Consider the following 72,089-nt stretch of genomic DNA (forward strand, 5'->3'; position numbering starts at 1 on the left):
CCAAAAATACAAGTAGTTCTAATTGTTAAATAGCCATATAATCTTAGATAAACTCTGTGAAAGACAAAATGAGCAAACGAGAGAGTTGGAAAAAGGGACAAAGAGAGCGAGACAGACAGACAGTCAGGAGTAATTTTTGTCTCCCTGAAGTGTGCATGCTGAGCAGACAGAGAAGCCAGAGATGATGGTATTCCCTCTGTTCTGAAAAGTGGCAACAACAGGGCCTCTGGGAGGAAGTTCATGTGGAGCTGTTAATGTGATGAGAACGTCCTGTCTGCACCGTATACCCTTTATAGTGCCCTACTTTTGACCGAGGCGTATAGGGCTTTGGTCAAAAGTAATGCACTATAAAGGGTGCCATTTGGAACGTAGCCTCTGTTAATGTGAGAAGGTCTTAACTGCTAATCGTGGAACAGAAACCTGAGACGCCTCTCTGGACTTTAAAACGTCTAAAACACCTGTGATTGACAGGTCCAAAATCGATATTAAACTGGCGAACTAGGGAAAGACTAACATCAATACGTTAAGAGAGCATTGGCTTGGTGCCAATTGTCATAACCGTTTTTCTTTCCTTATCTCCTTTTCTACATGACCACCGATCCTGTCGGGGATAGGTTAGGATAAGGAGTAAGCCCCAATAATCCCTGAAGACGTTTTAGATCTCTAATCAGGAAACAAAAGAGTACAAGGTTAAAGAACTACAGTATATAATACTGCTGATACACTACCGTTCAAACGTTTGGGGTCACTTAGAAATTTTCTTGTTTTTGAAAGAAAAGCAATTTTTGTCCATTAAAATAATATCAAATTGATTAGAAATACAGTGTATACATTGTTAATGTTGTAAATGACTATTGTAGCTGGAAACAGCAGATTTCTTATGGAATATATACATAGGTGTACAGATGCCTATTATCAGCAACCATCACTCCTGTGTTCCAATGGCATGTTGTGTTAGCTAATCCAAGTTTATCATTTTAAAAGGCTAATTGATCATTAGAAAACCTGTTTGCAATTATGTTAGCACAGCTGAAAACTGTTGTGCTGTTTAAAGAAGCAATAAAACTGGCCTTCTTTAGACTAGTTGAGTATTTGGAGCATCAGCATTTGTGGGTTTGATTACAGGCTCAAAATGGCCAGAAACAAGAACTTTCTTCTGAAACTCGTCAGTCTATTCTTGTTCTGGGAAATGAAGGCTATTCCATGCGAGAAATTGCCAAGAAACTGAAGATATTGGTATTGGTATTATTATATAGTATCTCCAGGGGTACTTCCACATTCATCAGAATAGCCATGAAAATGCAATAACAGTGTTGACTAAGCTGAACGCTTACAGACCACATTAACCAACTGAAATATGAGCATTCTTGTGTTATGAAGAGGGAAAATGTGTTCTATTCAGTGAGGACCATAACATTTTAGCTGAAAAACATATTGTATAACTGTCCCTGTAAATGGTGTTACAGCTATTCCATCTCATACCAGTGCTCAATTGCTGGGGAGGTACAGTTGAGGTCGGAAGTTTACATACACTTAGGTTGGAGTCATTAAAAGTCGTTTTCAACCACTCCACAAATTTCTTGTTAACAAACTACAATTTTGGCAAGTCGGTTAGGACACCTACTTTGTGCATGACACAAGTCATTTATCCAAAAATTGTTTACAGACAGATTATTTCACTTATAATTCACTGTACCACAATTCCAGTGGGTCAGAACTTTACATACACTAAGTTGACTGTGCCTTTAACAATGGTGAAATATCATCATAATGTAACCATTCATGCGATTATTCTCTATAACGTTATTCTCTCTGCGCCTGTGAAATTATTTCAAATCAAAGCCGCGAACAACGGCCTCAATTCAGTTCCCATTTAAAGTATCATTCTCAAGACGCAGAGTGAGTAATTCGCATTTCCCTCCCTCTGTCACCTCAAGTCATTCTATAACACAGAAACATTCAACAGGACCCACAATGTCTATCCCTGGAGAGCACAAACTATGCATCCAACTTCCATCAAATCAAAATGCATTTGTCACATGCTTCGTTAACAACAGGTGTAGACTAACAGTGAAATGCTTACTTAAGGGTCCTTTTCCAACAATGCAAAGTTAAGCTAAAAATGTTAAATGTAATAGAAATGGTGACACAGGGAATAAATACACAGTGAAACTTAAAACAATAAACAAACAAAGTGTGTTTAATCTAATAACATACAAATTATTGTATTTTTCTTGTCTATATAGAATACATCATTTAAACATTCACAGTGCAGGTTGGAAAAAGTATGTGAACCCCTAGGGTAATGACCTCTCCAAAAGCTAATTGGAGTCAGGAGTCAGCAAACCTGGAGTCCAGTCAATGAGACAAGATTAGAGATTTTGGTTAAAGCTGCCTTGCTCTATAAAAAACACTCACAAAATTTGAGTTTGCTTTTCACAAGAAGATCTCAGAAGATTAAGAATTGCTGACTTGCATAAAGATGGAAAGGGTTACAAAAGTATCTCGTAAAGTCTTGATGTTCATCAGTGCACGGTAAGACAAATTGCCTGAATATGGAGAAAGTTCAGCACTGTTGCTACTCTCCCTAGGAGTGGCCGTCCTGCAATGATTACTGCAAGAGCTGTGCGCAGAATGCTCAATGAGGTTAAGAAGAATCATAGAGTGTCAGCTAAAGACTTACAGAAATCTCTGGAACATGCTAACATCTCTGTTGACGAGAATACGATACGTAAAACACCAAACAAGAATGGTGTTCATGGGAGGACACCACGGAAGAAGCCACTGCTGTCCAAAAGAAGGTTTGCAAAAGTGCATCTGGATGTTCCACAGTGAATCTGGCAAAATATTCTGGGGACAGATTAAACTACAGTTGAGTTGTTTGGAAGGAGCACACAACACTATGTGTGGAGAGAAAAAAATGCACAGCACACCAACATCAAAATCTCATCCCAACTCTAAAGTATGGTGGAGGGAGCATCATGGTTTAGGGCTGCCTCAGGGCCTGGACAGCTTGCTATCATTGACGGAAAAATGAATTCCCAAGTTTATCAAGACATTTTGCAGTAGAATATAGGCTATCTGTCCGCCAATTGAAGCTCAACAGAAGTTGGGTGATGCAACAGGACAACGACCCAAAACACAGAAGTAAATCAACAACAGAATGGCTTCAACAGAAGAAAGTACACCTTCTGGAGTGGCCCAGACAGAGTCCTGACCTCAACCTGATTGAGATGTTGTGGCATGACCTCAAGAGAGCAGTTCACACCCGACATCACAAGAATATTGCTGAACTGAAACAGTTTTGTGAAAAGGAATGGTTCAAAATTCCTCCTCACCTTTGTACAGGTCTGATCGGCAACTACAGAAAACATTTGGTTGAGGTTATTTGGTTGAGGTTATTGCTGCCAAAGGAGGGTCAACCAGTTATTAAATCCAAGGGTTCACATACTTTTTCCACCCTGCACTGTGAATGTTTACACTATGTTCAATAAAGACATGAAAACATATCATTGTTTGTGTTATTAGTTTAAGCAAACTGTGTTTGTCTAATGTTGTGACCTAGATGAAGATCAGATCAAATTTTATGACTAATTTATGCAGAAATCCAGGTATTTCCAAAGGGTTCACATACTTTTTCTTGCCACTGTATGTACATATAGGTAGGGGTAAAGTGACTAGGCAGCAAGGATAGATAATAAACAGTTGCAGCAGTGTACGTTGTCTGTGTGTGTGTGGGTCAGCATGCGTGTGTGTGCTATGTGTGGCGTATGTAGTGTGTGTGTGTGTTGGGATGTCAATGTATAAGTATGTGAGAGTGTGTGGGTACAGTGTGTGTGCACAAAGCCAGTGCAAGAGTTCGTGCAAAAAAGGGTCAATGCAGATAGTCCGGCTAGCTATTTTATTAGCTATTTAGCAGTCTTGTTTAGCAGTCTTATGGTTTGGGGGTAGAAGCTGTTCAGGGTCCTGTTGGTTCCAAACTTGGTGCACTGGTACGGCTTGCGGTAGCAGAGAAAACAGTCTATGGCAGGGGTCTCCAATAGGTCGATTGCGAGCTACCTGTAGCTCGCAGCCCACCTATGAGTCGCTTTCTGAACAATTTTGAAAATGCATTTATTTTTCAAATGTTCCACCGCAAACTTTCATAAACAAATCTCACAAATGTCAGATACCTCAAGTTCCCAGCTACTATCCAATCAAACCCACATTGACACTATCCCATCCCTGGTTAGCCACATTTGGCTTAAAAAGACAAACGTAACACAATATCTGCCAATTAATTTCAAGCAGCATTGCCCCTGTATGTCTATGTTTGTCTATCATTCAATTCATGTAGCCATTTAGTGTTAAATATAACTGTCTTCTGGGTTGACAGACAGAAAGACTTTCCCCAAAACCTTCTCAATTAAATGTTAACTGCAAAGTAGGCTGACCTGGAATAATTATATCATGATTATTTGTATCAATCGGTCTTTTGTTTCGCAAACTCTGTCATGACAAGCATCAGCAAAAACATCGCTAGACCAGCAAATGGGTATTACACAAAAAAATCCAAAATGTTCATTTTTTTCCCCCATGCTCAAATATGGTCTGCTGATGTGATTTAAGCATTGACATGGACTCACAACATCAGATGTAATGTTTATCTATGAATAATTGTAATTTTGAGTGAAAAACTCAAAAGCCTAGAAAAAAATCAAACCAAGAAAAAAAAAATCTGGAAAATACATTGAGTGCCTATTTGAAAGCTCAGTAGCTCGTGACAAGTTTCATCATTTAAAAGATGGTCTCAAGCTAGAACAAGTTGGAGACCCTTGGTCTATGGTTTGTATGGCTGGAATCTGACAATTTTTCTGGGCCTTCCTCTGACAACGCCTGGTGTAGAGGTCCTGGATGGCAGGGAGCTCGGCCCCAGTGATGTACTGGGTTGTATGCATTACCCTCTGTAGAGCCTTGCGTTCGGGTGCCTTGCAGCTCCCATACCAAGCGGTGATGCAGCCAGTCAAGATGCTCTCAATGGCGCAGTTATAGAACTTTTTGAGGCTCTGAGGGCATATGTGTCACGTGGCATGAAGGATTCGGGAGACAGATGAAGGAATGCGTAATAGGGTTTTTTATTCATCCAAAATTACGGCGTGCCGTGTAAAGGCACGGGGACAAACAAACACGTAACAAAAACACGGGGTTGAAACCCCCCCAAAAAGAGCGAGGAATACCTCAAATAAATAACACACGCGAAGAATGATTAACACACGGGACGAGACCCGTAATCATCTGCGCAATCTACAAGGGCACGAAAGCCCAAAACACACAGCACAGGTACTCACACGCACCAATGAACATTGTAACAATAATCGACAAGACCATGGACATCAAAGGGCACATATATACAAATACTAATCAGTGGGAATAGGAGACAGGTGTGCGTGATGAAAATTCCGGAGGGATCCGTGACACTATGCCAAATCTTTTCAGCCTCCTGATGGGGAAGAGGCGCTGACGTGCCCTATTCACAACTGTGTAGGTGTATGTGGACCATGTTAATTCCTTAGTGATGCGGACACAGAGGAACTTGAAGCTCTCGATCCGCTTCACAACAGCCCCATCGATGTGGATAGGGGCGTGCTCGCCCCTCTGCTTCCTGTAGTCCACAATCAGCTCCTTTGTCTTGCTGACGTTGAGGGAGAGGTTGTTGTCTTGGCACCACTCTGCCAGGTCTCTGACCTTCTCCCTATAGGCTGCCTCATTGTCATCAGTGGTCAGTCCTACCACCGTTGCATCATCAGCAAACTTGATGATGGTGTTGGAGTCTTGTGTGGTCACATAGTCGTGGGTGAACAGGGAGTACAGGAAGGGACTAAGCACACACCCCTGAGGGGCCCCCGTGCTGATGGTCAGCATGGCGGATGTGTTGTTGCCTAACCTCATCGCCTGGGGGCGGCCCGTCACGAAGTCCACGATCCAGTTGCAGAGGGAGGTGTTCAGTCCCAGGGTCCTGAGCTTGGTGATGAGCTTGGAGGGACTATGGTGTTGAATGCTGAGCTGTAGTCAATGAACAGCATTCTTACAATTATATTATTTGTGTCTATGTGGATGAGGGCAGGTAGCGGCTTGGTCATCTTTTGTAATTCTGACGTTCCACAAGTCTGGCTTCCTCATTGTGGATGGAATAGTTCAATTGTTTAGCTGTTATAGAGTGGTTGCCATAGCAATCTGAGGCTGGTGATAGAGGTTTATTAAACGTTTCGAGGTTAGCAAGTGGAGACTTTGGCTCAGATAAGCTAACGTGGTCTTGAGTTGCGGAATATAATGTACATTACAAACAAAGGTTGTACCCCCCCAACCTACCCCCTATGGCTGAGCTCATGTATGCTGTGTTCTGATGTACAAAACATGAGCGTGGTGAGTGGTGTAGGGTTCTGATTGTTGAGGAGGGTTTATGGAGAGAGCTACAGTATGTGTGGTGGCTAAAATGGCGCCGGAAAAGAAGGCAGAGGTTTTACGTGCCCCCAACCCAAACTAACATGGTCTAAGCACACCAAGACAGTCGTGAAGAGGGCACAACAAAACTTATTCCCCCTCAGGAGACTGAAAAAATTTGGCATGGGTCCTCAGATCCTCAAAAGGTTCTACAGCTGCACCATCGAGATCATCCTGACTGGTTGCATCACTGCCTGAAATGGCAGTTGCTCGGCCTCCGACCACAAGACACATTTTAGTCATTTAGCAGACACTCTTATCCAGAGTGACTTACAGTAGTGAATGCATACATTTCATACATTTTTTTTTCTGTGCTGGCCCCCCGTGGGAATCGAACCCACAACCTTGGTGTTGCAAACACCATGCTCTACCAACTGAGCTACAGGGAAGACACTACAGAGGGTAGTGCGAACGGCCCAGTACATCACTGGGGCCAAGCTTCCTGCCATCCAGGACCTCTATACCAGGTGGTGTTAGAGGAAGGCCCTAAAAATTGTCAAAGACTCCAGCCACCCTAGTCATAGACTTTGCTCTCTGCTTACCACACGGCAAGCTGTACCGGAGCGCCAAGTCTAGGTCCAAGAGGCTTCTAAACAGCTTCTATCCCCAAGCCATAAGACTCCTGAACACCTAATCAAATGGCTACCCAGACTATTTGCATTGCCCCCCACCCCCGCCTCTCTTTTACACTGCTGCTACTCTCTGTTGTTATCATCTATGCATAGTCACTTTAATAACTCTACCTTCATGTACATATTACCTCAACTAGCCGGTGCCCCTTCACCTTGACTCTATACTGGTACCCCCCTGTATATAGTCTCGCTATTGTAATTTTACTGATGCTCCTTAATTACTTGTTACTTTTATTTGTTATTCTTATCTGTATTTTTTTTAACTGCATTGTCGGTTAGGGGCTCGTAAGCATTTCACTGTAAGGTTGTTGTATTCGGCACATGTGACTAATAAAATGTATTTTGATTTTGATTTGATTTGCAAAGCTGGGTGATGAGTGACAACTTAGAGCTCTTTTTCTCTCTCTCTGTCTCTCTTCCCTGCATGCCATCTCACACATATGGCTCTCATCACTTGATGCTCAATCACAATCTCCAGGGACACAGTCAGTCCACTACAGAAGACTATCAGAATTAGAGGGGGGAAAATAATCATAACAGAAACGTGGCACTGTGAAGAGGCCTGTGGCCAAGCAAGATAATCAGAAAATTGTTTTGCTTGTTTTAAAGGATTTTGTCTTCCCTAAAAAAAGACAAACTCTTCCAGATATGGAAATGCACTGAAGCTCTTTGGGCAAGTCAATATCCCTTACATGTTTCTGAAGGGGTCCCAGAGATCATGGTGAAAATAGTTATAAATTGCTGAGGTGTAGAGACTTTTTAGGACATAAGCTCCAGCGCACAGTACAAATATGATAACAATATGAACTATTTTATATGATGTATTTCCTATTCAACAAAATTGTATGAATAAGTATTGAAATGAATTACACTGTATGTTTTCTTAATATTGTATTATCAAATTATACTGAATAAAAATATGAACGCGACATGCAAAGATTTTACTGCTACAGTTCATATGAGGAAATCAGTCAATTTAAATAAATGTATTAGGCCCTAATCTATGGATTTCACATGACTGGGAATATAGATACGCTTCTATTGATTACAGATTCCCATAAAAAAAATGGGCCTCACAATGGGCCTCAGGAACTTGTCACGGTATTTTTGTGCATTCAAATTTCCAATCGATAAAATGCAATTGTGTTTGTTGTCCGTAGCTTATGCCTGCCCATACCATAACCACACCGCCACCATGGGGCACTCTGTTCACAACGTTGACATCTCGCAAACTGCTTGCCCACATGACGCCATACACATGGTCTGAGGTTGTGAGGCCGATTGGACATACTGCCAAATTCTCTAAAATGATGTTTGCGGCAGCTTATGGTAGAGAAATTAACAATTAATTCTCTGCCAACAGCTCTGGTGGACATTCCTGCAGTCAACATGCCAATTACACGCCCCTAAAAACTTGAGACATCTGTGACATTGTGTTGTGTGATAAAACTGCGCATTTTAGAGTGATCTTTTATTGTCCCCAGCACAAGGTGCACCTGTGTAATGACCATGCTGTTTAATCAGCTTCTTGATATGCCACACCTGTTAGGTGGATGGATTATCTTGGCCAAGGAGAAATGCTCACTAACAGGGATGTAATCAAACTTGTGCACAACATTTGAGAAAAATAAGCTTTTTGTGCGTATGGAAAAATTTCAGGGATATTTTATTTCAGCTCACGAAACATAAATGTTGCGTTTATATTTTTGTTCAGTGTATAAAATGACTAACTATAAGATTTCACCTTCCTTATAACTGTAAAATATATATTTGTATGTTTAGTGTTACAGAAAATGTGCATATTTTCTAAAGGTTGTTTTACTGACTTTTACAGTGTACTTTTACATTGATTGACAAAATGTGTATCCATACGACAGGGGTGGATTTTTATTTTGTCAAACTTTCCTTATTGTTAAAAATGATGATGTGAGACCAGAGTCGTCATTATTTTTTTATTTAACCTTTTTTTTTACTTTCCTATAGGAGGCACAGGGGCAAGTGCCCCCTCAGATCTGTCCTATTATCTTGTACCTTTTTAAAAAAAAGTTATTGTGTTTGTTGTTTCTATGTATTATTTCTAGCCACCTAGCAATTTTAGGAAGTTGGCTTTAGCTAGCCCAGATAGGTTCCCAACCTCATAACTCTGTCATAACCTCACTTGGCTCTGTCATATCCTCACATGGTCTCTCCTATCATTGCTACGCAGACGACACACAATTAATCTTCTCCTTTCCTCCTTCTGATAACCAGGTGGCGAATCGCATCTCTGCATGTCTGGCAGACATATCAGTGTGTATGACGGATCACCACCTCAAGCTGAACCTCGGCAAGACGGAGCTGCTCTTCCTCCCGGGGAAGGACTGCCCGTTCCATGATCTCGCCAGCACGGTTGACAACTCCATTGTGTCCTCCTCCCAGAGTGCTAAGAGCCTTGGCGTGACCCTGGACAACACCCTGTCGTTCTCCGCTAACATCAAGGCGGTGACCCGATCCTGTAGGTTCATGCTCTACAACATTCGCAGAGTACGGCCCAGCCTCACACAGGAAGCGGTGCAGGTCCTAATCCAGGCACTTGTCATCTCCCGTCTGGATTACTGCAACTCGCTGTTGGCGGGGCTCCCTGCCTGTGCCATCAAACCCCTACAACTCATCCAGAACACCGCAGCCCGTCTGGTGTTCAACCTTCCCAAGTTCTCTCACGTCACCCCGCTCCTCCGCACACTCCACTGGCTTCCAGTTGAAGCTCGCATCTGCTACAAGACCATGGTGCTTGCCTACGGAGCTGTGAGGGGAACGGCACCTCCGTACCTTCAGGCTCTGATCAATCCCTACACCCAAACAAGGGCACTGCGTTCATCCACCTCTGGCCTGCTCACCTCCCTACCTCTGCGGAAGCACAGTTCCCGCTCAGCCCAGTCAAAATTGTTCGCTGCTCTGGCACCCCAATGGTGGAACAAGCTCCCTCACGACGCCAGGACAGCGGAGTCAATCACCACCTTCTGGAGACACCTGAAACCCCACCTCTTTAAGGAATACCTGGGACAGGATTAAGTAATCCTTCTAATAATAATCCATAGTTATATTCAAGTTGCTCCGTTTTGTTCGTACGTTCAGGTCAGTATCCGAAGGGTGATGCGCGAGCGCATTTCGTGACCAAAAATGTAAAAATATTCCATTACCATACTTCGAAACATGTCAAACGCTGTTTAAAATCAATTTTTATGCAATTTTTCTCGTAAAATAGCGATAATATTCCAACCGGGCGAAGAGAGAAAGAAAAACATGGAGAATTCACATGAACGCGCATCTCCAGTGTCACTGTACTCAGCCTGACCACTCACAAAATCTCCTGCTGTTTTTCGCCCAGAGACTGGAGAGACGTCGTTCCACTTTCTGGCGCCTTCTGAGAGCCAATGGAAGCCTTAGAAAATGTCACGTTACAGCAGAGATGCTGTATTTTCGATAGAGATGCCACAGAAGGAGAACAAATTGTCAGACAGGGCACTTCCTATATGGAATCTTCTCAGGTTTTGGCCTGCCATATGAGTTCTGTTATATTCACAGACACCATTCAAACAGTTTTAGAAACTTTAGAGTGTTTTCTATCCAAATGTACTAATTATATGCATATTCTCGTTTCTGGGCAAGAGTAGTAACCAGTTTAAATCGGGTACGTTTTTATCCGGCCATGCAAATACTGCCCCCTCTAGCCCCAACAGGTTAACAAACTATAGTTTTGGCAAGTCGTTTAGGACATCTACTTTGTGCATGACACAAGTCATTTTTCCAACAATTGTTTACAGACAGATTATTTCACTTATAATTCACTGTATCACAATTCCAGTGGGTCAGAAGTTGACATACACTAAGTTGACTGTGTCTTTAAACAGCTTGGAAAATTCCAGAAAATTATGTCATAGCTTTAGAAGCTTCTGATAGGCTAATTGACATCATTTGAGTCAATTTGAAGTGTACCTGTGGGTGTATTTCAAGCACAACCTCCAAACTCTGCCTCTTTGCTTGACATCATGGGAAAATCAAAAGAAATCAGCCAAGACCTCAGAAAAACATTGTAGACCTCCACAAGTCTGGTTCATCCTTGGGAGCAATTTCCAAACACCTGGCGGTACCACATTCATCTGTACAAACAATAGTACGCAAGTATAAACACCATGGGACCACGCAGCCATCATACCGCTCAGGAATGAGACACGTTCTGTCTCCTAGAGATGAACATACTTTGGTGCGAAAAGTGCAAATCAATCCCAGAACAACAGCAAAGGACCTTGTGAAGATGCTGGAGGAAACAGGTACAAAAGTATCTATATCCACAGTAAAACGAGTCCTATATCGATATAACCTGAAAGGCCGCTCAGCAAGGAAGAAGCCACTGCTCCAAAACCGCCATAGAAAAGCCAGACTACGGTTTGAAACTGCACATAGGGACAAGGATCATACTTTTTGGAGAAATTTCCTCTGGTCTGATGACACAAAATAGAAAGGTTTGGCCATAATGACCATCGTTATGTTTGGAGGAAAATAACATTTGTGGGCAGAACTGAAAAAGCGTGTGCAAGCAAGGAGGCCTACAAACCTGACTCAATTACACCAGCTCTGTCAGGAGGAATGGGCCAAAATTCCCCCAACTTACTGTGGAAAGCTTATGGAAGGCTACCAAAACGTTTGACCCAAGTTAAACAATTTAAAGGCAATGCTACCAAATACTAATTGAGTGTATGTAAACTTCTGACCCACTGGGAATGTGATGAAAGAAATAAAAGCTGAAATAAATCATTCTCTCTACTATTATTCTGACATTTCACATTCTTAAAATAAAGTGGTGATCCTAACTGACCTAAGACAGGGAATTTTTTATCTGATTAGATGTCAGGAATTGTGGAAAAACAGAGTTTAAATGTAGTTAGCTAAGGTGTATGTAAACTTCCAACTTCAACTGTATCTTATAAAGCTTAAATTCGTGTTCATCTAACTGCACTGTCCAATTTACAGTAGCTATTACAGTGAAATAATTCCATGCTATTGTTTGAGGAGAGTGCACAATTTTTAACATGAAAAGTTATTAATAAACAAATTAGGCACATTTGGGCAGTCTTGATCAGTTTTTTTTACAGAAATTAAACGGTTCATTGGATCAGTCTAAAGCTTCGCACATACACTGCTGCTGTTTAGTGGCCAAAATCTAAATTGCACCTGGGCTGGAATAATACATTATGGCCTTTCTCTTGCATTTCAAAGATTATGGTACAAAAAAATACAAAAGAACGGTTGGTTTCTTCTTTGTATTATCTTTTACCAGATCTATTGTGTTATATTATCCTACATTCTTTTCACATTTCCACAAACCTCAAAGTGTTTCCTTTCAAATGGTACCAAGAATATGCATATCCTTGCATTATGCCACCCTAGAGGCTAATGCATCATCAGTTTGAAAAATATATTCAGCTTCTGTTACTGATGAGAAAGGATACCAATCAGTCTTGATGGGATACATTTTTACATCTATGCATTGCATACACGTCTTCTACGGTTTCAAACACAGGCCAAATTCCGCCATTGATCCTCTTGAACTCTTGACAACGTTTCCGCTCCATTTAAGTAAATGACAGATCAAGAGGCACATGCAGTGCTCTATTAAACCCTTATTAAAAAGTTAATCTTTGGAGGAAATATGTGACATTTTCCTCCCATCTTCTCACCTGAGGCACTTTCCACTTGGCAACACTCGGTGTTCTAAAGCAGACAAACCTTCACTTTTTTGAATGCCCAAAATATTAAATCTAGCATGATGCCAAGTGGAAAGTCTACCAACCACTAAAATCCAGTTTAGGATATGTAGTGATAGACTTTTAGATGATTTATTTCTGAACATTGCTCATATTACCTGAATATTGTGGAGTTTCTTGGCAGATAGAGATATTGAGGGAATAATCCCTACTGAAAACATAGATCGATCCCAAGAAAAATTTGAACGAAACCATTTTTAGATCAGACAGCTATTCCCCAACAAAATGGTCTGTCGACAACACATAAGACGCATGGTCATGATAATGTCCTGAGTGATTTGTTCGAAAAAACGATTTGACAAAAATAGGGATTTGTTGCATAACAGTATCTGCTCTTATTAACGCCCATTATGGACATAAAGGCATAATTGTTTGTTTTTAGGTTGACCCTTGAATGAAAGCTTACTCGTGTTTTATATCCTCTACTCATATTGGGCCAAATTTGTGAGTGAATTTAAGCCTACCCACCCAAAAGGAAATTAAAAAGTATGTGTTAATACTGAGGGAACAGCCAGAGCAGAGCTTGAACCAGCAACCCTGTAATTATGGTGCAAATGCCCTACCACCTGCCATGAAACTTCAGACCTCTTGGCAGAGGCAGTAAGTACACAGTCACATAAGGAGGTTGTTATCTGTATAGCATCTCTATATATATTTTTACCAGGTCATTTGGTCATTATCCGAAGTGGTGGGGGTTAGCCCTGAAAAGTTTCATGTATAAACCTCGCCACAAAACCAACAAAGAAATCCATGCGTTTTCTGCAGTGCCGGAGCCATTTTCCTAGTGCGTTATTCTTGAGCTATATATTTTTGTTTGCCAGTATATCTGCCCATTCATACAAACTGTGTTTAGGAGAGAGCCTCTGTAGCCTATACAGCATTGCGCGCAGATCAATGAGGTTTGACAGGAGCAAACAGAGGGACGACTGCCCGCCCCCTCCGTACTTTTCAAGCAGACAGTTAAGGGGAAAAACAGAGAAACCAAAAGAAAGCGAGACTGTACTGCAAGTGGACGGATGTGACAAAACCATTATCATACAATTTCATCCAATTGGTTTCATAATTGAAAACGCACCGGTTTGCAAATGGAATTTTAATCCTTGATAACTTCTCCACTAATCATGTAGCCTAACAACACTTGGCCGAATTGAGTAAATGTATTTTGGCATGGTGTTGCTCGTTTTCGTGTGCTATAGCTCCATGTGATTAGAAACCTGCTATGGAGGACCTCTTTAGTCAAAATGAATCTGACCACTGACGATGCGGCACATTTATGGGGAAATTATTCCTTATTGGAACAATACGACGCGACAGTGGGGACACCGTGGTTGTCAGAGTCGCCTGATGAAGTGGACCTTACCCGTGCCATCCCGCTTGGCTTCGTCCTGGGGGCTTTCATCGTGTTCGCCATTGTGGGCAACATCCTCGTCATTCTGGCGGTGATGACCAATAGGCACCTGCGGACCCCGACCAACTACTTCATTATAAACCTGGCCATCGCTGACCTGCTGCTGGGCACCACAGTGCTGCCGGTGTCTGCCACCCTGGAGATCCTTAACTACTGGGTGTTCGGCCGGATCTTCTGTGACATCTGGGCGGCAGTGGATGTTTTGTGCTGCACAGCGTCCATCATGAGCCTGTGCGTAATTTCTATCGACCGTTACATCGGGGTGAGCTATCCGCTGCAGTACCCGAGCATAGTGACCGAGAAGCGGGCGCTGCTGGCCATGCTTGGGGTGTGGGTGCTCTCGGTGGTCATCTCCATTGGACCCCTCCTCGGGTGGAAGCAGCCGCCGTCGCCGGACAACACTGTGTGCCTCATCACCGAGGAACCGTTTTACGCACTATTTTCCTCCCTCGGTTCCTTCTATATACCACTGGTGGTTATCTTGTCCATGTATTTTAGGGTTTATGTAGTCGCCAAACGGACCACCAAGAACTTGGAGGCCGGGGTGATGAGGGAGAGGATGAACACGAGTGAGCTCACGCTCAGGATCCACAAGGGATCTCAGGTGCAGGATGACAGCAGCAGCACTGGGAAGGGCCGTGCAAATCAGGCAAGGAGCTCCCTGACGGTGAAACTTCAGAAATTCTCCCGGGAGAAGAAAGCAGCTAAAACGTTGGGAGTCGTGGTTGGCATGTTTACGCTTTGTTGGCTGCCGTTCTTCCTTGCGTTACCCATTGGTAGGTATATATATATATATATATATATTTTTAGACATATTTTATTGACACCTTTCCAAACGAATATCCAAGACACAGCAGGCCAGCAGTTTTAATGAAATACGATAATAATCCTAATAATAAGCTAATATAGCCAAACATTTAAAACAACGCTCAATATGTGATAAGACACATTATAAAATATTAATATAAATTAATATACATGTTGCTGCCATATTCAATTTAACAAGCCATAATAGGTACAAACCATAATATACCCACACCCAAAACAGAATAGTGGTGCAGGGGATGCTGGAGGCAAAATGCAAAACTGGAGAAAGTCACAGTGCACTTTCAGTCAGATGCAAATGTATTTTATTTACCAAGGCTGACAAGTGTCTGAGAAGCTTTTTCATGAATATCTGGAAGTAAATCTAAGTGGTCCTTCAGTTCCATAAATTCCATTTCTAGACAGTTGGCACTGATGCAGACAGTGGCATACATATGATAATATTCATCCATTGAATTACTGCCCTGATTTATCAGCATGATGCTGTGTCCAAAATGGTACCTTAGGTGGGGTCCAGTGGGGCCCGGTAGGGGCTGGTGGAGGCTGGTAGGGGCTTGTTGGGGCTGGTGGAGTCTGGTAGGGGTCTAGGGGGGCCAGTAGGGGCCCAAGCCAGACTTCACTGACTGACAGCAGTAAAGAGCACTCTACCACCGTCATGGCTGTAGAGAAAACATCTCAGAGGAAATGAAACAAAATATGTTGTGGAGAGGGGACTCGTGCTGCTGGGCACGTTGTGGTGAGGGACAGAGCAGTGCAGACCGATGAGGGAGGCTAAGAAAACATGTATCTTTATTTACTGCTGTTGTTTTCAGAGTAGAGCTCGCTGTCTATCACATTCTCTTGGGCCTCTCTCTAAGAGGTCTGGTCCAGTATGGTATTGTACTGTATTAGTTACCTCTTATAACCCACAATAAACCAAAAATCACTTAAATTCCTTATACATGCATTGGCTTGGGACAGTTGTGAATGCATGCACTAAACCAGATCATCCAGATCTTCATTAGAAAGTATGTAGAGCACCTGAATTGTGAATGAGTTTGTACTTATCCATAGTGTTTTTCATCAAATTGGATGATATTTGGTGGAAACCAGTTCAAAGTAGAGTGACCCAAGTATGAATAAGGACTGTAGCTGGTACTGTACATTGATAAAGTTTGATCATAAAGTTACTGGTCCCCTCCCCCCGTGTCAAAGACTTGGATTTAGGAGGCAGGCATTGTCAAGGATTTACTTCCGGCTTTATGCAACACCACATAAAGCCAGAAATGTAATACGGCAATGATAGCATCTTACTGAACTAATTTAAATATGTACCACCTTAAAACCGTCGTCTCATGTGCCCCTACGCCTTGCTTTGGCTTTGTTTACAAACCTTAAGCTAGCTACTAGTAGCTAGCTCAAGCAGAAGGTACGACCAAAGATAGTGCTAACCTTTCATCTGTGGTATGACTGTTAGCTTCAGTAGTAAGCTACTTACCAGCATGCCGGCAAAAGCACACTGTGTCGTAACTAGTGTAAAATTTGTGTAGAATTAACCTTACATAGTGTAACATTAACCTTACACTATTTCCCAAAGAATGAAGACATCCAACAGCAGTGGTTGCTTTTCATTTGTTAGCTAGCTTACACTGGACGGGATGACTGAAAATTACGATCATGTCACGCGTGTGCAGAGCACATTTCGAGTGAAGTCGCTTTATCAATTTGGGGAGAACATTCGATGGGTCTTGCCAGGAAGCTAATCCTGAAGACGGATGCATCATTGACAGTGGATCTTGCAAGCACTGACCATAATGTAAGTATCAGAGTTTGATGAGTGTGACACAGTAGCCAACATTTTTTTTGGGGGGGGGGGGGGATCACATTAGATAATGCAACTGTGACTGTGACTGCTTTGACTTGTGAACTGTATATTTTCTGTAACACACCTGATAGTCACTATATGGTTTTTGTTCCTTCATCCTACATTGAGTCTTAGAACTGCCAGTACGCAGCTGACACAAAAGAATGTTGTCCACAAAAGGGGTTGTGTGTGTGTGTAGTATTTGTAATTTACCCCTGAAAATCATATATATATATATACACTGCTCAAAAAAATACAGGGAACACTTAAACAACACAATGTAACTCCAAGTCAATCACACCTCTGTGAAATCAAACTGTCCACTTAGGAAGCAACACTGATTGACAATAAATGTCACATGCTGTTGTGCAAATGGAATAGATAACAGGTGAAAATTATAGGCAATTAGCAAGACACCCCCAATAAAGGAGTGGTTCTGCAGGTGGTGACCACAGACCACTTCTCAGTTCCTATGCTTCCTGGCTGATGTTTTGGTCACTTTTGAATGCTGGCGGTGCTTTCACTCTAGTGGTAGCATGAGACAGAGTCTACAACCCACACAAGTGGCTCAGGTAGTGCAGCTCATCCAGGATGGCACATCAATGCGAGCTGTGGCAAGAAGGTTTGCTGTGTCTGTCAGCGTAGTGTCCAGAGCATGGAGGCGCTACCAGGAGACAGGCCAGTACATCAGGAGACGTGGAGGAGGCCGTAGGAGGGCAACAACCCAGCAGCAGGACCGCTACCTCCGCATTTGTGCAAGGAGGAGCAGGAGAAGCACTGCCAGAGCCCTGCAAAATGACCTCCAGCAGGCCACAAATGTGCATGTGTCTGCTCAAACTGTCAGAAACAGACTCCATGAGGGTGGTATGAGGGCCTGACGTCCACAGGTGGGGGTTGTGCTTACAGCCCAACACCGTGCAGGACGTTTGGCATTTGTCAGAGAACACCAAGATTGGCAAATTCGCCACTGGCGCCCTGTGCTCTTCACAGATGAAAGCAGGTTCACACTGAGCACATGTGACAGACGTGACAGTCTGGAGACGCTGTGGAGAACGTTCTGCTGCCTGCAACATCCTCCAGCATGACCGGTTTGGCGGTGGGTCAGTCATGGTGTGGGGTGGCATTTCTTTGGGGGGCCGCACAGCCCTCCATGTGCTCGCCAGAGGTAGCCTGACTGCCATTAGGTACCGAGATGAGATCCTCAGACCCCTTGTGAGACCATATGCTGGTGCGGTTGGCCCTGGGTTCCTCCTAATGCAAGACAATGCTAGAGCTCATGTGGCTGGAGTGTGTCAGCAGTTCCTGCAAGAGGAAGGCATTGATGCTATGGACTGGCCTCATTTTGACTTGTTTTAAGGACATTACATCAAAGTTGGATCAGCCTGTAGTGTGGTTTTCCACTTTAATTTTGAGTGTGACTCCAAATCCAGACCTCCATGCATTGATAAATTGAATTTCCATTGATTATTTTTGTGTGATTTTGTTGTCAGCACATTCAACTATGTAAAGAAAAAAGTATTTAATAAGATTATTTAATTCATTCAGATCTAGGATGTGTTATTTTAGTGTTCCCTTTATTTTTTTGAGCAGTGTATATATATATATATTATTATTTTTACAGTTGTGTAGCTGTGTCATTGGGACTAATCATGATGATGAGGGGGAATATTATTTCACTTTCCATCTCTTTTTGTCTTTCCAATTTCATCAAGCTGTAATGATAGACATTGTAGAAAAATCAACATCTCTCTGTCTGCACAGCTTCCCAGGCAACTGCAGCAGGAATGATGTGATACAAAATCATCTTTACCAAGGCAAAGAATGGGGGATATGCAGTGAAGCCTGTGAAGACAGACCTAACATACTTTAAGTCATAGTTATTCATTTCAAATCTGCTTTAATTGAGCATTTCAGGCACAAAAAAAGTAAATTAGAACCATTGAAAAGTTTCACAAAAAAGTGCAGAACCAAATATTGCATATTTAAAATTGAATACATCAAAAACACCAGGAAACACATTGTAGAATGAGTAGATAACTACATCAACGAATTGAAGCATCATCTCAGAACAGTAAATAGAAGGAAATTAAATTCACTACCCATTTAACAAATATTTCCCTTTTCAAAAACATTACAGGCTATGTTGACAGGCTCCTGGATCTCCTCTTCAACGAGATCACCCTTGATAAAATCACAACACGTTTTATTTGTCCCATGCTTCATAAACATCAGGTGTAGACTAACAGTAAAATGCTCCAGCGAAGTATGTGGGGAAGCTGTGCAAGCTGTCCATCCCAGGACCACTGTCTGCCCATTCTGAGAGGCCTGACTAGAAGGAGGAAATGGATTTGTCTCCCACTTCATTCTTGGGGGTGACTGAAGCCAAGTGGGTGACTGACACCTGATTAATTGAAGCAGGGTTTATGGGTCCCCCTCCTCATCAGTCTCTGTAGTTGTTACATTTCCTAAATTCACTTTTACCTCATACTTTATGATATCACATTGTTTTTTATACCTTTATTTAACTAGGCAAGTCAGTTAAGAACAAATTCTTATTTACAAGTACAGCCTACCCCGGCCAAACCCTCCCCTAACCCAGACGACACCGGGCCAATTGTGCACCACCCTATGGGACTCTCGATCACGGCCAGTTGTGATACAGCCCGGGATCGAACCAGGGTCTGTAGTGACACCTCTAACACTGCGATGCAGTGCCTTAGACCACTGAGCTACTCGGGAGTTACTTTGTCTAGTTTCTTTATTCAAGCATTCGGACGGGAGATGAGTGTTACAAATTGTACAAATCAATGGGTCCTGGGACACTGTAGGGTGGCCGGGTGCCTATATTAGGCTTATGGCTGAAGTTTTGTTTTTTAATGTCAAATTATTTCTCACCTTTATTTCTCATGATTGTTCATGTTGCTCAATATTTTGGCTATGCTGGCCTATTGTCAAATATTTAATAAATGTCTGATCAATATACACAATTACGAACATATTGTCATTTCTAATACTAATTGTCCGGTACACTTATTGTATGCTATTTTCATGTACATTCCCTTATTTCTAAGCTTCTAAGGTGATTCAGGCTTTACAACATCTTGTGAAGAAGTGTATCAGTTAACTGTATTCTGTAATTAGTTACAAAATAATCAAAATGTTTGTCTGATATCCAACAGTCCATGAACAGCTCTGTTGACCATGAGAGCATTTTGCAGATAAAATGGGTTGAGGCACGCTATTTAGGCTCAGAATGACATGTGGCCCATTGTTTACCTTCTTACCTGGCAATGACCACAAGGGCATTTCAAAGAGCTCAGTTAAGGTGAGCTCATAAATATAAGCTCCCCGCCATCTCAGCCTGTTATTTCAGGCTTCCTGATAGTTAGAGATGAGAGAAAAGGTCAAATGTATTCAATTTGGACCATTTTAATAGCGTAAAAATATTATGGGTGATGTTTTGGTCATTCAAAGGCTATTTTTACTTGGGAAATAGGATGACTGTGTGGGGCCTTTAAGTTGTTTACAGCAGCCATGTGGGAACGTGCTTGGTGACAGGCCAAGTTCTTAGGCCACCCCTCGCCACTTCACACACACAGGAACATACTGTACGCAGGCAGGCGCAACCTCACACACACATTCTCTTTCTCTATAAGTCCAGGATATTATTATGAATTTGCAAAGCATGTATTCCTATCTGGGATGAGGTCGCTGGTCACTGAGCAAGGTCGAACAGCAGGAGATTCCTCCAATCGCTCCATGGAACGTTAAATTAGAGAGCAGAAGCATGGAACTCTGGGAACGTTCTGGGGTTGTATTCCGTTGATCGTCAGGGCTCTTTGGAGATGGAGGAGGGGGATGTGAGAATTTGGATGACTCTGGACTCTGTTTATTTAAGACCAATTAACAGAAAACCAAGCGTTCATACTTGCGAACTCTTGAAAAACGTTTTGTGTCTCAAAATCTGCATCAGCCAATTAAAATAATCTACGTAGTTGCAAGTGATATAATGCTACAAGTAAGCTTTTCCCATGAGATAACCTGACACACTTAGCCCTATTGCTAACAAGACCAGCTGGCCATTATTATTTCCTATAACAAATTCCACATCAGTCAATCTTAGACTATATATCCACGAACCAATGTCATTAAAAAAAATGTTAACTTGGCCACCAGAGGGATATGTTAAACCTCCAAATTCAAAGTAGAATTTTTTTGTTGTTGTAACAAGTCAAGTGTCCCAATGTTGCATGATGCATCCTTGACTACGCTACTATTAACATTACACAAGATTCAAAAGGCTCGTTGTCGCACATATGACAAAAAAGTGTAATACACTGTTTATTAAGGGACAATACAATACAGTGCATCATGCTACTTAACAGTACAACCTTATCCCGCCTTACTGCTTACTTTAAGCTGAGCTGCAAGAGGTGTGAATCCAAGCATAAATGTGACCCGTTTCAGGAAGCTAGGTGTATGTCGCACGTCACTACTTCACGGGAGTGGCATTTGAACGCTTTTTAAAAAATTTGATCAAAATGTGTTTTTGGGCAGAAATGCCTTCTGGAACATATGAACTTTCATGTGCCTTAATAACAAATGTGTATGCCATCTGTAAATACTAATACAATTGTTAAATTACAAGTCTAGTTGGTTTAGCCACGGAAAAAGAAAGGAACCTTCCCACCATGATTGGCTGAGATAATGGCTGGGCTGGACATGCTGAGAGATGAGTTCGGATTGGTCTGTCATGTAGCATGCATCTGTCTATAACATGAGCTGCTCAGTATGTGTAGATAATCCTTACAACCATGGCTTATTTAAAAGATAACTTTAGCCCTGGAGGACTGCAAAAGTTTTGCTACTACTCTCAACAACATTGCTGCCCTGAATTTAGCAGGTGCTATCGACAAAGACCAGTGGGAAAAAGTTTTGATGGACTACTTTCTGCACACGGTCAGTGTGAAAACAAACAAGCTGTACAAACAAATCAGAAACGACACAGGACGTCTTAGTTAAACGGTTTCCAGTCTGCCGTGAAGCGTTCATCCATCTATATGGGTAAGAGTCTAGCTATATTTTCAGATATTATAAGTTTATAATTTTGTCAGAAATGAATGTATGGTGGCTAGCTATAACAATGTGTTTGTGATGCTAGCTAGTGCTGTATGGGTTGGGATTATGGTTAATTGTTTAGCTAGCTAGCTACATGTCTAACAAAAGACTCCACTTCACCAGATGATTACATGACCCAAGTTAGCCAGGTGTGTCTGGGAGTGATTACGGCCATCTATTGTATTTCATGAACATGTTTACATGTCTAGACAACAGTGACCCATCCGCTTAGCTAGATGTGTCTGGGGGGTGGTTATAGCATTTCTTTCACATGACCCATCAATTTAGACGTGTGTCTGGGTAAGTGTCATCTAATAATTATTTAAAAAATTGTCTGGATACTTTCTATTTTTGATATTGCTACTATGCAAATATGCAAGTAACCATTTCACTGTACCGTTTACACGTTCGGTATCCTGTGCATGTGAGAAATACATTTTGATTTTATTTGATATAGTGTGTGTTTACCAGAGAAGGAAATGTGAAGAACAACATGACCTACACCAAATTCAGATTAGGGTATAGGCGAAGGACTAGATCGTGTATTTTTACCTGGAGTTTTTCTTTTGTAGGCTACTACTTTCACCACTTTTAGTCTTGAACTCTTGTTCACTACACTACCTTATTCACTCTGTTTAGCACATGGCCTCACGTGAATCCTTAAAGAGATGGGTGGGACTAAGGCTTAAGAGGGTGTGAATGATGCTGAATAGGTGTAGACAAAGAAGAGCTCTCCACTAGGTGTACCAAAACATTCAAAGGCAATTTTCTCAAAAGTGGAGTTACAAGTTTATCAACTTTCAAAGCAGAATTACTTTCCCATTGTTCCTCAACTGCAGTGTATGATATGCCATTTTGTAGCTTTAAGTCTCTACTTTTATCCAATGTAAAAAAACAAATGTTGCAACAAAAGACCGAATAGTGGTGGTCACACATACAGTACGAACAGTGGACCACATGCATCCATATTGTTTACATACTCCATTTTTTTTAAAATATCCAGTATATTATGACAATCCCATAGGCTTTTCCTCACCCATGCTTCCTCTATTCTTCCTATCCCATAGTCTGAAAATTGAGGGTTAAGGATGGGTTGTCATTTAAAAATAAAATAAGCTCCTGATCCTAATAAGCTCCTGCTTCTTTTCTGAGCCCTGCTTAAATGTCTTGCTCATTGGCTCAATGTCTAAGCCCCAGTAATAGGAGCCTGATAGGAGCAGACAGACAGACACGCACGCACGCACACACCACACTCACACACACATCCTCTCCCTCCCAGCCCTGCTCCCACAGCCTTCTTCAGCCTCCGTCAACCCACTGTGGGGGATTTCCTGTGAGCCGCTCATTTCGCCCAACTGTCCCCCCCAACGCATACAATATCTGTCCAATGGTATGTCTGAGTACATTCAGTTGGATAACAAATAACAAAGCAAGCACTCTATCATGTAGGAACTATTTTCCTTTATTTGCAATCAGTGAAAGCCTTACCATGGTGATTTAAATGAGTTGATACACTCTATGTTAGCATTACAGAACACGTCAATACACTCCAGCAGCTGTTATACGCTGACTGCACTGACTGCTTTCTAATTTTACAGAATAAAATATTGACTTTTCACTACGTTCAGACCACATAATAGGGCAACAATATGTGATTATACTGATATACTAATCACAATATTTCACATTGTTCGTCTGCTTAATTGAAATCTAGCATTCATTTTGCATAAGACAAAGTCCACTTGATCAATAGTTACGTAGATACTTCGGGATTTTGGCAATGAGGCCCTTTATCTACTTCCTCAGCATTTTTATGACACTGTGTGCAGTTTGAAGGAAGTTGCTAACTAGTGCTAGCGCAATTGCTAACTAGCGTTAGTGCTATTACTTCCAGTCCTTGCACTAAAGCTAGTTAGCATTGGCTCGTGAAATTACATTAACTTCCTTCATACTGGACAAAAAATGGTATCCATTACTTCATCTGACTCTGGGGAAGTAGTTCAATGGCCTCATTTTCAAAATCCCAAAGTATCTCTTTAACCAAATGGGAATTTACAACATACGACTGGGTCAAATCTACTTGAACTGCTCTCCAACTGGTAATTACTAGTGGGAATCTCATCCAAAGATTGTGGGTAAATGAAGATGGTTCACTCAGGCTGTTTACCATTGAACAAAATGGTCAGGTCCAGTCTACTTAACGGGGTGGGTCTCCCATATACACCAATGCAATAGCAGCTGGGTCTGGTCTACTTAGTTAATTGACTTTCATTGAACCAGAAAAAAAACAGCGAGTGGAGTGTCTGGCTTCCTCTTCTGTCTCTGACTCATCTATCATCCTGAGCTCCCACTTCTCCCACATGATGACCTCTGATGTCACCGACTAAGGAAATGACCTTGATAACAGCATTTTTGACAGTTAAATGCAACAACAAAACATCATTTAAAAAAAGCATCCATGAATATGTTTTCTGAACACTATCATTTGTTTACAAACATGTACTTTTAATTTATGGTTTACGCAGCTTGTTGGCCATTAGCCAATCAGCGTTTCTCAACGGGTTCAAATCGCATGAATGCGTCCAATTGGTATTTACGACTTCACAACTGCTAAATAGACACCTCCCACTTGGTTATGACTGCAGTATTATTGCCATAGTTTTCTATGGTGCCAATGACATCTATAGTGGCATCAACTGGTCTGGTGCAGCCATCTATGGTTGCAGTAACTTTATATGCACACAGATTCTAAGGACATATAGATACATAAAAAATGTCATGGCCCCATGTCCATCGGTTCAGTTCTAGTAGCCAGTTGTTGTTGCCCATATTGGAATCATCTAACCCGCTGGTTCCTGAAGCCTACATGATCTCCCGAGTCTACAAGCAGTCTAGCTAACGCGTTAACTAGCTAGGGTCGTAAATGTGCATTTCTCTAGCAAGCTGGGCTGTTTTACAAGTAAACGGCTGAAATGACTCAAACACTTGTAGCTAGATAGCAAGCCCTTTGCGGAAATGTTATTGGTGCACGGGTATGTTCGATTTTTAAATGTATTTTAACTGTCATTACGATGGCTTTCAGCTCCAAAGCGTGAGAAACTGTCCACCATTATTTGTGTTTTGGTAAGGGCTCGGAGTGATGACACTCACCGAAGAATCCTCAACAAATCACCCGACAGATATTAATGACTTCCGGGTACTTTTTGATTTTTTAAGTGAATTGTTAATAGTTTCCTTATTTTTTAAGGTATCAATGCCAAACTTAAAGGGGAACTTCACCCTGGGGAACCCTGGGTTTGTTTTGATCATGTCTGAGGGAATTCTAGGTCAGTGAGATGTGTTTCACACATAATTGGCCATGAAGAGGGCTTCACGTGCCAAACGGTACACCCTATGATGACTTCCGGTGTATTGAGAGGGGGTTGCGAGATCTGAAAATAAATGTAGTCCTGCTTTGTGGCATTTTGCTAAGCCTTTATGTTATACCGATTGCACTATGCAGTTTGTGTAGATATAGTTTTCCTTGTTTGATCGAGCCATTGGACGTCTTTCAGCGATGTTCCTATCGGCGGAGTCATTGCTAAGTCAAATCAAATCAAATCAAATGTATTTATATAGCCCTTCTTACATCAGCTGATATCTCAAAGTGCTGTACAGAAACCCAGCCTCAAACCCCAAACAGCAAGCAATGCAGGTGTAGAAGCACGGTGGCTAGGAAAAACTCCCTAGAAAGGCCAAAACCTAGGAAGAAACCTAGAGAGGAACCAGGCTATGAGGGGTGGCCAGTCCTCTTCTGGCTGTGCCGGGTGGAGATTATAACAGCACATGGCCTAGATGTTCAAATGTTCATAAATGACCAGCATTGTCAAATAATAATAATCATAGTAGTTGTCGAGGGTGCAACAAGTCGAGGGTGGGACAAGGCCGAGTATAGCCCACAAAGATCTCCGCCACGGCACAGCCCAAGGGGGGACGCCAACCCAGACAGGAAGACCACGTCAGTGACTCAACCCACTCAAGTGACGCACCCCTCCCAGGGACGGCATGGAAGAACACCAGTAAGCCAGTGACTCAGCCCCCGTAATAGGGGTAGATGCAGAGAATCCCAGTGGAAAGAGGGGAAACCGGCCAGGCAGAGACAGCAAGGGCGGTTCGTTGCTCCAGCCTTTCCGTTCACCTTCACACCCCTGGGCCAGACTACACTTAATCATAGGACCTACTGAAGAGATGTGTCTTCAGTAAAGACTTAAAGGTTGAGACTGAGTCTGCGTCTCTCACATGGGTAGGCAGACTATTCCATAAAAAGGGAGCTCTATAGGAGAAAGCCCTGCCTCCAGCTGTTTGCTTAGAAATTCTAGGAACAATTAGGAGGCCCGCGTCTTGTGACCGTAGCGTACGTGTAGGTATGTACGGCAGGACCAAATCGGAAAGATAGGTAGGAGCAAGCCCATGTAATGCTTTGTAGGTTAGCAGTAAAACCTTGAAATCAGCCCTTGCCTTAACAGGAAGCCAGTGTAGGGAGGCTAGCACTGGGAGGCTATACAAGGTGACACATTCTTTCCAATCTCTGAAATACTACAACTCGTGTGGGGTGGTGCTTCCTGCTCTGACCTAGTCTCTGCTCAATGCAGGCTTTTTTGAAAGAGAGGCGGACACAAAACAAAATCCTCTGGGCAAAACTGAAAGAACTGACCAGACCTCAATGGCTTCAAGTGAATCCTCTCATCAACACGAATTTGACTTTGAAGCATTTTTAAAATGTTTTATTAGCTAGCAACGTGGGGACATTCAACCATGTATGTTTCAATCGGAATATAGCAAAGAGTATTCAAAACAATGCTTTGAATTTAGCTAGAATTCAGCTACAGCTGATGCCAGCACCAAGAGGGCAGATGACAGGTACGGTAGTTAGCTAACTTTAGTTTATTTATTGAAACCCATATTGTGTATTGCTGGCTAACATCCTACTGTGTTACAGTGGGTGTACGTTTTTCTCTTTGCTAACTTACGTAGCTAGGTAGCTAGCTAGCTAAGTTAGTTAAACAGCTACTGGTAGACATCTATATGACAAAAAAATATAAGACGTTTTACAATCGAAGATCTATTGTACCTCGATTGTAAAACCTCTAAACTTGTTAGCAAATTAGTAAAATCAGCAACTGTAAGTCATTTTACTCTCTAGCTAGCTATGTAACTAAATTTCTACAAAAGTTGACATTTAAATGCATCCACTGTCATAATCATAACCAATCTGACAACATTACAGGCATGACACAAGGTAGAATTTCAAAAAGATGAAAATAACTATTATTGGCAATCCAGCAAGCTAGCTAGCTAGCTAAGTTTGCCTACCTGTCTGCCTACCTAGGTAAATTTGTACGGTCTGGTCACTGTGAAAACATTGAGGTTTGTGCCTTATTTACTTATTTATATTAGGCTAAATATTGTTATAAATGTAATCTTTGTGCATGTGCACATGTATATATATTCAATTAGCCTACACTAATGTTGATGTTATGCTGGCACAGTTCAACTGTAGTTCAAACTGTACAATAGAGTATAATTTAGTATATGATTTGTCTTAGAGACAATACCATGTGGAGCCTGAGGTTCTTCCTGCAGTGGACTCTAGTTGGAAAGAAACATAAACATAATTCCTTTGCCTGCGTGCGACATTGAAGCAGAGCTGTATCCTGTGAACTGTATCCCTATCGATGAATTGGACATTATGCTGGAACAAGCAGCAGGCCTAGATGACTCAAGAGGAGCTGCATGGCAGTTTGATCATGACAACACCCATCCCATAATGTGCTGATCAACAGATGTCTATACTTTACATCTCAGACACACACAATATATTCTATGAACTTTAATACACGGATCACACTATTTTCTTACTGTATGTTTCTTTGTGAATGGCAATTTCATCATGACCACTTCTTTCATCATCTGCTGATCACTAGTTCTCTGCACTTTACTACTCCTGAGACAAACTGAACTGTACTATATTGTTCATACTGTTTTTGTTTTGTATGTTACTTTTACCATATAACATTCTTGTTGAATATGTAGTTCTGGTTTTGAATCAACATTAAATAGTTTACACTCCCCTGTATGTTAGAATGACAAATAAACATTATTTGAATATATCTGAATTTCTAACATCTGTTTGATGCTACAGAGCCCTGTACAGCATACATACATATCTTCTGTGGGTACATAAAGGGAGACAAATGTAGAAGTTTGATAGAAAATATCCCTATTTATTTTATGGTTGTTCTGCATGGTCTTATGTTCAGCCACACTGTCCTTTATCTGGCTTTGGTAGACTGGCAATGGTGTTTGGTATGGTGGGCAGGGGAAGCTGAGACTCTTTGTGCTTGTGGCGAATGGTCTTGTCCTGTCTGCGGTGTATGGCCAGCTGGATAAGACTGACGGAAGTGGTGAGTGCAGGGCTCGTAGACCTTCTTAACCACCAACTTCCTTAACCTCTTGCAGAAGATTTGCTGGTGGAAAGACATGGTTCTGGTGTTAAAATTTTACACTCAGTTGGGGAAGGGGCATAGTGAAACACGCTTTTGTTGGTGAAGGTGTCAACAAAGTCAATTGGGGGAATGCAGAAGGTGTGGAAAGTCTTAGGAGGACAATTCTTACACAGTATGTATTGGTGTGTATGGGAAATTGAGGAGAAATGGCACCTCAATCACTATCATATACAACAATACATTTCCTGTCTTTAAGCACAAACCTGCACAACCAAAACTCCCTTCATCATCTCAAAGACCTGTCTGTAAACCTCACCCAGCCCATTTACTTTGAAAGATCATTATTGTCAATAGTAACCCTTGGCAGGGGATTTTTGTAGACATGTCTTTGTATTACACTACTGTTCAAAAGTTTGGGGTCACTTAGAAATGTCCTTGTTTTTGAAATAAAAGCACATTTTGTCCATTAAAATAACATCAAATTGATCAGAAATACAGTGTAGACATTGTTAATGTTGTAAATGACCAATAAATAGTACCCGTAAACACCAGTCTCAATGTCAACTGTGAAGAGGCGACTCCGGGATGCTGGGCTTCTAGGCAGAGTTCCTCTGTCCAGTGTCTGTGTTCTTTTGCCCATCTTAATCTTTTATTTTTATTGACCAGTCTGAGATATGGCTTCTTCTTTGCAACTCTGCCTAGAAGGCCAGCATCCCAGAGTCGCCTCTTCACTGTTGACATTGAGACTGGTGTTTTGCAGGTACTATTTAAAGAAGCTGCCAGTTGAGGACTTGTGAGGCGTCTGTTCTTATACTAGACACTCTAATGTACTTGTCCTCTTGCTCAGTTGTACACCGGGGCCTCCCAGTCCTCTTTCTATTCTGGTTAGAGCCACTTTGAGCTGTTCTGTGAAAGGAGTTGTACACAGCGTTGTACGAGATCTTCAGTACCTTGGCAATTTTTTGTATGGAATAGCCTTCATTTTTCAGAACAAGAATAGACTGACGAGTTTCAGAAGAAAGTGCTTTGCTTCTGGCCATCTTGAGCCTGTAATCGAACCCACAAATGCTGATGCTCCAGATACTCAACTAGTGTAAAGAAGGCCAGTTGTATTGCTTCTTTAAACAGCACAACCGTTTTCAGTTGTGCTAACATCATTGCAAACAGGTTTTCTAATGATCAATTAGCCTTTTCAAATAATAACCTTGGATTAGCTAACACAACGTGCCATTGGAACACAGGAGTGATGGTTGCTGACAATGGGCCTCTACGCCTATGTAGATATTCCATTAAATAAATCAGCCGTTTCCAACTACAATAGTCATTTACAACATGAACAATGTCTACACTGTATTTCTGATCAATTTGATGTTATTTTAATGAACAAAAATTAGCTTTTCTTTCAAAAACAAGGACATTTCTAAATTACTCCAAACTTCTGAACGGTAGTGTATGTTTTGAGACTGCAGAGAGAAGAATTAGGTGGTTGTGTCAAACTGTTGTAGTCTTGATGTTATACCTTTCAGTGTCCCTTGCTGGTTTCTGCCCCACAACTACAAGGTGTGTCCGCTCCCTCATGCTTGTGTATTTTTACAAAGAGAAAATGTAAAAAGAGAAAAATGGGTAGACTAAATTGATTACATGGTCTGGAAAGCACATTGTGGTCCACAGGCTACCTCTAACCACTTGTAACCTCATAACACAGACACAAACCCGTACAAACACTAGCCAATTCATGTTAATACTATGCTTACTGTACATTGAGCCATCTTAGCCCTCAGCTTGCAAATATTTTTGCCAACTTACCTTCACCTTGTGTAGAGCTAGGGGTTGGAAGCACATGCTGGTGGAATCAGATTCTGTACCACCTACAACAAAATACACAATTTAACCAATTGATCTCTATTTGACTGGCTATCTTAGCACTTTCAATATTGTCACCTTGCTTTTAGCTAGCTAGCGTCACTAAATTGTCAGTAGGATTGCTAGCCAGCTGATTACTAACCAATCATAGATGATTTATACACATTCATTATTGCTACCAACACACAGACTGAGTTAGCTGTATCGGCAAATATATGTTTCAGTAATGGTGTGATTTTCAGACAAGAGTCGAATAGACGGCTACCACATTGAGCTACTCTTATTTGCTAATGTTAGCTAGCTTACGTTAGCTAACGTTTGTCAAAGATAGAACAAACAAATATGCTTGCTATGCTGAAGGTAGCGAACCAGACTAAAAGTGACCATGGCATAGGCGAAATTGATTGACAGTCTGTATCCCAAAGACTTTCAGAGTTCCACTCAGGACTGTAGCTAGCTAACTTAGTACAGCTAACGCTAGGTTACCTCTAATAGCAAATCTTCTGTTTTATTGGGAAGAAAAAAATGTATGGTATCTCTTCTCAGCTGGCGTCAAAATGGATTCCCCATCAGTTCAGCCTGAAAATCCCTCTAGTACTATTTGGTCACATCGGGGTAAATCTCTGGTATGTAGAACAGTGAAAGATAACTCATTTTTGCACTTGTTAGTAATTAACACAGCCAGGCAAAGAACACCACACAGGCATGATGATAAACATTAAAAGAAATGTGAAAAAAATAAAAATCCCTAGAGAAATTCTGAGATTACTGTGTGTTGTTCAGCCGAAGTAAACAATGCCATCTAAATCCAAGTTTGTGGGCACGCCTCATCTACCTAGCAGGGCGGTATCTGCATTTGCTATCAATGCCGAATTTGTGGTTTATTATGAGCATACAAATACACAGGCAGTCTGTTCTCGCTCTGCGCTCGTTCTAGCTTGTAGTGTGGATAATTGTTATGTTTATGACAAAAAGGTAACATTGTTAATATTGCCATGACTATATGCAGTGGCAGGGTGAAATTTCCGTTTAACATGTCTCATCATGGTAATGTCTTTTATGACCCTAAAAAGTTTCAAGTTGATAGGCCATTGTGAAGTGGATTTACAACTCGCCCATTATAACTGGACCATCTCTTAACTAATCCCTTAGATTTTCTAAAACAGTAAATTAAGAGCTGTACTATGGGCCTACATACCAGATGTTGCGTTATCTGTAGTTATGGTTCATGATAATATGTTTTTCAAAGGTTTTCCTAAAGGAAAATCTATCCTGGCAGACCATATGGTTCATTGAGGCATATGTGTTCAGCATAAAGAAAGAAAGACACCTACTTACAAAGTCTAGGTCAAATGGGGCGGCAGATATGAGAGTTTAAGTGAGACTGCTATAACAGCGCGACCTATAGGCCAATCTCTGCCATTCTTTTTGACCAAGTTACTCATGGCCTCTAGTTTCTGAGTGACAAATTAGAAAAAAAAGCTACCAATCTATGCTTCAGTTATTTGGCTTCGCTGTGAACCCCTAATAAATTCAACAGTCGGACAATGGATGAAGACACTCCAAGTATTATATTTTTTTTTTAATCATTCAGATATTGACTGAATTGTAGCACATATGATTGTACTGGCAAGGAAAAATAATGAATGGAGTTCAGGCATTTGTGGGAATTCAGGTATTCAATTTATTGTAAAATTGTACTTTTTTTCTTAAATAAAAATGTTCTTAATATATCAGATATTTTTTGTATACATTAATGAAATAAAGAAAAGAATATGTGCCTCATTTGCATAATATACACTGGGTGTATTTGCATACATTAATACATTAATCTAATAAGGGTAGAACCAGGGGCGAAAATCTGATATCAACTTTGGAGGGGACAATTACATGAAATTTTCTCAAGAGCAATTCCTGAGGGGGACACCAAAAGTAGTGCTGTAACACATAGCCTACGTTGTAATATGGTAAATGTATATTGAGGAACCAAAGAAATAAGGTGTTTGCCGTACTCCTAACTACCGGTACCCAAAACTACACAACTAATCACAACAGCAATACCATTGCCTTTAACAAATCTTAGTTCAGTCACCAGTTTAAGTTGAGAGTGGGGGTATCCATGGCATTTTCCAATTATGTTCCTGTTTTACAAGTAAAAAAATGGAGAACCTTTCCTAATGTTGCCAAACAAAGACTCAACAAACTTACCTGAGACTCCCTGTCTCTGCCAGTCTGTCCCTGCATATCTGTTCCCAACTCTGCTGTCTGTGTGCCATCTGTTGCCTGCTCTGCCTAATGACATCATTCTGAAACATTTCCATTAGCATTTCACTTCTTTCTTATGAACATTTTATCAACTAGTCTGAGATATTTGGCTACTAGGGTTCTTACTTTGCGTTTTGGTGTACTGAAAAATACTCTGATGTCCGTCTTTTATCTGCCATTTTTCTACCTGGCTGGTTGGCTGGCTGGCTACACACACACACAGTGTGTAGGTTATTTACAGTAGGAGATGGGCTTCTATCATCTTATCTTCTATCATTCTATATGGGCTTCGATCTAAAAGGTAGCTAGCAAATGTGAAACGGATTGCAGTGACAAGAGTTGACAGCTGTATGAGTTCACCATTTACACAACATATTCTGCAACCTTTTGTAATTTTAATCGTTTGTTTCATATTGGCTGGCTTCCAACAATAGCTGAATTTGCAAAGCTAGCGAGCACAAATTCCGTTTCAGTGGTGTTTGCTATAATCTTTGCTACCCGGGTTAAATAAAGGTGAAATAAAATAAATAAATAAAAGTTCCCTTGCGACAATTTAGCTTTTGCAACGAGACCATTAAATATATTTAAGACAATGGTAGAAGAGAGTGTAGTTCTGTTCAGTTTATCGCTAACCTAATCCCAGGGACTTTGAAGCACTAATTTACATGCATGCTGATCTTGGAATAATTTGACGATAGCAAAGATTCCATCTTTGACGACGCCACATAAATGGAATAGGTACTAGCTAGCTTAATAGTTAATATTTACGCGCTATCTCTGCAAATTCAGCTAGTGTGTGTGTGTGTGAACCCTGGCGCGATTGACTGGATGAACCTCCCGTCAGTTACGTGCATTGAGTGCCTTTCAGACAGTAGATACGAACCCTCTGTTAACTTGCCAACTAAGGAACTGGCAGTGGATCAAACCATTGTGAGGCAAATGGTGGCGGGTCGCAAACTTTTGAAACTTAAAAACGCGCTATTAAGTGTCTATAATCAGCACAATTGCTTTCATTGCGTATTATTAATATTATTTAAATTACATAGTTATGTTTACAGTGAAATATTGGGGGGGACAAATCATATTTTTCCCAGGATGGGGGGGGTCGTGTCCCCCTGGGATTTCCGCCCCTGGGTAGAACAGGGCTACAACTGCGCTGTCTCTTGGCCTATCTGCGCTCAACTGCGGTGTCTAGACTGCATTATTAATTATTCATTACTGTTGTCATGTTCTCTTGCATAATTCAACAAGTGTGTCAAGCGAAGTATAACCATGTGATTTCATATCAAAATCCTTGGCTCTAGATTACACCTATCTGTACATATCGTTTGTGAGATTAGACATAATATTACCGCAATCCAAGTGTTCATTTTCGGAAGGTACTTTCATTTCAGCGCATCTAATTTGTACATTTTTCAACTGTATTAAACAGAATATTTTTGTTCAATTGTACACCAAATCAACACCCGTCAAAAGAAAGTTATTTCAACTCTTTCTTGTGATGTAACTGTCGAGACCGTGCGTTAAATCCCTGACGCAGCATTGGTGTTTTTATAGATGCAATGGAAAGCCAATGTATTCCACTGTGTTTACCAGGTCATTACAAACGTTTCAGCGGTCGTCACGTTAACAGGAAAAAACGAATGGCACAAGCAGGGGTTGGAACAGAAATCATTTTCCAATCGTTTCTTTCTGAACGGAACCATCATTTTTTTCTTTCCATTCCACTGTTCCAACCAGCAAAATAATGCTCTGAACCGTTTCGAACCCCCCAAAAACGAATGGTTTATATCGTTCCTTTCCGTTCATTTTTAAACCTCTGAAATGAAAATAGTTTGTAACACATAGCTTGACATGAAATTACTTCACCAATATCAGTGTGGATAGAGAAGCCTGTTATGGAGTGGGTGAGCGATTTCATCTGTATAGGAAAGTCATTAAGAGCACATTGTATTTTACCGTAACAGCATGGTTTAATCATTATGAAAGAAACACACTGTGCTGCCAGTCAAAACAAATCAAATTGTATTGGTCGCATTCACATGTTTAGCAGATGTTATTGTGGGTGTTGCGAAATGATTGTCTTCCTAGCTCCAACAGTGCAGTAATATCTAACAATGCGCAACAATAAACACAAATCTAAAAGTAAAATAATGGAATTCTAGGAAGAGCAATGTCGGATTTCATTGATTTTACAGAGTTACAGTTCATATGAAGAAATCAGTCAATTGAAATAAATGACTAGGACCTAATCCTAATCTGACTGGGAATACAGATATGCATCTGTTGGTCACAGATACCTTTAAAACAATGGGCCTCAGGATATTGTCACGTTATTTTTGCGCATTCAAATTGCCTTCGATAAAAATGCATTTGTGTATGTTGTCTGTAGTCTATGCATGCCCTTACCATAACCCCACCGGAACCATGGGGCAACATTGACATCGGCAAACCGCTCGCCCACACGACGCCATACACGTGGTCTGCGGTTGAGACAGGTTGAATATACTGCCAAATTCTCAACAAAGACATTGGAGGTGGCTTATGTTAGAGAAATAAACATGAAAACATCTGGCAAAAACTCTGGTGGATTGCACGCTCCCTCAAAGCTCTGGCCAATTGCAGCTCCCTCAAAACTTGAGACATCTGTGACATTGTGTTGTGTAACAAAACTGCACATTTTTGAGTGGCTTTTTATTATCCCCAACACAAGGTGCACCTGTGTAATAATTATGCTGTCAGGTGGATGGATTATCTTGGCAAAGGACATGTAAAGTAATTTGTACACATCATTTGAGAGAAGTAAGCTTCTTGCGCATATGGAGAATTTCTGAATATTTTATTTCAGCTCATGAAACGTGGGACCAACACTTTACATGTTGCGTTTATATTTTTGTTCAGTATATATATATATATATATATATATATATATATATATATATATATATATATATGACAGGTTGTATTGACACTATGTGGATAGTATAGTCACAGTGTAGTGCGTGAGATGCAGCTGAACTTTTGCTGGTGAGGAGAGAGGATGGAGGAAGCTTGCCTTGAAGCCCTGGGCATCTTGATATGACATGAATTATCTGAATTATGCCCACAGAATTATACCTCCTATTGAGGAACTTTGAAAGTCTTTGAACTTGAGAGTTGGTTTAAGTTTGGACCAGAGCAAATGTCAAGGATTTTCCTGTATTTGGCTCCATTCACTGTTCCCTCTATCCTTACCGCTTAAAAGTTTCCCCATAGCATGATGCTGCCACCACCATGCTTCACGGTAGGGATGGTGTTAGATGGGTGATCAGGCCAAAGAGTTACATTTTTGTCTCAGCAGACCACATATTATTTTGCCTTATGCTCTCAGTCTTTTACATGCCTTTTTACAAACACCAGTCGTGTTGTCATGTGCCTTTTTCTTAAGAGTGGCTTTTGTCTGATCACTCTCTCATAAAGGCCAAATTGGTGAAGTGCTGTAGAGACTGCTGTCCTCATGGCAGGTTCTTCCACCTCAGCCAATTAACTCTTTAGCTCTGTACAATATTTTCACATTATCTTAAAAAAAAATCTTCAAGCTCTGTCAAGTTGGTTGTTGATCGTTGCTAGACAGTCATTTTCAAGTCTTGCCATAGATTCAAGACAACATTCAATGTTGTCTTGGTAAGCAACTCCAGTGTATATTTTGCCTTGTGTTTTAAGTCATTGTCCTGCTGAAAGGTGAAATTGTCTTCCAGTGTCTGTTTGAAAGCAGACTGAACCAGGTTTTCCTCTAGGATTTTGCTTGTGCTTAGCTCTATTCCATTTCTTTTTATACAAAAAAATCCCCTAGTCCTTGCCGGTGACAAGCATACCCATAACATGATGCAGCCACCAACATGCTTGAAAATATGAAGAGTGGTACTCAGTGATGTGTTGTGTTGGATTTCCCACAAACATAACGCTCTGTGTTCTGGACATAAAGTGAATTTCTTTCCAACATTTTTTGCAGTTTTACTTTAGTGCCTTTTTGAAAACAGGATGAATGTTTTGGAATATTTTTTATTCTATACAGGCTTCCTTTTTTCACTCTGTCATTTAGGTTAGTAGTGTGGAGTAACTACACTGTTGTTGATGTATCCTCATTTTTCTCCTACCACAGCCATCAAACTTGTTTTAAAGTCACCATTGGTCTCATGGTGAAATCCCTGAGCGGTTTCCTTCCTCTCCAGCAACTGAGTTAGGAAGGACGCCTGTATCTTTGTAGTGACTGGGTGTATTGATACACCATCCAAAGTGTAAATAATAACTTCACCATGCTCAAGGGATATTCAATGTCTACTTTTTATTTTACCCATCTACCGAAAGGTGCCCTTCTTTGTGAAGCATTGGAAAACCTCCCTGGTCTTTGTGGTTTAATCTTTGTTTGAAATCCACTGCTCGATTGAGGGACCTTACAGATAATTGTATGTATGTGAGGGATACAGTCATTCAAAAATCATGTTAAACACTTTTATTCCATACAACTTATTATGTGACATGTTAAGCAAATGTTTACTACTGAACATACTTAGGCATGCCATAACAAAGGGGTTGAATACTTATTGACTCAAGACATTTCAGCTTTTCATTTTTTATTAATTTGTACAAAATTCTAAAAACATAATTCCACTTTGACATTATGGGGTATTGTGTGTAATAAAAAAAACTATTCAGGCTGTAACACAACAAAATGTGGAAAAAGTTGAGCGGTGTGAATACTTTCTCTGTGTCCCTCATCACAATTATATCTCAGAGATTTAGGGACAGTTCCTTAGGCTTCATGGTATAGTTTCTGCTCTGACATGCACTGTCAACAGTGGGACCTTATATAGACAGGTGTGTTTCTTTCTAAATCCTGTCCAAACAATTGAATTGTCCATAGGTGGACTCCAATTAAGTGTAGCGACATCTGAAGGATTATTAAAGGAAATTGGATGCACCGGAGCTCAATTTCAATTGTAATGGGAATGTAAACTAGATATTTATGTATTTAATATATCTCTATATATATTTTAAAATGTTTAAAAACATGTTTTCACTTTGGCATCATGGGGTATTGCCTGTAGATGGGTGAAAGATTTTTTTTTATTTAAGCCATTTTGAATTCAGGCTGTAACACAACAAAATGTGGAATAAGTCAAGGAGTATGAATACTTTCTGAAGGCACTGTATATATTACCACTAGTTTATCACCGTAAGTATTTATATATCCCTGCTACCAGTCACTTTTCATCCCTGTTTACATGTACTGAATATCTGCCTATCACACCTACACTGTCACTATGGCACCCACCCACCCGCACCCACCCACACACAGCACCACGACAAATCCACCCACCACTTATGCTGCTGCTGTACTGTTTACTATCAATAGCCAAGTAAATTTAATCTTGCTTATAGACTACGTTTGGCATGTCCATGTCTAGACCGCAATTTACAGTAGGCCTAGCCCCTTTATTAGTAGGCAATCTGTAGCTTATTTTTAACAATGTATTTCCATATTGAAGCAATGAAATTATAACATTGTGGACTGCAAAAATGTTCAAAATATTGGGCAGGTTATTTAACCAACTAGGCTATAATGGACTAACATTCAAATTAGAGCTGATGACAATGCAATGCAATACATAAAAGACTGTAAATACGCAACTTGAAGAAACCACATTTCTCCAGCCATGGAGTATGTTCTGATTGGTCAGTGAGTAGCCAAGCCACGACACACCCACAACTTGTTTATTCATCAAAACCCAGTCACTGCCAGCTACTGCACCCATAATTTTGGTTGTGAAAATATCAAAAATATAACGCTACTGTAACCGATGTGAAATGGCTAGTTAGTGAGCGGTGGTGCACGCTAATAGCGTTTCAATCAGTGACGTCACTCGCTCTGAGACTTGAAGTAGGGTTTCCCCTTGCCCTGCAAGGGCCGTGGCTCTTGTGGCGCGATGGGTAACGATGCTTCGGTGGGTGTCAGTTGTTGATGTGTGCAAGGGTCCCTGGTTTGAGCCCGGGTTGGGGCGAAGAGAGGGACGGAACCTACCACCAGCACTAAGATTTACATTTGCGTTAGGTTTGTTAAAATCGAGCCCAGTATGTAAAAAAAATGTCACCTCTCAATCGCTCTAATACATGTCTTTAAACAAAACATAAACCTCACTTCCTCATCTCAAATACCTGTCTGTAAACCTCCCTTAGCCCATTGACAGATCAGTAGCCCTTAGCAGTGGGACTTTTGTAGACATGTCTTTGTATTGTGTTTTGAGAATCTGCAGAGAGAAGAATGAGGTGGTTGTGTCGTTACTGTTGTAGTCTTGATGCCATACCTTTCAGTATCCCTCACCGTTTTTTGTCCCACAATGTTGTTGTGCTCCATAACGGCAAGTTGTGTCCACTCCCTCATGCATGTGTACCTAAAATACAACCGCTTTAGGGTATATTTCAGCAGGGCACTGTGGAAGGACTCCAGATAAACCAAGTTTTACAAAGAGAAAAGGGGTAGACTAAATTGATTACATGGTCTGGAAGGTACTCTATGGTTCACAGGCTACCTCTAACCACCTGTAACCCCATATCACAAACCCATACAAACACTACCCAATTCATGTAAATTGAGCTATCTTAGCTGTCAGGTCATACATATTTTTGCCAACTTACCTTCACCTTGTGCAGAGCTAGCGGTTGGAAGCACATTCTGATGGAATAAGATTCTGTATCACCTACAACAAAATACACAACAATATACAATTTAACCAATTGATCTCTATTAGACTGGCTAGTTTAGCACACCTACGATGGACATTTCAATATTGTCACCTTGCTGTTAGCAAGATTGCTAGCCAACTGAGAACCAACTAACCAATCATAGACGATTTCAACAAATTCCTCATTGCTACCAACACACAAACAGAGAGTGAGCTAGCTTTCTCGGCCATTCTATTTTTAGTAGCAGTGTTTTCAAGGTAAGAGTGGAATAGATGACTACCAGATTGAGCTACTCTTATTTGCTAACATTAGCTAGCTTATGTGAGCTAACGTTAGAACGAACAAACAATGTTTACTCTGCTGAAGTTAGCATTGGCGAAATTGATTGACAGTGTGTATCCAAAAGACCGCCATATGATTTTGTTGACGGCTTTCAGAGTTCAATACAGGACTGTATCTAGCTGGTCCAGCTAGACTAGCTAACGTTAGGTTGCATCTAATAGAGAATCTTCCATTTTTTTTGTGAAAGAAAAAAAATAGATGGTTGCGCATCACTTCTCAGCTAGCGTCGAAATGGATTCCACATCAGTTCAGCCTAAAAATCCCTTTGATCATCTTTAGTCACTGTAAGCATAATTCTTGATAGCAGCAAGCAGGTTAGCTTTTTTCGTCATGAATCTTGTTCTGGACGCCGCTCTGCAGAGTGGTCACTAGTTAGCACAGCCACAAAGACAAAACATCAGATTTTAAACATAACCCTAACCTTAACCACACTAACCATAATGCCTAACCTTAAATTAAGACCAAAAAGCTTCATTTTTTCATGAATTTTTACAATATAGCCAATTTTGAATTTGCTGCTGCCTTATTTAAGGGGGAATCATTCAGTTCTGCCTCCAGGACAAGACTCATGGCAATACACATCAACCTGCTAGCAGCAAGGCCACGGGCAGCATCATGGAAAATATCAGGTCGGTAGAATGGTGAATGATAACTCCTTTTGCACTTGTTTGTAATTAGCACAGCACATCACACGGGCACGATGACAAACGTTAATGAAAAAGACATGTAAAAAATATATATTGCCTAGAGAAGTTCTGAGATTTCTGTGTGTTGTTCGTTTGAAGTAAACAATGCCATCTAAATCCAAGTTTGTGGGCACACCTCATCTACCTAGTGGGGCGGTATCTGCATTCGCTATGAATGCCAGACTTTGTGGTTCACTATGAGCAGATGAATACACAAAGTCGAAACTTCCTGATTCTACCAGTTAAATTAAAATGCACTCTTACCAGCTTGTGGTTTGGGTAATTATTATGTATGACAAAAATGCAATGTTGTTAATATAGTAATGACTACATGTTGTGGCAGAGCCAGGGTGAATTTCCCTTTAAAGCTAAAGATCACATATTCCTGAAACCTGGATTCATCAATTACAAACATTTAATGTCCCATGCATTCCAACACCTAGCTGGACAGCAAGATTAGCATGGATTCTCAAACACTTTTCCTAAGTAAGCTAATGAGTGCAGCTGGTTTGTGTTATGTTGTCACACTCCCCACTGTGCACTCCCTCCTGCTACCGTCAAGCATCGCTGGTGAGAGGGAATCTCATAGGCTAATGAGGTGAGAGTGGACGCTAGGAGCTACGCTTTAGGAATGAAAACACTGAGTTGAGAATCACAGACAGGAAGTATGGAATAAGTGGGCTGTGTATTTGTGTGTTGTGTTTACACAGTGGCTGTATGTATTGGTCCAGGCACTGACCCATGGTCGTGGCCCCCAGGGGCCTCTCTCTGTGTGTAGGGCCCAGTCCTGAGGGAGAGTCGGAGAGGCACACAGCTGTGTTGGCCAGGGCAAATGCCAGCTTTACGGCCCCTCTGAGGCTCTGTGCAGGAAGCAAAGCTTCCCAGTACACACTGGTCCCCCTCTCAGTCCCAGTACACTGCTCCTTTCATTTGGCACAAAATCTTTAGCTCAGGCCAAGGTGGCACAGAGAGAGAGGGCTGGAGAGGAAGAGATAGACCAGCTACCAGCAATTCTCTATGTGTGGCAAGGAAGACATGGCCGCAGTATTTACAGTGAGGCTTGAGTCGCAAGTGGCACAATGCATTTGCAATTAAGGTAATGTCCCTACATGTGTGTTTTGGTCTGACAGACTGAGATTGAGAGTGAGAGAGAGAGGGATAATGTTCTCTGTACGTGTCTTGGCCTCCTGTTCAGTAGATGAATGGCCCAGTGCTTAGTGGTTGGTATTTTCACATGCTATTTTCACCCCTAGACATCAACCCTAAATGGGATTACGTAACCTAGAGTTGATGCAGAGTAGGACTGCTTGAGATGCAGAATAGGTTGGGATTTAATATCTCTCCTCATCTCTCTCCTGCTCCCAGGAGCCCTGCTCCCAGACAGGCAGATTAATACCACTCAGAGCTAATTGTCTAGTGGATGCCATGTATCTGGGACTGGGAGCGTACAGTATAATGGAAAAAGACAGTATGTCTGGGGTAAGAGTTGGACTGGATCCCCTTGACAGGGTCCAGTCTGGGGTAAAATATGAATTGGGTCCTACCACTGTGCACTTTCTCAGAGTCCAGATCCTAGAGGGTACCTACAGTAGCTACAGTGAAATAATACCATGCTATTGTTTGAGGAAGGGCACAGTTTTGAACTTAAAGTTATTAATAAACCAATTAGACACATTTGGGCAGTATTGATACAACATTTTGAACAGAAATGCAATGGTTCATTGGATCAGTCTAAAACTTTGCACCCGCACTGCTGCCATCTAGTGGCCAAAATCTAAATTGCACCTGGGCTGGAATAATACATTATGTCCTTTCTCTTGCACTTCATTGACTTGCACTTTCTTTCAAATGGTATCAAGAATATGCATATCCTTGCTTCAGGTCCTGAGCTAGAGGCAGTTAGATTTGGGTATGTCATTTTAGGCGAAAATTGAAAAATCTGTCCGATCCTTAAATGTTTAACACAATCTATAAACCACCAGTAGGTAATGCTTATTTTTTTGTATCTTTGTCATGCGCTATGGAGTGGTAAAATTGTGTAACCATACTCTAAATGCTTCACTCAGTTGTAGTTCGAAGACAAGTTACCACTAACAGATGCCCTCGCCTTGATATTGCACTCTAAAAAATATCTAGTCGTTTTAATTAAATATTATTAAGTAAGCGGTTCCACAGCCTTTGATTTCTTTTTTTTTTACTCAACTTTTCGGTCCAAGTGTTACCTGAACTCAAAACAATTTGTGCCCAAACTTAGTTCCAACTTGAGAACATAAAATATGTTTGCTGGAATTCTCTCATATGTTTAACTAGAAATTAATATTTTGGCATCTCAACTCGGCTGTGGAACTAGTTACACACACACACACACACACACACACAAAGTGCTTTTAACATACAATGTTTTCAACTTACATATGACACATGTTGACACACTGAGTATACAAAACATTAAGAACACCTTTTCTTTCAATGACATGGAAAGGTGAATCCAGGTGAAAGCTATGATCCATTATTGATGTCACTTGTTAAATCCACTTCAATCTGAATGAGACAGGTTAAAGAAGGATTTGTATGCATTGAGACGTGGATTGTGTATGTGTGCCATTCAGAGGGTGAATGGGCAAGACAAAAGATTGCAATGCCTTTGAATGGAGTATGGTAGTAGGTGCCAGGCGCACCAGTTTGTGTCAAGAACTGCAACGCTACTGGGTTTTTCACGTTTAACAGTTTACCGTGTGTATCAAGAATGGTCCACCACCGAAAGGACATCCAGCCAACTTGACACAACTGTGGGAAACATTGGAGTCAACTTCCCTGTGGACCGCTTTCGAGGTTGCAACTCAATTTTAGGAAGGTGTTCCTAATGTTTGATATACTCAGTGGACATGATAACATTGTTCATGTATATAGCACTTAATATTTATCTTAGCCCTGTTAAAAGTACACCCAAGAAAAACTATTTTTGTCATTTTAAGGAGTAATATGCCCCACCAACATTGGACAACAACACAGATAATCCCCAATTTGCTAAAATAAGTAAAATAAATCAATGATAGAGAGAATAGTCAGATTAACTGGTAAATGACACAGACATGGTGACGTGGCAGGAAGATCAGAATTCCATAAACCAAGAGGTTGTGAGATAAAACCATGTTCAATAATTAATGTATAAATGAAGATGCACAAAGTAAACATGTGTCATGTAGAAAATAGTAAAAATACATAAAAACCCTGGAATGAATAGGTGTTCAAACTTTTGACTGGTACTGAATGTTGAAAACATTGTATGTTAAAAGCACCGTTGGTGTGTGTGTGTGTGTGTAGCCAGTTGCCTTTTTTCTTAAGATGCCCAAATAATAATTTTAGTTGAATGAACATATGACACAAGTTGAGCAAACACATACTTGTAAGTTTGGGCCAGCAATTTTATTTTGTCCAGGGAACACATGGCCCGATTGAGTTAACAAAAAAAGGCTGTGGAAGCAGTTAGTTAATAATAATTAGTTGAAACAACTAGATTTGTTTTACAGTGTGGTGTCCTGGAAGAGGTTACCCAAAACTTTTCTCTAGGAACAGAGGTCTCCATCTGGCCTGGCAGATATTATGTCCTAACAGAGGTAATTTCACACACGATTGCCTGGGATTATATGAGACCATCCACAATCTCGCCAGGAATGTGTTACTAATTTGGGCCATTCTTCTCTTTAGAGACCAAGTGTGGCTTACATACAAACACACATGTTCACACACACAGAGAAATACACAGCCCAGCTATTCAATACCTTCCAGTTTGTGATTCATAACTCAGTGTTTTCATTCCTAAGGTGTAGCTCCTTGTGCATAGCCGTGTGAAATATGGGTGCTAAGGGGGCTGCAGCACTCCCTGAAAATTTTGAATAAATGTTTTTATTGAAAAATATACATATAAAAAATTGCTCAAAAGTAGTGCACTGGGCCTTTACTAGTCCTGTATTAGCGGACCAATATAGTCGTCTGTAGCACGCCAGTGCACAGTGGGGAGTGTGACACAACATAACACAGACCAGCTGCACTCATTAGCTTACATAAAAAAAGTGTCTGATGAGAATCCATGCTATTTAGTAAGGAAATGCATGTGGTCTCTCTTTCGCACTTCTTCTTCCACACCCTCTCTCTCTTATCCCTTAATCCCTCTCCCATTCTATTTCTATCTGTTTCTTTCCCACCAGTGCTGGAATCTTCTAGGTTTAGTGTACTGGTACTGACATCAACTTGAGACTTTGCAGATTTGCTGATTTGCTATCTCAAGTGGAAAGCACTCTTTGGGCAGAGAGAGTCACCCCTGGTAGGCATGACTGGGTCCAGGAGCAAGGTTAAGACATTTATTAGGTTATGTAGCCTAGGGCACATACCAATTACTATTTTTGAAGAGTTGCATCTCGTCCGGAACGCATCTGTCTTTCATCGGAATGTTGGGTCATCCCACGACCTCGTAGTGCTGTTGTGTCTGTTCCAAGTGGCTAGGATGATGTCCACCAGCCAGGGCTGCTAGTCACATACCTGGGACTAGTGTGGGGTCATTGTCAGGATAAATAAAAATCAAGCAGTACCCCAACCTTACGGGCGGTAAGTAATTGGAAATGAATAATTTCATTCAATACAATTCTACTCTCCTGCAAATCAAAAAGGTGTTCATCTGTACAGTTTTTTTGGTCTTTAGATATACTAATATTCTCAATTCCAGAGCATTTAAAAAAAACTCCCATAGGCCTATTTCCCATGAGATCATGGCACTGATTTCTTTAAAAAATGCAATGTTATGATTGGCCTAAAATGAACCCATGTCATCCATTAAACTGTATATGTGGGCTCCAGACTAACCTTTTTCCCTGGTGGCACTGGTGCCATTAACATTTTCAGATGGTGGCACCAGCCCATGATTCGGTTACGCCAACATTTTGTCACAGCGTCACACAATAGAAAATGTTTGTAATAATGTTACACACTCTTAGAAAAAATGGTTCCAAAAGGGTTCTTTGGCTGTCCCCATAAGATAAGCCTTTTTGGTTCCAGGTAGAACCCTTTTTTGTTCCATGTAGAACCCTCTGTGGAAAGGTTTCTAATGGAATCCAAAAAGGTTCTAACTGGAACCGAAAAGGGATTTACCTGGAACCAAAAAGGGTTATTTTATGGGGACAGACAAGAACCCTTTTAGGTTCTAGATGGCACCTTGTTTTGTAAGTGTAAAGTCATTCACAGTGCTATTGGTATGGTAAATGGTATGATTCAAGAAATAAGTTGTTTCATCTAACATTTCCAAGCAGGAATGCATGATAAAGATATTTTGATGTGCAACATCTAAACCAGTACATTTTGGGTTGACAATTAGGCCATTGTGTCACACCCTGATCTGTTTCACCTGTCTTTGTGCTTGTCTCCACCCCTCTCCAGGTGTCACCTATCTTTCTCATTATCCCCAGTGTATTTATACCTGTGTTTATACCTGTTGCCAGTTTGTCTTGTCAGGTCTTACCAGTGTGTTTCCCCTCTCCCTGCTTTCGCATGTTCTGACCATTCTGCCTGCCCTGAGCCTGCCTGCTGTCCTGTACCTGCCTGACTCTGACCCGTTGTGCACAAATATCAACAGGCTAATTCACTTGGGGCTAATAACTGCGGAAAGGGAACTCGAAACCAAAACAGGCTACTTTTTTGTTGTTGTTGTGTGATTGAATTTTGAAATTTGTGCAATAAGTATGCATTTGTCTTTACCTCCCCTTCACTCCGTCTAGGCTACTCAGAGTACACAGGGACAAACAGGGTCAGGACAAGCAATTTCATGCAGGATCAGGATGCTACTGTTTGACTAAATCATGGTTTTAGCTGCCCCACAAATATAACGTTTTGAGCAAAGTGACCAGCTAATTTTCAACTCTCAAGTTTGTCTACTAGCTCACGTTTGTTGCCTATAATTTAGGCCTAGTGCTTATTTGACACATTATATATGCCTACCTTGCTTTATTGACATCATTATTTGACAGGATTTGAGGGATGGTTTAAGAGTTAAGACAGCTTCATGTTCCTCTGTGTCCACATCACTGAGGACTTATCATTGTCCTCTCACACCAGCACAGTCATAAAGACATGGTAGTGCCTCTTCTGTCTCAGGAGGCTGAAACAATTTGGCATGGCCCCTCAGATCCTTAGGAACTTTTACAGATGCGCCATCGACAACATCCTGACTGGTTGTATCACCGTATGGTATGGCAACTGCACCGCCTTCGACCGGAAGGCCCTACAGAGGGTGGTGCAGATGGCCCAGCGGATCACTGGGAGTGAGCTCCCATGTACATGCCAGACGGCATCAGAGAAAGGCCCAAAACGTTGCCAAAGACTTCAGCCACCCGAGACGTGGACTGTTCTCCATGCTCCTGTCCAGCAGATGGTACTGGTGCATCAAGGCTCAGACCAAAACTCCTAAACAGCTTCTTCCCCCTGGCCATAAGACTGTTAAATGGCTAACAAATACTGCTCCCCCTCACACCTGCTACTACAATGATTATTGATTAGATTTATTACTACCACTATGCTGCTGTTCATTGATTGCCATTAGTACCTATCTCATTATCCTGCTGCTGGTCAGTATTACTCCTGTTTACATGTACAGTGCCTTCAGAAAGTATTCACACCACTTGACTTTTTCCACATTTTGTTGTTACAGCTGACCGCAGTCAAATTCCACATGGTAACTAGGCTTGTCCAAGCTCTGATGCTGCTGATGGTCATTAGTAGCCTACCAAACCTGCCAACTGCCTGGTACTCAGCACTCTATTGTCCCTATAATCACTCTGACGTCATTGCAAATGTATTCTAAAATCTAATCAAATACTTCATGAGAGCTCATGAAGCGCAACAATCTATAGGCTATGCAATTGCGTGAACTGTTTTGATGACCTCTATTAAAAAGAGGAGGATAACATCAGCTTTCTATAGGCTAGGCCTACAATATTTATTTCTCAGGTGCATGATAATGGTCCATTCTAAATCAAAACACATTTCACACATATATTATTTAGTATATGTAAAGACAAGATTAAATCAAGAATAATCTGATGGATGACAATATTAGCCTATCACTTGTGAATGATGCCCATCTTGTGTGCAGTAAGGCAAGAAACAGTGCATGCCTTTTTTGCGACCTTTTTCAAAATCATAGTCACACACCTCATGTAGTAGGCTACATGGTGTGTGACTATGATTTTGAAAATGTCGCAAAAAAAGGCATGCACTGTTTCTTGCCTTACTGCACACAAGATGGGCATCCTTCACAAGTGATAGGCTAATATTGTCATAGGCCTATATGTTTGATAAGGTTAGCATCACAACTAAAGTGGCCAAATAGCTTCTTAAAAGTAAGCATATTAATCTGCTTTACAATGGGTGTAGAGCCTATCTGGCATACATACGCAGTGCTCAAGTTTTAAGTTAGGGGAAGATAATTTTCACCATAATAATGCACATTTATATTAAAAGCATTACATGCATAATCGCATTTGCGGTCACTTTTGAGAATGGTGTTTTCCCATTTTGGAACATTTGCGCTTATAGCCTACTTCCTTGTGCGCATTGCTGAACTTATAATGTGAAGAAATAGCCTAATAGTTTATCAACATGTTAAGCTAAATGTTCTGATCTGTTACGTCAACCTCATTGCTTAAAAAAAAAATTGATGCTAGTGGTTGTATTAATTTGGGATCTATCGCATCCCACAACTGTCCCAGACTACATTTGGAATATTTATTTATTGAATAGGTAAACTTTTGCACTATGGGGGATAGTAGAATGACATAGGCTAGTGCTTTTGCTGTTCGTTAGGCCTACTCATCTTGTTGGCTGACGAAAAGTTCTTCCAATATCTTCAATATGCACCTCGGAATTGGATAAGGACGTGCGCGGTTGCGTCCCCGATGTGTCTGTCTTCACTTGTAGCCTGTGAGAAAGACCTGATTACATAACAGGCATTAGCTTAATTCTTAGTAGCCATCTGAGAGAGCATGTGAGTGAGACGTGCTTCGGGAGAAGGGAATTATAATTATTATATTCAGCCCAAGGGCACAACGGCCACTGCCCGCCAAAGGAATGGATTTTTTTTTAGGGTGCATTACGGCCACACAAAGGGGATGCCGCCGGGAAATTTGAGGCATTATCAAATGCTTATCAAATTGTGAATGAGAGACTGATGAAGTGTGTGCAGCCTGCGCAAAGAAAACAAAGCTGAGCTCATGCCTTTCATGCAACTTTTTTCAAATCATTAGAGTTGCATCATGCAGCCTTTAGAATGTATTAAAAGTCAAAACATATAGCCCAATGTTTGTATCCCAGCTAAAGTTGCATAAATAACTGTAAATTAAGCATATGGGAGAACCTGTTTCTTTGTTAACCACTCAACACAGAATAGCCACATGTGCACACTCCCTAAAATTGTTTGGAGAAGATATACTTTCTTTTTTATTCAGCTATGTTCAATTGTATTCTTCATACTATAAATTCATATAAAATAATGGCACGGAATTCTAAGCAACTCTTGTCTGCTAAATTAACTAATGTAGCCCATAGCCATATGGCAAAGCCAGATCAGGACCTAACATAAGGACAACTCAGAGTATGCTATTCTGTAATTTATTCTCACATCTAAACGCTCGCCTCCCCTCACCTTTTCCCTTCGCTACTGGAGTTCAGTGCACAACACATCAGCTGTCTGTGACTAGGCAAAAAAAAACTTTCCAAGCCAAACCTTCATATCATAACCGCTACACACAGCCTTCATCATATTATAACATCATAGTCAAAATAGCTACCAGAACTAATGCGTTAGTAAACCCACTACAACGATGCAGTACAGTCAGCAAGGAGCTTAGCAGTTAAAGATTACCTTGACTTGGAAGAGTTCCAGTGTTGGATAGCCATAGCCAGCTAGCTAACATAGCATCCCTATCTGTTTGAGCATGCTAAACTAGCTAGCTGCATTCGCTAGCTAAGAAAGTGAAATACATATAGCTAGCTCTCTCTCTCGCACACGCTTCTCCTTCATTTTTCAAGAAATGGATTTGTTCAGAACTGTTCAACTATTGTCTTTCTCACTCTTTGAGTCAACTACTCATGACATGTTATGCACTGCAGTGCTAGCTAGCTGTAGATTATTATTATTTCAGAACTAGATTCATTCTCTGATCCTTTGATTGGGTGTACAACAAGTCAGTTCATTCAACAAGAGCACTGATAGGTTGGAGTACATGCTCTGGAAGTTGTCATAATTACTATGTTAGTCTGAATTGAAGTCAATGTACCCAGAAGAGGACGGAAACTAGCTGCCCTCCGGCTACACCATGGTGCTACCCTACAGAGTGCTGTTGAGGCTACTGTAGACCTTCACTGCAAAACAGTGTGTTTTAATCAATTATTTGGTGACGTGTTGGATTCTAGCTTGAAATTTGTTCACGTTACCATACTAGAACTTATTGATTACTTTACATGTATGTTGGGGTCAATGGAGGGTGGATAAGAATGGAAAGTATGGAAAGTTACTGAGTGAGACAATGGGGGGGAGGCAGGAAGTTTACATTCTGTTGAACATGTTATTGTTAAATCTCATGGATCCTATGGAGGGAGGCAAAGGGCAACAGCCTGGTTTCAGTCACTGATAAAGCAGGACGGCTGTAGATTAGGGAGGAGTGAGGAATTTGGCCTGAGGTCAGGTCAGATGAAGTGAGAAGGAACAGTCCTGTTACACACGTATACTTACATGCCCAAGAAGGTTATAACAGGAGGTGGGCCATGACTACGCCAGTGAGAGGAACCAATTAAGTTCCTGACTAGCAACAGAGATGTGTTGGCTATCTAGATGTGCAAGGAGGTGACTCCTCCTAGGAGGAGGGTATAAATATGTGTTTGTCTTTTGCAGCTGTTTGACCCAGTGGGTGAAATAAACTTGGTTTGATCTTTTACTAGTTGTCCGTGAGTTATTTACTCTGTCAGAACCAAACTCGTGTGAATATATTTAGTATAGTTTGATCTAAAAAGGATAACTAATGTTATCACTATTTAAATGTTTCAGAAATTCACTGAGGATTATGGTCCTCCCCTGAGGAGCCACCACTGATGTGCAATAATAGCGTTTAACACGATTTTGAATAACTACATCATTTCTGTAGCCCACACATACAATTACCTTTAAGCTCCCTCAGTTGAGCAGTGAATTTAAAACACAGATTCAACCACAAAGACCAGGGAGGTTTTCCAATGCCTCGCAAAGAAGGGCAACTTTTGTTTTAGATGGGTAAAATAAAAAGTAGACATTGAATATCCCCTTGAGCATGGTGAAGTTATTAATTACACTTTGGATGGTGTATCAATACACCGTCACTACAAAGATACAGGCGTCCTTCCTAACTCAATTGCTGGAGAGGAAGGAAAACGCTCAGGGATTTCACCATAAGGCCAATGGTGACTTTAAAACAGAGTTTAATAGCTCTTATAGGAGACAACTGAGGATGGATCAACATTGTAGTTACTTCACAATACTAACCTAAGAGTAAAAAGAAGGAAGCCTGTACAGAATAAAAATATTCCAAAACATGCATGCTATTTGCACCAAGCCACTTAATACTGCAAAAAATGTGGCAAAGCAATTCATCTTTTTGTCCTGAATACAAAGTGTTAAGTTTTGGTCAAATCCAATACAACACATTGCTGAGAACCACTCTACATATTTTCAAGCATAGTGGTGACTGCATCATGTTATGGGTATGCTTGTTATCATTAAAATCCTAGAGGAAAACCTGGTACAGTCTGCTTTCCACCAGACACTGGGAGATTAATTCACTTTTCAGCAAGACAATAACCTAAAACACAAGGCCAAATCTACACTAGAGTGGCTTACAAAGAAGAAAGTGAATGTGAATGTTCCTGAGTGGCCACGTTACAGTTTTGACTTAATCCTACTTGTAAATCTATGGCAAGACATGAAAATGATTGTCTAGCAATGATCAACAACCAATTTGACTGAGCTTGAAGAATTTTGCAAAGAATAAGTGGCAAATGTTGCGCAATCCAGGTGTTTGAAAGCTCTTAGACTTACCAGAAAGACTCAGTTGTAATTGCTGCCAAAGGTGCTTCCTCAAAATCAATTTAAGCCATTTAGATTTCAGGCTGTAACAAAACAAAATGTGGAATAAGTCAAGGGGTATGAATACCTTCTGAAGGCACTGTATATATTACTGCTAGTTTATTAACATAAGTATCTCTATATCCCTGCTACCAGTCACTTTTTATCCCTGTTTACATGTACAGTACCAGTCAAACGTTTGGACACACATACTCATTTAAGGGTTTTTCTTTATTTTTACTATTTTCCAAATTGTAGAGTAATAGTGAAGACATCAAAACTATGAAATAACACATGGAATCATGTAGTAAACAAAAGTGTTAACAAATCAAAATATATTGTATATTCTTCAAAGTAGCCGCACTTTACCTTGATGACAGCTTTGCACAGTCTTGGCATTCTCTCAACCAGCTTCACCTGGAATGATTTTCCAACTGTCCTGAAGGAGTTCCCACATATGCTGAGCACTTGTTGGCTGCTTTTCCTTCACTCTGCGGTCCAACTCATCCCAAACCATCTCAATTGGGTTGAGGTCAGGTGATTGTGGAGGCCAGGTCATCTGATGCAGCACTCCATCACTCTCCTTGGTCAAATAACCCTTACATAGCCTGGAGGTGTGTTGGGTCATTGTCCTGTTGATTAACAAATGATAGTGGGACAGCGCGCAAACCAGATGTGATGGCATATCACTGCAGAATGCCGAGGTAGCCATGCTAGTTATGTGGGCCTTGAATTCTAAATAAATCACAGACAGTATCACTAGCAAAGCACCATCACACCTCCTCCTCTGTGCTTCACGGTGTGAACTACACATGCGGATATCATCCGTTCACCTACTCTGCGTCTCACAAGGACACGGCGGTTGCAACCAAAAATCTCACATTTTGACTCATCAGACCAAAGGACAGATTTCCACCAGTCTAATGTCCATCGCTCGTGTTTCTTGGCCCAAGCAAGTCTCTTCTTCTTATTGGTGTCCTTTAGTAGTTTCTTTGCAGCAGTTCGACCATGAAGGCCTGATTCACGCAGTCTCCTCTGAACAGTTGATGTTGAGATGTGTCTGTTACTTGAACTCTGTGAAGCATTTATTTGGGCTGCATTTTCTGAGGCTGGTAACTAATGAACTTATCCTCTGCAGCAGAGGTAACTGTGGTGGTCCTCATGAGAGCCAGTTTCATCATAGCGCTTGATAGTTTTTGCGACTGCACTTGAAGAAACTGTCAAAGTTCTTGAAATGTTCCGGATTGACTGACCTCCATGTCTTAAAGTAACGGACTGTCGTTTCTCTTTGCTTATTTGAGCTGTTGTTGCCATAATATGGACTTGGTCTTCTACCAAATAGGGCTATCTTCTGTATACCACCCCTAACTGGTTGGCTCAAACGCATTTAGACAGAAAGAAATTCCACAAATGCACTTTTAACAAGGCACACCTGTTAATTTAAATGCATTCCAGGTGACTACCTCATGAAGATGGTTGATGGAATGCCAAGAGTGTGCAAAGCTGTCATCAAGGCAAAGGTTGGCTACTATGAAGAATCTCAACTATATTTTGATTTGTTAAATACATGTTTGCTTACTACATGATTCCATATGCATTATTTCATAGTTTTGATGTCTTCACTATCTACAATGTAGAAAATAGTAAAAATAAAGAACCTCTTGATCTTTTGACTGGTACTGTATATCCGTCTATCACACCTACACTGTCACTATGGCACACACACAAACACCTACATGCACACACTCAACACCACGCACAAATCCCCCGACCATTTATGCTGCTGCCGTACTGTAAACCGTAACAGGGCTGACAATTTATTCTTAAATCAGCCATGAGTGGAAACTTGCTGTGTGCAACAGTGAGTGGCAATTGATGGCAAGCTGTTAAAACATTTCTAGCATGTCTGGGTAACAGGTTTGACGTGTTACGCTCAGTTTTCCACCACAGAACACCAGAAAATGGCCAGAAACATTACAACCAGCTCACCTGCTTTTACTGTTTATTTTTTATATTTTTTATATTTTTTATATATGTATATTTTAAATTTTATTTTTAAAGGAATATAAAAATGTATAACCTTTATCTGTTCCTGTCCCCCCCAGGGTCTTTCAATCCAGACTTCCGCCCTCCTGAGACACTGTTCAAGGTGATCTTCTGGCTGGGCTACTTCAACTCCTGTCTCAACCCCATAATCTACCCCTGCTACAGCCGAGAGTTCAAACTGGCCTTCATACGCATCCTCAGGTTGGTCTATTACTTTACTACCTATCATATTACTGTACTCCTTAATTCCTCTGCATCTTCAGATTGGTCTTTCATATTACAATTTACTCCGAGAATGGCCAAGTATTATTCGTAGTAGCCTTTTGTGTGTCGAAAGTTCTGTACATTGTGGTTGTTCTGAGCCATGTAGAAGCCAAATTCAAATCTCCACTTTTACCCTAATGTACAATAAAGCGTTTTAATTTGGACTTGATCCTTCCCCCACCTCCCCATCCTCAGATGCCAGTGCCACCATAGGAGACGCCCAGGCTGGCATGCCTACAACTACCGTACCTCCCACTTCAATTCCGCCAGCCACTCACGAAAGAACTCGGCTGAGTCTGGCCACTCACAGAAGAACCCTGCCTGCCTAAACGGGAGCCAGCGCACCCTGTCCTCCTCAGCCAGCCCCAGCCCGAGCTACCTGCTGGCTTGCCCAGAGGGGGAGGCCCTCTACACCTGCTGGGCCTCCGCCGCCTCCAGGTCGCCCTCCTTGCTGCCTGGGAGTCCTGCTAGCTGCCAGCTGGGAACACTGAGGGGGGGTGTGGGGAGTGGAGGTACCCATGGGGGGATGTCTCACAGGGAGTCCGGTCAGGGGGTGTTCTTGTTCCCCTGTGGGGGGCAGAACGGGGAGTGTGGAGGGGACATACATGAGGATAAGGTGTGACTGTCTGGTAGTCTTACAGACTCATGAGTTGTTGTTGAATGATTCCTGATGGGGATTTGAATCATGTTTAGTCCCTGACTGATGATGGGGAGTGATGTATGGTTCCATTCACTGTCAGTGGTTCAAGTCAAGTGATCCTCGAACGGTCAATGGTTTCGTATTGTTGGTATGGGAAATGGTTGAAGATGCCCTCTGCTGTATGTTAGCCGGCTTTACTGAGCATCAGGATCAATCCAGCATCTGTTAAATCGAACTATATCTATCACTGTCAGAGGAAAACGACTACAGATGAGGCTGTACTGTATTTCTCAGAGACATGATCAAGGGCAATAGTGAAATAATGTTATAAACCACAAACTGTACACTATGGATTTGACAGAAACAAATTCATGACACCTTGGGACTACGTGTGGAACTGCACCCTAAGCTGTCATCCTTCCTCTTTCAGTTTATCCTGATCTGTGAATGCCTCTTCTCTGCTGGGTCTGTGGTCAGTCAGAGAATGGGTTTGTGTTACATGTAAAGATCTGATGATCACTTTTCTGTTACTGTCACTTGATATATGTGTGGAATGTTTGTGTAAATAAAGTATAACCTGGTTATTTAGTGTACTCATCATAAATCTAGTGGTTAAAAAGATAAAGGAGAAAAAAGAGTGTAGCGGGAACAGAGTTGTGCTTTGATTTAAGAGGAGATTATAAAACCACTGCTACTGTTAGACGCACTACCCCATCTATGTAAAATGTGATACACTCCATAAATAAATGTATTTTCAAACATTACTCAAACAGTCATTCATATGTCAAAGATACTGTATATAGCGTACTTAGGTTAAGGGCTTGATTCAAGCCGTAGCGTGGAAGAACTGTGTTGTAGCATGCTTGACATTTTAAGGTAATTTCCAATTGAGCCGACATTTGCAGTGGTTACTGTGAATGCAGTCTTGCGAGCGCGGTAATGTTGCCTTTAATTGTAAATCGGGCTACAGCGCAGATCCATCACGGTACGGATTGAATCGAGCCCTTAACACTTCAACTGTCGTATGTCAATGGCCATTGATTTTCGATTTAAATAAAACGTCTATATTGTACAATACGTGTGCCTATACCGTTTTTTTTCTTCTTCTATGGATGACATGGGTTCATGGTAGGCCTATCATCTGATGCAGCACTCCATCACTCTCCTTCTTGGTAAAATAGCCCTTACACAGCCTGGAGGTATGTTGGGTCATTGTCCTGTAGAAAAACAAATGATAGTCCCACTAAGCGCAAACCAGATGGCATGGCGTATCGCTGCAGAATGCTGTTGTAGCCATGCTGGTTAAGTGTGCCTTGAATTGTAAATAAATCACAGACAGTGTCATCAGCAAAGCACCCCACACCATAACACTTCCTCCTCCATGCTTTACAGTGGGAAATACACACGCGGAGATCATCCGTTCATCCACACCACGTCTCACAAAGACACGGTGGTTGGAACCAAAAATGTCCAATTTGGACTCCGGCCTAAAGGACAAATTTCCACCAGTCTAATGTCCATTGCTCGTGTTTCTTGGCCCAAGCAAGTCTCTTCTTATTGATGTCCTTTAGTAGTGGTTTCTTTGCAGCAATTTGACCATGAAGGCCTGATTCACGCAGTCTCCTCTGAACAGTTGATCTTGAGATGTGGCTGTTACTTTATTTTGGCTGCAATTTCTGAAACTGGTAACTCTAATGAACTTATCCTCTGCAGCAGAGGTAACTCTGGGTCTTTCATTCATGTGGCGGTCCTCATGAGAGCCAGTTTCCTCAGCGCTTGATGGTTTTTGCCACTGTACTTGAAGAAACATTCAAAGTTCTTGAAATGTTCCGTATTGACTAACCTTCATGTCTTAAAGTAATAATGTACTGTCGTTTCTCTTTGCTTATTTGAGCTGTTCTTGCCATAATATGGACTTGGTATTTTACCAAATAGCCCTATTTGGTAAAATACCAAGCCCTATCTTCTGTATATCCCCCTACCTTGTCACAACACAACTGATTGGCTCAAACACACTAAGAAGGAAAGAAATTCCACAAATGAAGTTTTAAGAAGGCAGACTTGTTAATTGAAATGCATGAAGATAGTTGAAAGAATGCCAAGAGTATGCAAAGGCAAAGGGTGGCTATTTGAAGAAAACACTTTTTTGGTTACTACATGATTCCATATGTGTTATTTCATCGTTTGATTTATTCACTATTATTCAACAATGTAGAAAATAGTAAAAATTAAGAAAAACCCTTGAATGAGTATGTGTTCTAAAGCCTTTGACCGGTAGTGTACACATGAAATGAGTAAAGCGGTATGTAAACATTAATAAAGTGACTAGTGTACCATTGATTCCATTTCTTTGTACGTAGGGCAGCAGCCTCTAAGGCGCAGGGTTGAGTAACCAGGTGGTAGCCGACTAGTGATGGCTATTTAACAGTCTGATGGCCTTGCGATGTGTACTCCGAGGAACTTAAAGCCTTTCACCTTCTCCACTGCTGTCCCTTCGATGTGGATAGGGGCATGCTCCCTCTGTGCTGTCTCCTGAAGTCCACAATCAGCGCCTTAGTTTTGTTGATGTTGAGGGAGAGGTTATTTTCCTGGCACCACTCCGCCAAAGGCCCTCACCTCGTCCCTGTACGCTGTCTCGCATTTGTTGGTGATCAGGCCTACTATTGTTGTGTCGTCTGCAAACTTGATGACTGAGTTGGAGGCGTGGGTGAACAGGGAGTACAGGAGGGGGCTGAGCACGCACCCTTATTGGCCCCTGTGTTGAGGATCAGCGTAGTGGAGGTGTTGTTTCCTGCCTTCACCACCTGGGGGTCAGTGGCGGTCAGTGCCGATTTTCTTTCATGAGCATGGCCTTATTTCTATTACAGCATATCGGATGACTCTCATTCCTATTCCATTCACCCAGTTCAATGTAACAGCGATAGGTTTAGGGTACTACATGATACTAAAAATGTCCCTACACCCATCATGAGGTTGCTACAACCTAGCCTATGAATGAAAGTTTACAACGTAGGTGCACACAGGTTGAGAGACAAATTTGAGGTGACAGACAGTGACATTCAATGCCGACTTACACACTTGCCTGCATCTAGCTGATATAGGGTGTAATCACTTGTCCAACAGTTGTAAACGAGAGTTTTTATTGGACAAATCCTTTCCAAGCCAAACCACTACACACAGACTACATCATTGTCACCATATTAGCTAAAGTAACGTCATAATCATCATAGCTAACAGAACTAATGCGTTAGTAAATCCACTACAATCATGCAGTAATGTTAGTGTACAGTGAGTAAGCAGTTACACCGGCGGGCACCGGTAGCAATAAATTAGTAAAAACAGGTCAACATACACAAGGCTGCAGGGCCAGATGGATTACCAGGATGTGTGCTCCGGGCATGTGCTGACCAACTGGCAGGTGTCTTCACTGACATTTTCAACATGTCCCTGATTGAGTCTGTAATACCAACATGTTTCAAGCAGACCACCATAGTCCCTGTGCCCAAGAACACAAAGGCAACCTGCCTAAATGGTCCGTAGCACTCACGCCTGTAACCATGAAGTGCTTTGAAAGGCTGGTAATGGCTCACATCAACACCATTATCCCAGAAACCCTAGACCCACTCCAATTTGCATACCGCCCAAACAGATCCACAGATGATGCAATCTCTATTGCACTCCACACTGCCCTTTCCCACCTGGACAAAAGGAACACTTATGTGAGAAGGCTATTCATTGACTACACTCGGCATTCAACACCATAGTACCCTCAAAGCTCCTCACTAAGCTAAGGAACCTTGGGCTAAACACCTCCCTTTGCAACTGGATCCTGGACTTCCTGACGGGCTGCCCCCAGGTGGTGAGGGTAGGTAGCAACACATCTGCCACGCTGATCCTCAACACTGGAGCTCTGGGGAGCGTGCTCAGTCCAATCCTGTACTCCCTGTTCACCCACGAATGCATGGCCTGTCACGACTCCAACACCATCATTAAGTTTGCAGACGACACAACAGTGGTAGGCCTGATCACCGACAACGACGAGACAGCCTATGGGGAGGAGGTCAGATACCTGGTCAGGTGGTGCCAGAATAACAACCTATCCCTCAACATAACCAAGACAAAGGAGAATATTGTCGACTACAGGAAAAGGAGCACCGAGCACGCCCCCATTCTCATCGACGGGGCTGTAGTGGAGCAGGTTGAGAGCTTCAAGTTCCTTGGTGTCCACATCAACAACAAACTAGAATGGTCCAAACACACCAAGACAGTCGTGAAGAGGGCACGACAAAGCCTATTCCCCCCCAGGAAACTAAAAAGATTTGGCATGGGTCCTGAGATCCTCAAAAGGTTCTACAGCTGCAACATCGAGAGCATCCTGACTGGTTGCATCACTGCCTGGTACGGCAATTGCTCGGCCTCCGATCGCAAGGCACTTCAGAGGGTAGTGCGTACGGCCCAGTACATCACTGGGGCAAAGCTGCCTGCCATCCAGGACCTCTACACCAGGCAGTGTCAGAGGAAAGCCCTAAAAATTGTCAAAGACCCCAGCCACCCCAGTCATAGACTGTTCTCTCTACTACCGCATGGCAAGCGGTACCGGAGTGCCAAGTCTAGGACAAAAAGGTTTCTCAACAGTTTTTACCCCCAAGCCATAAGACTCCTGAACAGGTAATCAAATGGTTACCCGAACTATTTGCATTGTGTGCCCCCCCAAACCCTCTTTTACGCTGCTGCTACTCTCTGTTTATCATATATGCATAGTCACTTTAACTAGACATTCATGTACATACTACCTCAATAAGCCTGACTAATCGATGTCTGTATATAGCCTTGCTACTGTTATTTTCAAATGTCTTTTTACTGTGTTTTATTTCTTTACTTACCTACACTTGAGACGGGAGACATGGAAGGATGGACAGACCCTCACACCTGGGAAGCTAGATACAGTAGTAGGTGACTAGGTTGATGCGACTCAGGATCTTGAATAGTCCAATGTAGCACGGAGCGAGCTTCCGCGAGTCCACATTTAAGGGAAATCACAGGTGGACAGTCACACCCATTGACCCGGTCGGAGGCACTGAAGAGGCCTTTGGTGCCGGTGGTTTGTCTGGTGTTGGTGTCTGGCAAAGGAGAGGAGCAAGGAGGATCGCGTTCTGATCCAGGTGCGGCAACATAGTCGAATGAACGCCTCGGCTGATGGCACCCCCGCTTAGGCCTCTTGTTCAGGAAACATGCAGGGGTGAACCCGAACTGACACTCAAACGGCGACAGTCCAGTGGATGAGTTCGGCAGTGTGTTATGAGCATATTCCGGCCCAGATGAGGAACTTGCTCCAGTTGATGGCCTGAGTGGCGACAAAACAGTGGAGGAACATCTCCAGCTCCTGATTGACCTGCTCAGTCTGCCCATCAGACTGTGGGTGGAAGCCCAAGGAGAGACTCACCAAGGCCCCCAACAAGGAGCAGATGGCTTTCCAATACCGCGCGAGGAACTGGGGCCCACGATCCGAGACAATGTCCTGGGGAAGTCCGTATAGTTCGAAAGACATGGGTAATCATGAGATCAGCGGTCTCCTTTGCAGAGGGCAACTTGGGTAAGGCAATGAAATGGGCTGCCTTGGAGAACCGATCGACGACCACCAGGATAGTGGTAAGCCCTTGGGATGGGGGTAACCCTGAGATAAAGTCTATGGACAGGTGGGACAAAGGCCGGCTGGGGTTGGGCAGAGGTTGAAGCAACCCAGCTGGTCGCTGTCGTGAGGACTTGCCTTGGGCACAGGTGGAGCAGGCCGTAAAGAAGGATCTCACATCCTCAATCATGTTGGACCACCAGAATCTCCGCCTCAGGAACTCCAGTGTCCGATTAACCCCTGGATGCGCAGTTCATTTAGAGGAGTGTCCACATTGTAGTTCGGGCTGATCGCGGAACATCAAGTCTGTTAGTGGGGCCCACGCCGGGGTCAGGTTCTTAGTTCTGGGTTTGTCGAACCATAGTCTCAATACTCCATATCATGGGGGCCATAATGCGGGATCTGGAGATGATGGGCTCGGAGTCCCTTTAATTGTTAGAGACATCGTGTTGGCGGGACAGTGTATCTGCTTCCTGATTCTTGGATCCCGGGCGATAGGCTAGTGTTAAGTTGAACCTGTTAACCCTTGTGTAGTCTTAACATTCTGTATACTCCCTTTGTCCTAAGGGTCAAAAATGACCCGCCTTCACTAAACCCCTAAAATAAGCAGCTTAATTGAATTTTAAACCCCAAATCTATTTTGCATGAAGAAACAACCTGTCATTCATCACAAACGTTGTGAATATCTTGGTTTTCCCTCTTCACAATGCAGAAAGACTGCATTTAATCAGTGGACACCACTTGTTTTTATTACAACACATCTGTCATAATTGTTTTCTTTACTAAAGTGGAGGTATTATTATTATTATTGCTAAAGGTACTGCATAGGTGTAAACATATATTTTTTTTAGCAAGAGATAGCACTTGTATAGCCTAAGAAAGTAGCAGAAATGTGCAGAAAGTAGTTTTGAATGCATTTTATTGAAGGGAAATAATAACAGTTTTGAACTTTTTTGGCTACATAGTGATGTATTCTTAGTCTTCTCCCATTTTTTAACCATTGCCCCCACCCACAATGTGTATAAACAACAATAAATAAGAATAAAATAAGATACTAGTATTAAAACAAAAACGTGAAGAACATAAATCAAATCAACTCTAATTAGCACATGTAGGGCAGTATGCAAGTGTGTGTCCATGGACATTGCAGATGTATTTCTCACATGTGCAGCACATAGTATTTGTTTTAGAGTCCTTCTTTGGGGGGCATAATTGGCATCTCCTCCTCTTACCTGCCCCAGCTGCAGCCTCAGGTGGACCAGGACAAGATTCAGCCTCCTGAACAGCTTTCACAAGCGCGCTGTTGTGTCATCGTCAAACTTAATGATGGTGTTGGAGTCGTGCCTGGCCGTGCAGTCATGAGTGAACAGGGGGTACAGGAGGGGACTGAGCACGCACCCCTGGGGAGCTCCAGTGTTGAGCCACGTCCAGCCAATCAGAATGAGTGATGCGACTCACAAATGGCCTTTATTGGAGACAGAAATAATCCTCAGAACCCCACCTCCCTCAGACGATACCGCAGGTGAAGTAGCCGGATGTGGAGGACCTGGGCTGGCGTAGTTACACATAGTCTGCAGTTGTGAGGCCAGTTGGACGTACTGCCAAATTCTCTAAAACAATGTTGGAGGCAGTTTATACTGTTGTAGAGAAATTAACATTCAATTCTCTGGCAACAGCTCTGGTGGACATTCCTGCAGTCAGCATGCCAATTGCAAGCTCCATCAAAACTTGAGACATCTGTGGCATTGTAATGTGTGACAAAACTGCACATTATAAAGTGGCCTTTTATTGTCCCCAGCACAAGGTGCACCTGTTTAATGATCATGCTGTTTAATCAGCTTTTTCAAATGCCACACCTGTCAGGTGGATGGATTATATTGTCAAAGGAGAAATGTTCACTAATAGGGATGTAAGCAAATTTGTGCACACAATTTGAAAGAAATAAGCTTTTTGTGCGTATGGAAGAGAAAAAAAGGACACATTATAATACCAACAACTTGTCAAGAAGACAAAAACATGTTGAAACGAAATAGAAGCAAATATAATTTTACAACAAAATCAACATTGCAGGGGGACAACAGGATTGGAGATAGCTGGTAAAAAAAGGAAAATGTAAGGCTACAGTAACAAAGACAGCAGCTACAGTGCCTTCGGAAAGTACTCAGACCCCTTGACTTTTCCAACATTTTGTAAGGTTACAACCTTATTCTAAAAATTGATTGAATTGTGTTTTCTTGCCCTCATCAATCTAGGAGACTGATGGAGTGCTGCATCAGATCCCCGACCTCAACCAAACTGAGATGGTTCCATATGTGTTATTTCATAGTTTTGATGTTATTCTAGAATGTAGAAAATTGTAAAAATTAAGAAAAATCATTGAATGAGTAGGTGTTGTAAAACGTTTGACCGGTAGTGTATTTTCAGGTCTCTCCAGAGATGTTCGATCGGGTTCATGTCCGGGCTCTGGCTGGGCCACTCAAGGACATTGAAAGACTTGTCCCAAAGCCACCCCTGCGTTGTCTTGGCTGTGTGCTTAGGGTCATTCTCCTGTTGGAATGTGAACATTCACCCCAGCCTGAGCTCTGCTGCAGGTTTTCCTCAAGGATCTCTCTGTACTTTGCTCCGTTCACCTTTGCCCACTAGTCTCCCTGCTGCTGAAAAACAGGTTTTCTCCAAGTGGGCTGTCATGTGCCTTTTTACTGAGTAGTGGCTTCCGTCTGGCCACTCTACCATAAAGGCCTAATTGGTAGAGTGCTGCAGAAATGGTTGTTCTTCTGGAATGTTCTTCTGGAAGTTTCTCTCATCTTCACAGAGGAACTCTAAAGCACTGTCAGAGTGACCATCGGGTTCTTGGTCTCCTCCCTGACCAAGGCCCTTCTCCCCTGATTGCTCAGTTTGGCCGGTGAAGAGTGGTGGTTCCAACCTTTTTTATGTAAGAATGATGGAGGCCACAGTGTTCTTGTGGACCTTCAATGCTGCAGAAATGTTTTGATACCCTTCCCCAGATCTCTGCCTCAACACAGTTATGTCTCGGAGCTCTACGGACAATTCCTTCAACCTCATGGCTTGGTTTTTGCTCTGACATGCACTGTCAACTGTGGGACCTTATATAGACAGGTGTGTGCCAAATCATGTCTAATCAATTGAATTTACCACAGGTAGACTCCAATCAAGTTGTAGAAACATCTCAAGGATGATCAATGTAAACAGGATGCACCTGAGCTCAATTTTGAGTCTTATATCAAGGGGTCTGACTACTTATGTAAATAAGGTATTTCTGTTTTTTATTTTGTATAAATTTGCAAACATTTCTAAAAAACTGTTTTTGCTTTGTCATTATGGGGTATTGTGTGTAGATTGCTGAGGAAATTGTTTTATTTAATCAATTTTAGAATAAAGCTGTAACTAAACAAAATGTGGAAAAAGTCAAGGGGTCTGAATACTTTCCAAAGGTACTATATGTCCATTCATGAGATGATTGAGTCTCTGAGCCCTCTGCTGTTTCCATATTTACCCCTGTCCTCTCTGGGCTCTCTCTGAGGACTGGCTGGCACTCCTTCACAGTGAAGTTTCTATCAGTCTGACCCCGTTCCTCACTATTATCTGATACTAGTTGTGTGCTACTCTGTCTGCTCTTTTCATCCCTACGTGACCTATTGATGAATACTGGATAAGAATCTTCATCTGAGCTCTCAGACTCAGCGCTCTCCCCATTTTGCTGCTTTTGCTGGGGTGGTTCCCTTCTCCACAGACCTCTACCGGGTGTTTCAACAGGTTCCTCAAATGGTAGGGAATTACATGACATGAGCATATTGCGATGCAGAACCCGGGCCCTGCCTGTACCCCTCTCGGGTTTGACCTCATAGACAGGGCTATCATCACCTTTCCTGGTTACCACCACATGTATTTGGTCCTCCCAGTGTGATCTTAGCTTTCCAGGCCCCCCACGTTCTGACATGTTCCTCACCAGTACACGATCCCCTGAGACCAAAACCAAACTCATTTTCTTCCAATCATAGTAGGCGTTTCCCTTTGCTGTTGATTTCTCAATGTTTCTACTGGCAATGTCATAGGCTTCAGCCATCTGTTGCTGCCACTTCTTAGCATAATCCTGGTATGATTTCTCCTGTTCCTTTATCTGTATCCCAAAGACAAGGTCAACAGGTAGCAGTGGAGCCCTTTCAAATAGCAGGAAATACGGTGAGAAACCACTGGTGGTACAATTATATGCGTGAATGACCTTGTTCAGATAATCACCCCAGTTGGCCTTTTTCTCTTCATCTAGTGTGCGCAACATTGACAACAGTGTACGGTTAAATCTCTCCACCAGGATTCCCCTGTGGATGATATGGAGAGGTTCTGGTATTGGCTATTCCCGTACAGTTCTGCAAAGCTCTGAATAACTGATTTTCAAACCTCTCTTCCCTGATCATGATGGATTTTTGACACAAAGCCAAACTTTGTGAAATAATCATCGAAAAGTTTTTTTGCTGCAGATTTCCCTGACTTATTTCTGGTGGGGTAGGCTTGCGCAAATTTTGTAAAGTTATCTAAAATAACAAAAATGTTGAAATCATCTGGAAAGGAGCTGTAGCTCGTACATGTTGCATTGGGGCCCTAGTTATTACACTGGGTTTCTTTTGTTTGATACACTTACACACTTTGGTGATAAAGTGTTCAATGTCATGTTGCATGCGCGGCCAATAAAAGCGTTCTCGTGCTAAGTTCAACACTCTTTCTGTTCCTAGATGGGCCATTTCAGTGTGTAAGTACTTGTAAATCAGTGTTCTATACTGACTTGGTACCACAACTTGTGTCCTTTTTGCTGTTTTCCTTTGTAATAATGCATCTGGTGAGACATGGAGCCTGTTCCACTCTTGCAGTAACTGTTTGACTTTGTATAACTCTTGTTGACATTCTGTTGGTTTAGGCTTAGTCCTTTGACTTTTCAGTTCAAGGATTCTCAATACAGCCGCATCCTTTAACTGAGCCTGCATGATATCGTGTGGAGACAGTCAGTCTGTAACTGTTCCCCCCCACCATGACTGCTCATCTTGCACTGATGGCCTTAGCGTGACCGTGGATATCCACGTTACACAGTCATTCTGTTGTGTCTGAACATTATTGAGTGTTGCTTTAACCATTTGAAATGAGTGTTTCTCTGTGCATTCTTCCATGTAATGTTCAGCATGCAAAGGAGAGCGTGACAGAAAGTCTGCGTCAGTGTTTACCTTTCCAGGACGATCCTTCAGTGTGAGATTAAAGTCAGACAGCTCTGCCACCCAGCGATGACCGGTGGCATTCAGTTTTGCTGTAGTTAGTACATATGTCAAGGGGTTATTATCACTGTACACTGTCACAGAGGGACCATAAAATAGGCCATCTCGGAACCGCTCAGTCACTGCCCATTTGAGGGCCAAGAATTCCAGTTTCCCTGAGTGAAGGTGATAGTTTCTCTCTGCTTGAGTCAGGGTGCGGGAGCCATATCCAATGACTCTCGGTTTGCCACTTTGTCGTTGGTATAACACCCCTCCCAATCCCTCTTCGGAGGCATCGACATGCAGGATAAAAGGGTCCTTAAAATCTGGGCAAGCAAGCACAGGTGGATTAGTCAACACACTCACCAAGTGTTCTAATGCTCTCTGGTGAGCATCCTCCCATATTACTTTCTGGTGGGGCAGAGCCTGTCCCGACTGCATAGCTACCTTGGTCCTTCGCTTCCCGAATGCTGGGGTTTCCAACTTCACTGATTCTCTCTCTTATCCCCTCTAAACTTTCTTCCATGCTTCGTTGGAAGGCAGAGGGACTGTTTGATAAGCCAAAGGGAATTCTATTCCATTCATATAAGGCCCAAGGGGTGCTGAAGGCAGTGTATTTTCTGGACTTCTCTCCCACAAAGCCTTGGTGGTATGCCTTTCCTTGATCTAAAACTGTAAACCATGAGTTTCCTCCCAAACCATCAAGTATTTCCTGTTTACGGGGTATGGGATGCCTGTCCAGAACAGTCTTCTTGTTCAATCCCCTGTAATCAACAAAGTCATAAACTCCCATCCTTTTTCCGTACGCAGACCAAAAGTGATGCGTATGATGAAGTTGACTTCCTGATAAAGTTTTTGTTCAGGAGCCCCTGAAGGTGGCTTTTCACCTCAGCATACAAGGGGCGTGGCACACCGTTGTATCTCTTTGCCACTGGTATGTTATCAGTCAATGTTATCTCCATTCTGAGATTTTCAATACACACTATGTCCATGTCGTCTTTGGTGAAAACAGCTGATTCCTCTCTGAGCATCCATTTGACTAATTCTTGTTGCTCTTGGCTCAAGTGCTTAACCTCTACAGGTGGGTCCCACCACTCTATTTGACCGTTGTCAGGGCCAGGCTCCGGTGGGGATCTGTCCTGAATCTGTGCTACAGTAACCTTTTCTCCACTGGGCACAGGAACCGAGTGACATGCTACTACTCTCTGTAATGTCCCTATCACTGTTTGTCTTGGTAAGGTAATGTCATGCTTGGTAGTATTCACTACTGCAATGTCAACTTTTCGAGATGGCCGTTTTGATGGTTTCACGACCTGACTTTGTAGGTCCAAGCCCCAGATCACTCTCACGTCCGGTTCAAATAACACAATTTCATCATTGAAGTGAGCCCGTCTTGGGATACAGGATGAATCCTTTTTGTTTGTCCACCTGGAATGACAACATCATGTCTGCCTGCTGTAAGCAAGCATTCCTCCGTGTACTCTGAGTGCTGAAGCAGATCGAGTAGAGTCTTTGCCTTTCCCTGTCTTAGCTTAAGTGCACTTCTAAGCATCTTTACTGTATACATCAGCTCTGAGGGCTCTGATTTAACTATTTCTTCAATTACATTAAACCCAATGATTGGTTTATCCAGTCTTTCATTTGTGACTAATATCGGAACCCTCAACTGTTTTCCTGCAATGACCTTAGCTTTGGAATCAAGCAAACTAAAGCAAATGTCCATCCAACCCAGAAAGGGAATTTCAGTGCCATTGGCTGCCCTCAGATCCTGTTTCTCTGTATTGCCCATGATTTATGCCATTGGTCTAATTTGTGTGCGTGGCAAATTACGTTTTCTCCAATCCTTACTTATGATGGATACCTGAGCCAGTGTCCCATAGTGCTAGAGTCTTTACACCCTCCATATAACACCACACTTGACATTTTTTACCAATGAGCTGTGCTATATTACAATGTCCTGTGGTAGCTGGGGTAGTTGGCCCCCACTCTCTCTGTGTCATGGGACAAGGGGAGTTGTGGTCAGTCTTGCGGGCAGTCTTACATGTAGGTTGGTGCTTTTTCCAATGATCCTGTTGTCACACTTTGGAACAATAGGCAGATTTATGACACAATGAACACAACTTCAACTCTGAGATTCTCTCTACCGTTGCACTGCAGCACTGGATGGAACTAGATGTATCTGAGGTCACTCCCCGTTCCATGGTTGTGACCCCCCAGGCTTTTCCCGATGGATGTGCGTTGCCCCTGATCCTACATCCTACTGCCCAATGGCTATCACTGCCACATTTGTAGCAATGATGACAAGTCTGTTGACCAGTCTCATAACAACTTTAGAATTTTCTTTTCTACCTGTTGGTTGGACTTGGTTTTCTGTTGGAGCGATTCCTAACTGAACTGTCACCCTGGCCCTGCACTGACTGTACTAATGAGGCAACCTGACAGGTCAGTTCTTTGATTGCTTCATTGCTCGCATCAATTTTACTCAGGAGAGGATTATATTTCTTTTGTTTTCGGACTGTGGTCTGTGAGGGCTCTGCCTGTGCACATTCCTCTCCGCTATCCCCGTTATCCTCACTCTGTACTGCGTTCACTCATGTGGGTGTGAATTTACGGGAAATCCTGGCCTTTTGCATGCGTTCGCTTTCATTGCCCTGGGCAATTTGCATTTTCTCAAGCAACAGTTCATCACTGTTGTTAATATTCTGGAGATGCACTCTCATCTTTGCCTTGACATTATCATTTGTTAATCCTGTAGCAATGGCCTGCAGGCATTGGCTCTTGACTAACTCTGTGCCATATTTCAGTCCTGATTGGGCACGAGCTGAGGCTGATAACACTTTCAGTCTCAGGTCAAAGACTCGGACTAGGAAGTCCAAGGCAGACTCTCCCAGCTCTTGTGTTGCTTTAGTCAACTTGTGATACAGTTCAGTAGCATCTTTCTGCATAACATGTCCTCAAGATTTTCCTTAGTGTGTAGTGTCATGTCTGTTTTTCCCTCCAGATAACTCCTCATCTTAAGCCCTGGGCTCACAGCTCTGATTACTGCTTCTATGATTTCTAATTCATGGTACCCTTTTCTCCATCCATTTTCAATCTGATGTTCTAGGCTGCTGAAGCTGAGCTTACCTTTTTGATTCTGATCTCCGATCTGTCCATGAATTTTAAAGTCTTTATAACTGGAGATACTCACTCCATTCTCTCTCTGTGGCAGGTGCCTTTCTGGAGCTGAGTCCACTTCTCTGCTGGGCTGAGGAGCCCCTTCCTCTTCTTTTCGTTCTGCCGCAGCTTCAGTCTCTCCGCTGGGTTCGCAGTCCACTTGCCTCGTTGGCGCCGACTTGCTGGGACTTGTAGGCAGACTTTTCACAGTATCCTCAGAGGCCGATATTCCTTTGATTTCGTCTTTCAGTTGAAGCAGCCAAGACATTCCCTCATCCTCTGATTCCATTAAATCCTCATTCTCACAGTAATCTTCCATCAATTTGCGCCGCAAAGCGCGATGGCTCTTTCCTTTTACTTCAGAGTCATCTACACCTCCTATTCCACAACGTACACACAAGTGCCGTAAATTGTCCTCAGTTAACCTCCCTGGGCAAGGCGGGATGCTTGCGCCCCACCTAGTCAACAGCCAGTTGAATCGTGTGGTGCGAAATACAAATACCTCATAAATGCTATAACTTCAACTTCTCAAACATATGACTATTTTACACCATTTTAAAGACAAGACTCTCGTTAATCTAACCACACTGTCCGATTTCAAAAAGGCTTTACAGCGAAAGCAAACATTAGATTATGTCAGGAGAGTACCCTGCCAAAAATAATCACACAGCCATTTTCAAAGCAAGCATATATGTCACAAAAACCAAAACCACAGTTAAATGCAGCACTAACCTTTGATGATCTTCATCAGATGACACTCCTAGGACATTATGTTATACAATACATGCATGTTTTGTTCAATCAAGTTCATATTTATATAAAAAACCAGCTTTTTACATTAGCATGTGATGTTCAGAACTAGCATACCCACCGCAAACTTCCGGTGAATTTACTAAATTACTCACGATAAACGTTTACAAAATACATAACAATTATTTTAAGAATTATCGATACAGAACTCCTTTAAGCAATCGCGGTGTCAGATTTTAAAATAGCTTTTCGGCGAAAGCACATTTTGCAATATTCTGAGTAGATAGCCCGGCCATCACGGCTAGCTAATTTGACACCCACCAAGTTTGGCCCTCACCAAACTCAGATTTACTATAAGAAAAAATTGGATTACCTTTGCTGTTCTTCGTCAGAATGCACTCCCAGGACTTCTACTTCAACAACAAATGTTGTTTTGGTTCGAAATAATCCATAGTTATATTGAAATAGCTCCGTTTTGTTCATGCGTTCAGGTAACTATCCGAAGGGTGACGCGCAGGCGCATTTCGTGACAAAACATTTCAAAATATTCTATTACCGTACTTCGAAGCATGTCAAACGCTGTTTAAAATACATTTTTCTGCGATTTTTCTCGTAAAATAGCGATAATATTCCAACCGGGCGACCTTGTATTTGTTCAAAGACTGAAAGAACATAATGGAGAATTCACATGAACGCGCATCTCCAGTGTCACTGTCCCCAGGCAGGCCAGTAAGAAACAGAGCTGCTGTACTTAGCCCAGAGTCTGCAGAGCTCTCATTCCACTTTCTGGTGCCTTCTGAGAGCCAATGGAAGCCTTAGAAAATGTCACGTTACAGCAGAGATGCTGTATTTTTGATAGAGATAACCTAGAAGGACAACAAATTGTCAGACAGGGCACTTCCTGCATGGAATCTTCTCAGGTTTTGGCCTGCCATATGAGTTCTGTTATACTCACAGACACCATTCAAACAGTTTTAGAAACTTTAGAGTGTTTTATATCCAAAAGTATATGCATATTCTAGTTTCTGGGCAGGAGTAGTAACCAGATTAAATCGGGTACGTTTTTTATCCGGCCGTGCAAATACTGCCCCCTATCCCCAACAGGTTAAAGTCCATAAACTCTGATTTCATCCAACAACGTTTCCCTCTCTCGACTCATATTGAGTGGCAACAACGACAATGCAGGCAATGGCAAGATAGCTACACTCCGTTAGGTGGTTAGCCTGCTAACGTTAGCTAGCTAGCTACTCTCCCAATAGACATTCGTTGTCCGTTCCAGGAATATGGGCCGGTGCTCACATGAAAATAAATCTCAGCGGTGCTTCCAAATTTGTTACCCTTCCAATGAGCTTATCATATAAACTACAATGCGAAAAGTACTGTTTACTTCACTTTTAATCATGTCAGCACAGGTAACAGTGGTTTACAGTCTTTCTTTAGTTTTACATTTTTACTCTTTCCAATTCACTTAAACTATATTTTTTTATTTCCCATGGGCTTCACCAGAGTACCCCCTAGTGGCTGGAATACAACTGTATTAAGCCCCTTACACTAGCATAGCGGTTGTCACATCACAGAGACTTCAAATACTGATGACTGACATTGTAACAATTATCATGAGTGTTTCATGTTGTGTATTTTGGTGGTCATATTCAGTGGCGTAAAGTAATTAAGTAAAAATACTTCGGGTTATCTGTACTTTACTATTTATATTTTTGACAACTTTTACTTCACTACATTCCTAAAGAAAATGATGTACTTTTTACTCCATACATTTTCCCTGACACCCAAAAGTTACTTTTTGAATGCTTAGCAGGACAAAAAATGGTCCAATTCGCACACTTATCAAGAGAACATCCCTAGTCATCCCTACTGCCTCTGATCTGGCGGACTCACTTGCGTTGTTTTTAATAAATGATGTCTAAGTGTTGGAGTGTGACCCTGGCTATCCGTAAATGAAAAATACAAGAAAATTGTGCCGTCTGGGGTTTGCTGTAATATGTGGAATTTTAAATTAGTCATACTTTTATTTTTACTTTTGATACTTAAGTATATTTTAGCAACTACATTGTAACGCCCAACGCAGGAGATGAGAAGCAGGTACAGGGAGTGAACCATTTAATATAGACGGACATGCAACGGAACAAGAACAGAGTCTGAACATAAACACGACACGACAAACAATGCTACTACAGGGAACAACACAGAGGAGCAGACATATATGCAGGGGAAATCAACAAAGTGAAGGAGTCCAGGTGAGTCCAATGAGCACAGCTGAGCTTAATGATGGTAACAGGAACGTATGATGACAGGTAGCCTGGCGCCCTCGAGCGCCAGGGAGGAGGAGCGGGAGCAGGCGTGACATACATTTACTTTGATACTGAAGTACATTTAAAACCGGATACTTTTAGACTTTTACTCAAGTTGTATTTTACTGGGTGACTTTCACTTTTACTTGAGTCATTTTCTATTAAGGTATATTTACTTTTACTGAAGTATGAGAATTGAGTACTTTTTCCACCACTGGTCATATTTAGAACTACAGCTCACCCTACTATATTTGCAACTACAGCTCCCTAGAGCACTCTAGTTTACAAATTCAGTTTGAATTCGCCCACGCTAGCCTGTTGTTGGGGGGATCTGTAGTTGCAGAGCCTGCTGCTCCCTGTTCTGTATGCTGAGGATGACCAGTGGTGACGTTCGCCACCAGGTGGACATTCACTGAAAAGCAC

The 72,089-nt window shown here is 41.9% G+C and overlaps 1 protein-coding gene across 1 annotated transcript; it reads left to right on the forward strand.

Annotated features, from left to right (window-relative positions):
* The first annotated feature begins 13,919 nt into the window (after positions 1-13,919).
* On the forward strand, positions 13,920-55,641 carry LOC115174707 (alpha-1A adrenergic receptor). Its single transcript, XM_029733503.1, has 3 exons — positions 13,920-15,100; positions 53,720-53,861; positions 54,120-55,641. Exons 1-3 carry the CDS (start codon positions 14,158-14,160, stop codon positions 54,544-54,546), a joined length of 1,512 nt encoding a protein of 503 aa, XP_029589363.1. The 5' UTR covers positions 13,920-14,157; the 3' UTR covers positions 54,547-55,641.
* The last annotated feature ends 16,448 nt before the right edge of the window (positions 55,642-72,089 follow it).

This window comes from Salmo trutta, chromosome 3 (assembly GCF_901001165.1).
Source record: "Salmo trutta chromosome 3, fSalTru1.1, whole genome shotgun sequence".
NCBI classification, from domain to species: Eukaryota; Metazoa; Chordata; class Actinopteri; order Salmoniformes; family Salmonidae; genus Salmo; species Salmo trutta.

Excerpts from the sequence above, each read along its gene's own strand:
- LOC115174707 (XM_029733503.1), top strand. The coding sequence starts at position 14,158 with ATGAATCTGACCACTGACGATGCGGCACATTTATGGGGAAATTATTCC. Across the intron at positions 15,101-53,719 it reads CTTCCTTGCGTTACCCATTG|GGTCTTTCAATCCAGACTTC; the intron begins GTAGGTATATAT and ends TGTCCCCCCCAG. Across the intron at positions 53,862-54,119 it reads GCCTTCATACGCATCCTCAG|ATGCCAGTGCCACCATAGGA; the intron begins GTTGGTCTATTA and ends CCCCATCCTCAG.